The sequence below is a fragment of the Meles meles genome, chromosome 11, assembly GCF_922984935.1.
Source record: "Meles meles chromosome 11, mMelMel3.1 paternal haplotype, whole genome shotgun sequence".
NCBI lineage: Eukaryota > Metazoa > Chordata > Mammalia > Carnivora > Mustelidae > Meles > Meles meles.
Window position 1 is genome coordinate 34,877,022 of NC_060076.1, and position 69,583 is coordinate 34,946,604.

General features: G+C 49.4%; 3 protein-coding genes across 7 annotated transcripts; 1 reads left to right on the top strand and 2 right to left on the bottom strand.

Moving 5' to 3' along the window:
• Window positions 1-209: 209 nt before the first annotated feature.
• On the bottom strand, window positions 210-29,222 carry POLR1E (RNA polymerase I subunit E). 4 transcript variants are annotated; one of them, XM_046023970.1, is made up of 14 exons: window positions 29,137-29,222; window positions 18,565-18,889; window positions 18,316-18,455; window positions 17,650-17,753; window positions 16,407-16,483; window positions 14,421-14,506; window positions 11,763-11,821; window positions 10,855-10,999; window positions 7,212-7,319; window positions 6,524-6,620; window positions 4,595-4,728; window positions 3,602-3,683; window positions 2,695-2,826; window positions 212-1,485 (listed from the first exon to the last, which is right to left on the bottom strand). In XM_046023970.1, exons 3-14 carry the CDS (start codon window positions 18,389-18,391, stop codon window positions 1,326-1,328), a joined length of 1,260 nt encoding a protein of 419 aa, XP_045879926.1. In that variant the 5' UTR covers window positions 18,392-18,455; window positions 18,565-18,889; window positions 29,137-29,222; the 3' UTR covers window positions 212-1,325. The 4 variants fall into 4 exon arrangements, with proteins under 4 accessions (XP_045879927.1, XP_045879926.1, XP_045879924.1 ...); XM_046023968.1 differs by having other exon boundaries at window positions 18,558-18,889; XM_046023969.1 differs by having other exon boundaries at window positions 18,558-18,687; window positions 29,137-29,221.
• Window positions 29,223-29,524: 302 nt separating this feature from the next.
• Window positions 29,525-43,115, top strand: ZBTB5 (zinc finger and BTB domain containing 5). 2 transcript variants are annotated; one of them, XM_046023611.1, is made up of 2 exons: window positions 29,525-29,706; window positions 38,656-43,115. In XM_046023611.1, the coding sequence occupies exon 2, from the start codon at window positions 38,660-38,662 to the stop codon at window positions 40,691-40,693; it is 2,034 nt and encodes a 677-aa protein (XP_045879567.1). In that variant the 5' UTR covers window positions 29,525-29,706; window positions 38,656-38,659; the 3' UTR covers window positions 40,694-43,115. The 2 variants fall into 2 exon arrangements, with proteins under 2 accessions (XP_045879567.1, XP_045879568.1); XM_046023612.1 differs by lacking the exon at window positions 29,525-29,706 and adding an exon at window positions 30,517-30,599.
• Window positions 43,116-43,994: 879 nt separating this feature from the next.
• Window positions 43,995-53,621, bottom strand: GRHPR (glyoxylate and hydroxypyruvate reductase). Its single transcript, XM_046023831.1, has 9 exons — window positions 53,494-53,621; window positions 51,740-51,870; window positions 50,653-50,725; window positions 49,981-50,097; window positions 48,631-48,719; window positions 47,380-47,484; window positions 46,555-46,690; window positions 45,129-45,259; window positions 43,995-44,333 (listed from the first exon to the last, which is right to left on the bottom strand). The coding sequence occupies exons 1-9, from the start codon at window positions 53,574-53,576 to the stop codon at window positions 44,212-44,214; spliced, it is 987 nt and encodes a 328-aa protein (XP_045879787.1). The 5' UTR covers window positions 53,577-53,621; the 3' UTR covers window positions 43,995-44,211.
• Window positions 53,622-69,583: the final 15,962 nt, after the last annotated feature.

A 69,583-nucleotide genomic window follows, 5' to 3' on the forward strand; every position in this document is an offset into this window, starting at 1 on the left:
CTTTCCAATAAATAAAAGCAGGGGCGCCTGGGTGGCTCAGTGGATTAAGCCGCTGCCTTCGGCTCAGGTCATGATCTCAGGGTCCTGGGATCGAGCCCCGCATCGGGCTCTCTGCTCCGCAGGGAGTCTGCTTCCTCCTCTCTCTCTGCCTGCCTCTCTGCCTGCTTGTGATCTCTCTGTCAAATAAGTAAATAAAATCTTAAAAAAAAAAAATAAAAGCACTGTATGTTCCTACCATCCTCTTTTTTCTATCTTACTTTAAGAACACAGGATGTAATCCGTGTAACATTCGAAGTATGTGTTAACTGTTTACCAAAGTTGGGGGGGGGGTCAAAACAACACACGGATTGACTCTGCGAGGGGTTGGCGCCCCTCACCCTGGGTTGTTCAAGGGTCAAATGTTCACAGGAGGAAGCAAGATGGAGACCAGCTTCCCGGTCTTTGGGCTGTTTGTGCTGAGCAGCCCAAGAGTGGAAATGCGGGTGCTGAAAGCAGGGGAGGTTGCCCTCAGCACTGTGGGGCCCCGTCACCAGCCTCAGGAGGCCCAGCGGCAGTGTTGGGGAGAAGTGGGTGTCCACGCCTGCCTGAGGAAGCAGCTGCAGCTGTGCGCCCTCAAACCTCACAGCTCCAGGGGCCACCCCCTGACTCCCACACACACAGCCTTTCATAATCCTATAGCTTTCTGTCCACACATTAAACCCCCTTTGAAGGAGAGCTGGAACAGTGTGTTCTCCGTCCTTCACTCGGATTCATCTCTCTCAGGAATGAGCTTCCAGAGCTACCCTCTGCCCTCTGTGTGGCCTGAGGCACAGGCAGAGCGACTGAAGGGGCTGATCACATCCTCTGATTTGGCTCCACTTCTGACGGCAGCCTCAAGTTCACAGCGTCCCTTTGGCAGCCCTGCAGCAGAGCGGCCCATGCTTAGCTACCAATGACGCTTAAGGCCTCCCAGCCCAGATGGGCTGTATCCTCCTCACTATGCACTCCAGGGGCCCTTCACATTTCTCTTTATTAACATTATCCATTAGATGTGCCCCAGGGTGCAGCCTGTAAGATCTGCTGCTCTGACCTCCCCGGGTCCCCTCCTCCCACGGGAACCAGCTGCCATTCACAATCACAGACACACCAAAGAAGAGAGGTCAAGTCCAACACAGCCATCACTTCATGCTTCCGCTGAAGACCAGCACAACTTGAGATGCTGCCTTCTGGCTTCATACCCACGCCAAGGCAAGGCTTCTTTTTCTTCTCATTTTAAAAATAAAAATGGAAATGAACAGAAGTAGTGGCTGTGTGTGGCCAAAATGCTCCATGCGGAAAGCAAGCCTCTAGGTGATTCTCCTCCGCTTGGACTGGCGTTCCGAGGTCTGGGCTGGAGGCAGGGGGATGGACAAAGTGCCCAGTTTGTGATCCTCCTCCCTGCCAGCTGCTAGAGACACCCTTCGTTTAGAGATCTTCAGCCTCATGGCTTTCGCGATCTCCATCATCCTAAGGAACAAACACAGAATAAATGTGGGAAAACGTCCTCAGCAGGTCTGCTCAGGGAGGCCTGACAGGAGGGAGCAGAACATGCTCCTGGTCACGAAGACAGAATCCCCAACGTGGCCCCCAGAGCAAAGCAGAGAAGGATACAAGATCCAGAGTCATCAGAAAGACAATTTCAATTTAATGTCTCGTCATTAGAAAATATCCATATAAGTGATAGAAAACCAGGCTATCCTGACACCATTAACAACTCTGTTTACTTCTGATAACCAGGACTGAGCGTTTGCTAGAATTTTGGTAGAGCTTTTATAGGCTCCAAGTACCTTTTTTCTCTTTTATTTTCAAACTCACTGCCTGTTAGAATGCCTTCTATGGACAGCCCTCAGGAGAATCCCCCCAGGGACTGCTACAAGAGTCCAGACAGAGGTGTTCTCAGAGGCTCTCCTGGGACACCGGCAGCCTTGGACACCAGATGCCCCGAAATCACCGACAGAGGCCAACATACCCCGCAGTTCACGATCCTGGAAGTTTGGTCCCCTACTTAGTCTGAATCCCTCCTGGCAGGGCTGGAAAGGGCCCAAGACCACAACTCTGCCAACTCTCCCAGGACCCTCCAAGTCTGTCCCTGCCACCCAGCAGGGCTGCTGGGTTACAGAAGCTGTGTGACGTCCCTGGCAAATGGCAGCCCCACTGTGCTTCCCACACCTCGCCTGGCAGCCCCTTCCATCTGACTCAGAGAAAGTTCTTTTTGCTAAGCTGAGATTGGGTTCTCTTACAATGCCCAGCCCTGGGCTCCACCCCTTGGGACCATACAAACCTCCTCTCCCCAGTGACAGTAACTCCGAGACTGCTTGTGTATACAGGGACAGAATGCTATGGGAAGCCTCAGGCCTGAAGGCCAACTATTCCCCTTCTTGGCTGTGTGAGCCTGGGAAAGTCACTGACTTCTCTAACTGACGGTTCTCCTGTTGTTTTGTAGGGAAATCACTGAGATCATCACAGACTTAATACTACACCTCACAAGACAAGGCTTACTCCAAAATGTCTGGCTGCTCATCTGTTTACTCACTCGGGCACTGACAACTGTCCCCCGGTCCCAAATCCTGTCCATACTACACATCCCCAGTTCCCTCGATGGCACATCCTGCTTTCCGGTAGTACTAGAAATACATCAAGCCCCCACAGGGAGCTTTGTAATTCTGTGCTGCTCACCTTCTCTCACTGAGCTTCAAGTCTCTCTGTAACACTGTCAGGTCAATCTGGAAGTTGCTTATGTGCAAGGCAAGTATGATGACGTATGCAGTGATCTTTGCCTTCATAGAATCCGAAATCAAGTTCCGCAGGCTGCGAAGGCAGTGGCAGTGAAGGAGAGAGAGTGCATAAGATGATTAATCTGAGAGCAAAATAAAAACATCCAAGCCTGTTTTCATACACACTCCATGTCTTCCCACACTGGGGAGAAGAAAAGAAAGTTGAGCACCATTCGAGGTCCTGTCATGGTGCCCACGCCGTCACACACAGTGGAGCAGTGAGGCAACCCCAGCATGCCCTCCAGGTGGGACGAAGAAAGCCACATGTATACTTTCCCCAGGCAGAGTTAAGAGTCTTGCAATGATAAGGACCCTCAGAGCCTGACCCCACTGCTCAGGTGGGCTGCTGGGAAAACAGTCATCCCAAATCCAGGTGCTGATGTTTCCAAGCACGCTCAGAGCAGGAAACACATTCTGAGCCAAGGGCAGGAAAGAAGGCCAGATATGCTGCTCTGGGTCCCTTCCCCAAACTCATCACGCTGGCCTGTGCTTTTCTGCTACACTGCCTTCCCATGGAACACCGGTTCTGTGGGGTATGAGGAAGGGTTCCTTGAAAGAAGTCTCCATGGCAGGACTTCCTAGAGCTGCTAATGGGAACTTCCCCACGGGGCACAGAGCATGTAGTATGTAGGGTTTCCTCAACTACCTGGACCCCAGGCCCCTGCAAATGGCCATGAGTGCTCTCCTCAGCAGTGTCTGCGGACATGGAAGCCAATCTATGCTCTAGTGCCCCTGCCCAACCCTTCCCGCCTGCTTTCTCCTCTACAGGCAGAAGCCCCGGAAGTTAAGCCCCGAAGTCAAGCCCTGACCTGCCATTGTTGTAGGTCAAGCAGGTGAAGTGCTTCAGCAGTTTGCTGTTGATGATGTGGGGGACTCCAGGTCCCAGGGCACCTGCAACACAAAGATGAGTTTGCGTGTTTTGTTTCCAAACCCTCATACCACACCTCCTCCGTGAGCTGGGACAAGAGGCCAACAGCTGCACCACCACAAGGAACAAAACCGTGTGGGAAGAGAAGCAGGGGCCTGTGAACCAGGACAGCCACCTGCCAATGCAAACGTGCTCGGGGTGCTTCAGCCTGCAGGCCACCTGCACCCAAGAGACATCTGTGACGGGGCAGTGGTGAGGAGGAGGAACAGACTCCGATGAGGCCTGAAGTCACAGAATTCGTAAGATGCAACACAGACTGTGGCAAAAGCCCAAGGAGAGGGAAAGAAGGGCGACTGGAACGTGCAAATGAGCAACAACCAAGTACCGACAACATACAGACTGTTGGGAGCTCCAGCGCCGTAACGAGACGGCACCAGCATGGGCCTGAAACCACAGGTGGGTTTCCAACTCTGGGGAGATAGGAGTGTGGGACACCCCCCCACACCTGCCGTGGCCCTCACTGTAGGTGACACGGGTCACCAGGGGAACTCTCTTCTCTCTCCGTCGGAAATTAGCTGACACAACACAGCCCTGCCACCGGCCTTCATGTGAGCAAAGCCAATTTTTCTCCCCACAGGATTGACATCTGTCCAACCGTCTTTTAAAATTTTCATTTGACTGGATACTATACTTTGCCCAATGTAGAAGAAAGAGTAGTCAATGTTAGCTCTGAACAATCGTACAACCCAGCCTGTCCCCACTTTCAGATGAGGAAAGAGCCGGGCCAATTGTCTCGGCATGCTGGCGGCGCCCACAGGAACCCGTTACACAGAAATAGAGATCTGCACAAGCACAGGCATTTTCTTCTCTCATCAGAGCCGGTCTAAGAGACAAGTAACAGGCTGGAAATAACTAGAATAAAATGTCTACTTACTTTTCCGCTTAATCACCTTCTGTGCTCGAAATTTGATGAGCGTGTCCAGAAACCATATGCATCGGGCCTGGCGGTCTCGGCTCTCCTCATCTGATGACAAAGACTTCAATGCTTCTATGACAAAGGAGCAGTGGCTAAAACAAGGGCGGGGTTGGGGGGGGCAAGGGAGGAATGCATTTAAGACCAGCTGTCAGGAGCCACTGCCGCTCTCACAATGAAAACATCGGGCATCTGCCACAGCTGATACACAACAGTCGAGGAAGGGCCATCCTGTTAATGCTCTCTGTAACATGGCGAGCACAGGACTAGGGCACTAAAGGGTTGTGACACGGCGAGCACAGGGCTAGGGCACTAAAGGGCTAGACAATAAATATTCCAGCCTCTGTGGGCCCTGTGGTCTCTGCTGCATCTACTCAGAGCTGCCCCTGTAGTGCAAGAGCAGCCATTAATCACACACAAATGAATGGCCACGGCTGTGTTCCAATAAAACTTTATTCGTAGGCAGCAGAACAGATTCGGCACAGTCTAACAACACAGTCTGCCAGACAGTACGTCCCAGCCTGATGTTGCGCTCAGGGGCCCAGGCTTTTGAGTTAGACTGCCCGGGTTTGAATCCCCTCTCTGCCATTTAGTGGCTTAGGCAAGTCTCTGTATTCTATACATCTCTGTACACCATCTCCGCCTAAAACTTTAGGATAAAGATGGTAGCCTCCTCCTATGATTTTTTGGTGCATTGAATGAGACAATGCAAGGAGAGCATTTGGAACAGTACTTGGCACATGTAAGAGCTCCTTCAGTGTTAGCTGTTATTTTTATGTACTGTTCCACAACCAGGAGGATCCTGGATTCAGAGAGGTGAGAAGGTTCTTCAAGGTCATCTTACAGCAGTCTCATTTCACAGATAAGAAAACTGAGGCTCTGAGAGGGAAGACCACGCAGTACCTCTGGCAGAGCTCAGGGACTCTGTTCTCCAAACTCTCAGCCCAGAGCCCATTCCTGCACCTGCTGTGCAGCTACACGAAGTTACACGAAGACAACCAAGGACCAGGAATAAGCTTTTCTGCACATGTATCTTTGGAACGAAAACCAAAAAAAGCACTCTCGAAACTAGGGAACCAACCCAGGGTTGACAATTTTTCATTTTCTCAAGACGAAATCTTTAAAAGAAAAAAAAAAGTAAGAAAATTCCGCTGTCATTGTAAAAGAAAAGCTGCTCGAAGGGCCAAAGGAGACAGGGGAGATAATCTGAGTATTTTAAAATACACACTATTTAAATTAGCTTAACTTTTTAAAAAGATTTATTTATTTCTTTTAGAGTGCGAGCACGCGCCCAAGCAGGGGGAGGGGCAGAGGGAGAGAGAAGGAAAGAAGCAGACTCCCTGGTAAGTGCAGGGTTGGAAGCGGGGGCTTGATCTCATAACCCTGAGATCATGACCCGAGGTGAAATCAAGAGTCAGACTCTTAGCCAACTGAGCCATCAGGGTGCCCCCATAAATTTGACTTTATGTAGAAAGTGTATAAAGTGACTTGTGTATAACGTAACTTTATGTATGAAGTGTCCACTGGCACCTAGTCACAGGTTGGCACCTGGGCCCTGCCGGGGACAATCACTGTCAGCGTAACACTGGGGACACCAGGCCAGCTCCGGCTCCAAGCCCCACACCGCAAGGCCTCACCACCCTCTGCTCAGTCAAAGGCGCCATGCACTCAGAGGCCACTTCTCTGCCCCCTGAATGCCACCCACAGCCTTGGGACAGAGGCCCGAAATATTTTCAAGAAAACACTGGCTCATTCATGTTCAAATGTTGAAAAGACATACACCCCTACCAACGGACATCCCTAAAGGTCCGCTTCATGTCTGACTACTGTAGTATTCTGACATCACTGCCTCAGACACTCCATCTACCCCAGGGCGGGGGAGGGGGGTACCTGTTCTCTTCAATCATCTTCAGTATATCCTCTGAGGAGACGTTCCTGAAAGCTTCGGAGGGGCTCTGGAGAGCTTCATACTCCGCAGTGGACAGAACTAGTGACAGGTCAAGAACATAATCTGACCAAAATAGAAACATCCAACGAGCTCACTCACCTCAGAGTGGCCCCATGTTAGAGATGGGAAAGCTGAGGCCCAGATCGGGGAAGACCACACAGTACTGGGGCTGAGCACAGGGAATCGGTTCTCCAGATTCCTAGCCCAGAGCCCGTTCCCTGCTGGGGCTTTTCTGCCTCCTCAACTGATTACAAAGCCACTGCAGTTATGTTCCCTCTGACTAGACCAACCAGTAGGAAAATTCTATGCTCTACCTTTTACAAATCAGTCTGCCCTAGACTTAGGGCTCACGTGAAAGTCTTATTTTGACTACTCACAGAGAGTGGCCCCCACAGGGCTGAGCTTGAGGGTATCTGGCACCTTGCTGAGGAATGGGCTGGACTCCCAGGGGCTGCGGGCCGGTCCCACAGCTAGTGAGGAAGCCTAGCTGACTTCCAGCAATGGTGCCAGGGCGAGTACTTCTGTGAGCGTAATGGGACCAGCAACGTCCTCAGAGAGCCTGTCTGCCCACTCATGTGTGCGCCTCTCAACTTGTGAAATAAAGCAGCATTTCTACTGCAACAAGGATACGGTCTTCAAACTTATACACGTCTTCAGGCTTGGCGGCATCAGCGTGGCAGGGAGGAAGGTAGAGGGAGTCATTCTGCAGGTCGTCATGGATGGCATCATTGACCAGAGCTTTTCAATAAAGGAAGAGATGGTGCTGGTATCATGCTGTTTGGGTTTAGGCTCCCCAGTACTCTGTAACTTGTGTACTCAAGATTAATTGGCCCAGAAACTCCTAATCGGGGTGCTTCCGCCGATGCGGCCTGACCAGGCTGATGTCCACTCATAATACAAACCTAACCAGGCCCTGGAGAAGGCACACGCAGCACGGCTCCCCTCAAGCAGCCTGCACAGTAGCTGGGAGGGACAGTTGAGCTAATAAATATTTACAATATAAGAGAAGCTAAAAGTGAGGAAGAGGGCCATTCATGGCTTAATGTCCAGAAAACTCCACAAATTTTGAGTGAAAATGAAAAGTCAGAATATAAAACTGTGAACGACCCTACAAGAAAAACCACGTAAGGATTAAGTAAGCAGGGGTACCCGGGTGGCTCAGTCAGTTAAGCATCTGACTTCAGTTTGGGTCATGATCCCAGGGTTCCAGGGTTGAACCCCGTATTGGGCTCCCTGCTCGGCAGGAAGCCTGCTTCTCTCTGCCTGCTCCTTTCCCTGCTTGTGCTGTCCCCCTCTCTCTAATAAATAAATGAAATTGCTTAAAAAAAGAAAGAAAAAAAGAAAGAATTGTAGGGGCACCTGGGTGGCTCAGTTGTTGAGCGCCTGCCTTCAGCTCTGGTCACGGCCCCAGGGTCCTGAGATTGAGCCCCGTATCGGGCTCCCTGCTCGGCAGGAAGCCTGCTTTGCCCTCTCCCACTCCTCCTGCTTATGTTCCCTCTCTCACTGTTGTCTCTCTCTGTCAAATAAATAAATAAAATTTAAAAAAAAAAAGAATCAAGCAAGCATATTAACATGGACAGAGAGGAATACAGGAACATTCTAATAGTTCATCTGGTAAAATGATGGAAAATGAGTGAATTTTTTTTTAAGTTTTTTTTTTTTTTAAGATTTTATTTGTTTATTTGACAGAGAGAGAGATCACAAGTAGACAGAGAGGAAGGCAGAGAGAGGCAGAAGCAGGCTCCCCGGTGAGCAGAGAGCCCAATGTGGGGCTCCATCCCAGGACCCTCGGATCATGACCTGAGCCGAAGGCGGAGGCTTAACCCACTGAACTAGCCAGGTGTCCCAAGGTTTTTTCTTTTTTTAAAAGATTTTATTTATTTATTTGACAGAGAGAGACAACAGTGAGAGAGGGAACAGAAGTAGGGGGAGTGGGAGAGGGTGAAGCAGGCTTCCACCGAGCAGGGAGACCGATGCGGGGCTCAATCCCAGGACTCTGGGATCATGACCCAAGTTGATGGCAGACACCCAAGGACTGAGCCACCCAGGTGCCCCTGTTTTTTTAAATTTTATTTTATTTATTTGGGAGACAGGGCAGAGGTAGGGGGAAGGGCCGAGGGAGAGGGAGAAGCAGACTCCTCACTGAGCAGGGACCAATGTGGGGCGTGATCCCAGGATCCCAGGGTCATGACCTGGGCCTAAATCACGAGTCTGATGCTCAACCAACTGAGCCACCCAGGTGCCCCTTTTTCTTTTCTTTTTAAATGTCCTTTGACAGCTGAGAGTCAACTGAACAAAAAAATTCAGAAGTTTATTTATACTTTCAAATAAATGGAGACACATACTTCTATGTTCTGGATAAGAAAATATAATATTGTAAAGAAGATGTTGATTCTCTCCATTTTATTCTCAATGGGATTTTGAGGCAATTCGACAAAGTAATTCTTAAGATCGCCTGGGGAAAAAAAGGAGCCAACCAGGCACCCCTAAAATCCCGTTTTATTTTTTTAAAAGATTTTATTTATTTATTTGACAGAGAGAGAGATCACAAGTAGGCAGAGGCAGTCAGAGAGAGAGGGGGAAGCAGGCCCCCCACTGAGCTATTCTAACCAGTTTGTCAAAAATAAGGAGGAGAAGGGGCGCCTGGGTGGCTCAGTGGGTTGAGCCCCTGCCTTCGGCTCAGGTCCTGATCTCAGGGTCCTGGCATCAAGTCCCGCATCGGGTTCTCTGCTTGGCAGGGAGCCTGCTTCCTCCTCTCTCTCTCTCTGCCTGCCTCTCTGCCTTGTTGTGATTTCTCTCTGTCAAAAAATAAATAAAATCTTAAAAAAAAAAAAAAAAAGAGGGATGGAGGAATTTGCCCCATCAGAAAACAAGCTGGAAGATGAGGCTACTGAACTCCAAAGAGCCTGGTGCTGCCCCAGGAACAGAAAGAACAACTGAACAGAACAGACAGAATGTGCTGAAGTGAGGATGATTTTTTAACTCATCTACAAAAAAAAGGATGGAGCTGGGGACAGCTGGCTAATCCTTTGGAAAATATAAAATTAGGTCTGTACCATATGCCAAAAAAAATCTTCATTAAGATTTAAATGTTAAAAGTAAAATTGTGAAAATACTGAAAGAAAACATAGGGAAATATTTATATAATCGCACAGTTTAAAAAGATTCTCTAAAAACTACTAAAATTCCATTTTATTTTATTATTTATTTTTAGGTAGGCTCCTTGCCCAGCATGGAGCCTAACACAGGGCTTAAACTCATAACCCTGAGATCAAGACCCATCCACTTAACCAAATGAGCCACCCAGGCACCCCTAAAATCCTGTTTTATTTTATTTAATTATTTATTTATTTTTTATTTAATTATTTTTTTAAAAGATTTTTTTTTTTTTTTTTAAGATTTTATTTATTTATTTGTCAGAGAGAGAGAAAGATCACAAGTAGGCAGAGAGGCAGGCAGAGGCAGAGGGAGAAGCAGGCTCCCCGCCAAGCAAGGAACCCGATACGGGACTCGATCCCAGGACGCTAGGATCATGACCTGAGCCGAAGGCAGCCGCCCAACCAACTGAGCCACCCAGGCGTCCCAAGATTTTATTTTTTTGACACAGAGAGAGATCACAAGTAGGCAGAGGCAGTCAGAGAGAGAGGGGGAAGCAGGCTCCCCACTGAGCAGAGAGCCCGATGCAGGGCTCGATCCCAGGACCCTGAGATCATGACCTGAGCCGAAGGCAGAGGCCTAACCACTGAGCCACCCAGGTGCCCCTAAAATCCCATTTTAATAGAAAAATTGCTCTTATATAAACTTTCTCTTATGTTCTTATAATGCATCTGAGCAATAAATACATTTTTAAATAATATAATTAATGCTCAAGCTGCTCATGAATTTAGGAACAGAAAAAGATCCACTGATCCCATAGTGATGCATTGTCTCAGTTCATTCTCACATCAGTTTTCTTGCCCCAAACCTCCCTGTGACCACCTCGAGACCGAGGCCTTCTCCCTCTGCACCTCACCAACTGGAACCCTGGCGCCCAAGACACAGCGCACGCACACCCGTCCCTGCACTGGTCTCCTCTACCTGACTGCGACCTCCCTGCAGGCAGCCGTGTCTTACTATATCCAGAGTCTGTTCCCCAAGGAGGCGTACAGGGAGAAGCAGGAAGGAATCCAGCCCTGATGCCCATTATTTCCATCTGTGGGGCAGGTAAAAGATCTCAAGAGAAGAGGAAGCGGCCTCTGTGAGCAAACTCTTATCCCGAGTCCCAGCTGCTTACCAGTCACACCCTTTGCATCAATAATATTCTCCGCGGCTTTAGCAACTGCAGAGTTGAGAGATTCACTGCCAACTTTGTTCATTCTTCTGGAGTTCAAAGCCCGCTTCTGTTTGGTGGTTCCAAAGGCTTCGATGCAAGAATCCATCTGTGCAGCGACAAATCTGGTTTGTCTGGGGACAGGCTGGGCACTACAACTCCCAGCTGTGTGACTGTGGGGAAATTCTCCACCTTTCTGAGCCAGGACTCCTTCACCTGTGAACTGGGGGGACTCAAACCTTTCTATCGCAAAGGCTTGTATTAACAGATCCGAGTACTCGCTTTGTAAACTGTCACGGGCTATTTATAAATCAATGGTGTCCATTTGCACTGCGAAAGCCTGGACTAGACTGAGGATTGGTAAATTCCGCGCACAGCCTACCGTCTTCCAGCCCTACACTCACAGCAGATGTTGCTTATCACTCATTCTCTCCCACTGAGCCTGAGGACAGTTGCACATTGTTCTCAACACAGCACTCCAGGCAGTGCTGAAGCCTCAACTGACTTACCATCTGGGGTGAGATTACCCACGCTGAAAATCCTGAAGTTTACTTTGTTTTAATGTGAGAGCTTCCAGGCTACAACCAGTATTTTCTGCAACTTGCATTAAATCCAAAATCAAGTGTTACACTACAGCTATGCCAGCCCAGCGACCCAGTTCCAAACACTGGCACGGAGCTGTGTCTAGCTGCCCCAGACGGAAGGACAGCGCTCCGTGAGGTCGAGAGGTCTCTGCAGGTAGACCGTCCGGGGAACCATAGACCCAGTGAGCTGGGAGCAGCCCTCTGCTCAGCCAGCTCATTCTGCATGGAGAAATGCGGTCCTAGAAGGAACGTGCTTCATCTCCCATGTCTCAGTTCTGTCACACTTACCTTTTCTCTAAAACTTTTGGTCTGACTCTCTTGTGTCAATTCACTCTCAACTGATTCATCTGTCAAAACACAAAACAAGCAAATACAGAGAGGGGGATAAAAAGCAAGCTGTAAGACCCACAGATTATAACAGTGATTAATATTTATTTCAGGGTTAATCTAAGAAATTTCTTTACGGATTTCTTTACTGCAGGACTTCCCAGAGTTTAACATGATGGATTCTGTGGACATTTAGTCTGTGCCTTTAGTATACAGTTAGAGGATATGGAGGATAAATTAAGGAGTCAAATGAAAGGTCATCTAATCCAACCTCTTCGTTTTACAAATAAGGAAAAAGCCTCCCAATGAAATGATGTGTCCCAGGTCAGTACACCAGGCAGTGGCCTAGACGGGATTAGAAATCAAGTCCTCGGCTCTTTCCAGTAACTAGTTTTGCCTTCCTTACAAAAGACCTAAAGGCAGACATAAAGGAGAGATATGTGTTACTTACGTGAAGCTCTCTCTGATCTCCCATAAACTACTCGTATAGGGGCAGGACACAGTAGTGGACAGGAGCATAAGCTCTAGAGTGACCTTGTCTGAATTGCACTCCCAGTTCATATATATGAGATATATATATATATAAAATATAATTATAACTTAACATAATGTAATTATAATATACATTATATTAATATTGGTAATGTATAATTACCAGTTGTATAATTATATTAGTACTACTAATATATAATTATACTGTTATATATTAAGATATTATAATTATGACATAAGTTATATTATACTGTATTATAAAATACATATGTATCAGCAGTATGTCCCCTTCAAACTCTGTACCAGTTTTGTCATCAATAAAACCACCAGAGGTGGGGCTCCTGGGTGGCTCAGTGGGTTAAAGCCTCTGCTTTCAGCTCAGGTCATGATCCTAGAGTCCTGGGATCGAGCCCTGCATCGGGCTCTCTGCTCAGCAGGGAGCCTGCTTCCCTTCCTCTCTTTCTGCCTGCCTCTCTGCCTACTCATGATCTCTGTCAAATAAATAAATAAAATTAAAAAAAAAAAACAAACCACCAGAGGGTTATTACATGAAGTAAATGATGACATGCATTGAAAGTGCTTAGAACAGTGCCTAGCACATAGTAAGGAATCAATAAATGTTGCATGTGTGTACGTATGTGTATATATTTATGCTGGCTAAAATAAACCATTACTTACAATATTTTTACACGTAAAAACAAAAATTTGTTTGATCAACAGATTAATGAGTAATTTCCTTTGCCTCCTTAGAAGTCAGAAAAGGATTTGGAGAATAATTCAAATGTAGTTGTATTCAAAAAGCAAGGAATTCTTAACCTATAGACTCTGGACCCCTAGGAAAGTCACAGATGGGTTTCAGGACTCAAGAGCCCTTTACAATCATATGCAAAATCTCATATATATTGTTGAATATTATATAAGTTTCCAGGAAGTAGGTCCAGGTCCTTCAGATTCTTAAAAGGACTGGCACCATTGCGCTGAGGGAATAAAGCTGAATTACTACCTCGGAAGGTATTAGGCAGATCTACCATGACCATTAACAATCCTTCCTCATGGGGCGCCTGGGTGGCTCAGTGGTTGAGCCTCTGCCTTCGGCTCGGGTCATGATCTCAGGGTCCTGGGATCGAGCCCCGCATCGGGCTCTCTGCTCAGCAGGGGGCCTGCTTCCTTCCCCTCTCTCTGCCTGCCTCTCTGCCTACTTGTGATCTCTGTCAAATAAATAAATCTTTAAAAAAAAAAAAAAAAACAATCCTTCCTCATCTACATCCCCCGCCCCACTGTGGTTCTCAATATTTAAGATTTAGGGAACAGGAGTCCCTTGGGTCTGACCCTCTGACCTATCATTCTGGAAGATTCCACTCTACCCGAGCATTCTAAGATGCCAAAGCAGAGAAGCAGTACAAGCTCTCCCACTGGATTAGGGAAAAAATGGATTCTCTCCTAAACAGAAAGTGTAGAGACTTCTCATCAACATGAAAATTATTGTCCAACTTGTAAGTAACTTTCATCACCTGCTAGAGACCCTAAAACCTCTATTCCAACCAGAACAGCAAAGAGTTAAGAAAGGCCTTTGAATGAAAAAAATATCAGACATGCCCTCCAATACTCTGCTCTGATCACTGTTCAAGTAGCTTTTTAAAAAAATTAACATATAATGTATTATTAGCCCCAGGAGTACAGCTCTGTGAATCGTCAGGCTTACCTGTTCAAGCAGCTTTAACTAAAACTTTTTTTTTTTTGGATTCACTGAAATATGTATTGAGCAGCTAGGGAGATACAAAAGTGACTAAAACATCATTGAAGAGGTAAGCAGATGCACACATCATAGAAAGCCAAGTGTAAGGGGTCACTGCATCACAGCAGTCAAGAGAAAAGTGCTTTGGAGATCAAGAATGAGACTGCTTCCAGAAGACTATTTTCTGATCTCAAATCTGTAAATGCTATATAGACAGGACCTCTGACTGTTTTGCGACATCTCCAACCCCTAACTTGTGCCTGACGCATAGTAAGCCAGGAAGGCGCCCTTTAAAAAATAACTACAAAATATATTTTACAAATCAAAAACTAACTCATCTAACAAACCTAAAACATGCAGTGTTTTTGTGAGCCTTCATGACTGGGCCCTACCTGAAAACAGTGGCTGCATGTTGAACAACTCAGCATCATACACCTCCATCTGGCCAGAAGTCTTGTTCAGAATTCCCACAAAATGCCTGAATAAAGTAGGAATAATATCAATGACAATCAGTTATTCAAACATATTGTTTATACAACTTCCTTTTTCCTATTTAAAAGTTCTCACTGGTCCTTCTGCCTCAATCAATACACTTGAGGAACACACCATTTGCTGCTGAGGAACAGTAATCCCCTACAGCAGCAATTCTTAGCATGAGAGGGAAAGGAGAGAATGAATGAGGGAGCTCACGAGGTGGTTCTGGAAGGAAAAAGAGGGGAAAAAAAAAAGCTCCCAGGTGATTCTGGTAGTTAATTACACTTGGGCTCACTGCCGTAGTGGGAAACCCTTTGGGGTTTCTAGATATAAGAATCTAGATTACACTAGCATTTATTGCACACATAAATTTTACGGAGGCAAAGACAAGTAAAACTTTGGGAATTATGGGCAGACCAGTCTGAACTAGAGAATCTTTGGAAAGGCATGATGTGGTGTTAAAACAGTTTTAGGTATACACAAATTAATCTGACCTCTACCAGGGTGGTTCCATGGGTGCTTTGAAAGGGCCTGTTTTGTGGTTCACTGCTGGGTACTATCAGAGGGACACTGTCTGCATTACACCAGTGCCTGACAGTCACAAGCTGCTCGGGTGGACAATCATCACTGCACCGATGGGGAGCCTGGGGCTTAGGGAAGGCAGAGTTGCCCAAAGCAGGTGATCAGTGGCAGAGCTGTATAGAAACCCTGGAGCCTTTGACACTACCAGATCCTTTTCTTGTTAGTTCCAGCCGAAACTTCTGGCAAGCTTTGGCCTATTACTTAGGCCGCCTTTTGGGAACCAAACAGTTATAAAGAATATTGCAAAGTAATGAAGGTGATCAAAAGGTACTTTCAGTTACAAAATAAATAAGGGGATGTAATTAACAATACTGTATTTAACAATATTATATTATATATTTATTATCTATAAATGAACAATATTATATATGTGAAAGTTTAGAATATTATATATGTGAAAGTTGCTAAGACAATAAATCTAAAAGTTCTCATCATAAGAAAAAATAGTCTGTGTGGTAATGGATAATTGCTTATTGTGATGACCATTTTGCAACATATATGAGTAACTAATGGTTATGTTGTACACCTGAGACTAATGTCATGCTATATTATATCTCAATTAAAATGTTTATTATTTAGAATTTTTTTAAGTAATCTCTGCTCCCGGGGCGCCTGGGTGGCTCAGTGGGTTAAAGCCTCTGCCTTCGGCTCGGGTCGTGATCCCAGGGTACTGGGATAGAGCCCTGCATCGGGCTCTATGCTCAGTGGGGAGCCTGTATCCTCGTCTCTCTCTCTCTGCCTGCCTCTCTGCCTACTTGTGATCTCTATCAAATACAAAAATAAAATCTTAAAAAAAAGTAATCTCTGCTCCCAATGTGGGACTCAAACTCACAGCCCTGAGATCAAGAGGTGCATGCTTCATGACTGAGCCAGCCAGGCACCCCTAAAAAATTATCTTTTTTTTTTTAAAGATTTTATTTATTTGACAGAGAGATTACAAGTAGGCAGAGGGGCAAGCAGAGAGGGGGGTAGGAAGCAGGCTCCCTGCTGAGCAGAGAGCCCGATGTGGGGCTCGATCCCAGGACCCTGAGATCATGACCTGAGCTGAAGGCAGAGGCCCAACCCACTGAGCCACCCAGGTGCCCCCTAAAAAATTATCTTAAAGAAAACTACAAATAATTGAGGTTTTAGGAAATCCTACAAATGTAACTCATTTTTTCTTTTCAGGCATGTCCGCATGCTGGTGTGAGGGCCCCTGATGTTGGGAACACGGGGACATGGTAAACCTCTCCAGATTTCCCACTGCACCTAAAATAAAGACCAAAACCAGCAGTGCCAGGCTCACCAACACTCTGCTCCCCTTCTTCCATCCCTTCCCCTACCTGCACAGAGTGTTGCACTTGAGAGCTCCAGTCCCAAAATTGTTTCCTACGTAGGACAGTCTGTCTGTTTCAGCAGCCTAAATGAAAAGGGGAAAAGCACCACTAGAACCAATGTTGAAACATATTATGCATCTTGTCCCCTCTTCCCACATTTGCAAAAGCTTTAGAATCCAAACCGAAGTGGATTAGAACTAGAGAGCCTCTGGGAGATGATCCAGCCCCACTACCCAAGTGAATCTGGGGCATCTCTGGGAGAAAGGCAAGAGGACTTTTGAAAGGGAAGCCCCAGATAATGCTGGCTTCCAGCTGGTCTGAACAGTTCTTGGGGGAGCTGCACCTCAGGCCTTAGGAGAGAGGTCCTCAGCTCCCAGCACTTAGAGGTATGCAATGAAACGGTTCTGTCAGCTACATCCTGGACCCAAAGTCCAAGCCCTTCCTGAACTTCTTTGCTCATCTCTCCCATGACTGCTCCCATCCTCGATGGCTGCACTACGCCAACTGGAGATTCACACCTCAATCACAGCCAAGCTTTCCTGCTTCCCTGTGTTTATCCTTGCTACTCTCTTCACTTGGACTGCAAAACCTCAGCTGTCAAACCATCCTCCATCCTTCAGAGCTCAGCTCTGCCGCGCCCTCCCCCAGGAAGGCCTTCTGGAAAGCGGAGACTTCTCCGAGCTCACTCTCCCTCCCTCAGCTCTTGGCTTGTCTGCTTGTATGAGTTACTGAGCTCAAAACCAGTTCTCACCTCTCTAAAGCAGCCATTCTGAACCCAGCAAATCCCCTTGGGGGGCATCTGGGAACGTGTGACATTCTAGGTGTCACAAAGAAGAGGTGCTGAACATCCTGTGAGGCACCAGTCTGGCCCACAACAGAGAATTATCTCGGTCAGGAGGTCAATAGTACTGAGGCTGAGAAACCCTGCTCTAGAGTAGGAGCTCCCCTGGAGTGCCGCCAGGTGTGATTCAGCGGTTCCCCCTGCACCTTACAGCACCGGGCCACAGTGGGGGCTCAATTAAAGCTTGCTGAACGAACAAATTAAGGAAAGGCCACCACTTCACCAAAAGTACGTAACTGAATGGAACCTGTCCCATAGCCCAATCCGCTGGGGACTCACAGGAGTTCTTCAGAGGCTCATTTGCTATCCCTCCATCTCTCCTCTCCCTCCCTCCTGCATCCACCCACACCCAGGGGCCTCTGGGCCAAGACCAGCCCAGGGGAGACAGCTGGCTACTGCAGCACTTACCAGAATGCGCTGACTCTTCTTTCTGGGGTTTGTGGAGTCACTGCTCTTGTACAAAGTAAAACGCATGTTGCCTGGATTCTGCAACTTCCCATTGGAGAACTGGACTGTAAGATTGCAGTCCAAGAATGAGATGAGAGTAGAAGGACCCACGGTATATGGTGGGGAGGAGCTGGACTGTTTACTGGGAGGGAGTGACTGAAGGAATGGGAATGGTAAGGAAGTCCAGGTCCTGACCTAAAGGGGGGCTGAAGGAGGTCCTGGTTCAGCTGGGAAGGCGAGATGGGGAGGTGAGGCCAGTGCTGCCAAAGGGCTGCGACGGAAGGAAATAACTAGGGGAATGGAGCTAAGGCCTAGCCCAGACCTAGAGACAGGGAAATCTCTGCCTGGTGGAGAAGGAAGCTGGGCAGGTGTGAGGGAGTGACGGGAGGACTGGTACAGCCCAGGGGAAGAGGGTGCCTGGGATATCCTCATCCAGCTGGGAGGTGGTGGCAGAAAGCTGGTGGGATGACAAAGGAGCCCTGGCCAAGTCCCGAGGAGTGGAGGAGACTGGAGGGGATCTTGGCCCAGCTGGGAAAGGGGCCCGACAGGGGCAGGAGGCCTGTAGAGGCGCCCAGACTGAAAGGCAGGGAGTTCTGGGGAACTCTGCTCCGGCTCCACAGTCTTTACCCAGTACTGCTCTCTGGCTCTCGTCGGGCTCCCCACAGTACAACCACCTCGCACTCGGCAACACCTCAGCCGCCATCTCGCCACTCCCGACTCCGAGAGTTTGGATAGAGCCTAGCCGGGGCCCGTCAGCCTTCCACGCGCTGTGGCAGAACAGCGAGGCGGAAGAGGCGTGGCCTCACCAGCCCCGCCCCGCGCGTGCGGAGTCGGTGTGGCCCCGCCCCACCCGACACCGCCCTTTTTACCTCTTACCCCGAGCAGGGAGGCGTGCCATCTCCGCCCACTCTTCGCCCCGCCCCTCCGCAGGGAGAGGCGGTGGGGCCCCGAGTTCTCTCCTCTCCCGCCTCTCTGATACACCGCAGCTCGCCAGCTCGCCTGCGCAGAAAGGGTTGTGTGGCACCAGGACGGTTAGGAGAGCAGAAGGCCAAAGCAGGACCTTAGAACGTGGACTCAAAGGAGGATATTTTTGAAGGACAAGAACTCAGGTCGTTTCATCTCTGCTACCCACATCGCCTTCTTTCAGGACTCAACAAATGTCGTCACCAGTTGTCCCAATAGTTTTTACAGCAGATAGAACCTGTTCCAAAACACAGGATGCGTCTAGTTGTCATCGCTCCTCAGTTTCCTTCAACCCAGAACAATTCCTTACTGACTATAAGTTTTAAATTTCAAAGATTGTAGGCCCGTTGTTTTGTAGAATGTTCCTCAGTCTGGATTTGTCTAATGTTTTCAAGTGACTAATTTCAGGTTATGCGTCTTTGGCAGGACTATCACAGATATGATGCTCATTGTATCCTATTAGGTGGCCCACAATTTCGATTTGTCCCATTATTGGGTATAGTAACTCTGACCACTTAACACCACTTACAGTTTCCTCAGCTGTAAAGTTACTCTTTTCCCTTTGTACTGGCCCTTATTTTGTGGGCAGATACTTCAAAACTAGATAAATATCCTGTTCATCACACTACCAACTTTTATAACCGTCTAGACTTGTAGATTCCCATTTTATTCAATAGATTAGAATCTGCTATTATCATTTATTTTCAAGTTCAAGTTTTATCAGATTGAGCCAGTGGGAACCCCATTAAGTTGGCTTCTGGGTACTTTTAACATGTCCACATCATTTTTTCAAACATGTCCTTACTTTCTGGCACAAGATATTTCCACTGGTCTTGGAGTTTCTCTGCCCCAATCCTTGAATCACCCATTTCTCCAAGGAGTTCTGGTTTCTTTTTGTAGGTAGTGTTTTTGTGTGTGTGTGTGTGTGTGTGTGTGTGTTTTTTAAAAGATTTTATTTATTTATTTGACAGAGAGAGAGATCATAAGTAGGCAGAGCAGCAGACAAAGAGGAGGAAGCAGGCTCCCTGCTGAGCAGAGAGCCTGATGCAGGGCTCGATCCCAGCACCCCGAAATCATGACCTGAGCCGAAGACAGAGGCTTAACCCACTGAGCCACCCAGGTGGCCCAGGGAATGGTATTTAAAAAAACCAACATCTGTGGGAAAACTCCTTTCTCCACCTTTTGTCTATTCAGGACCTCAAGGGATTGGATGATCCTCACCTACATTGCTGAGAGCAGTCTACTTTATTGAGTCCACTAACTAAATTAAATGCTAATTAGAATACCATCATAAACACACACAGAAATAATGTTTAATCTGGCACCTAGAAGCCAGTCAAGTTGACACATGAAACTGACCATCACAGATGCTCCCCTCCTTACTCTGCTCAGACTCTGACAACCCTCACCAGGCTGTCCCCCTGCCCAGATGCCCTTCTCACTCTCTTGGGCTCAGACAGTTTGTACCAGGCCACACTTTCCACATGGATAACCTGCTCGTCTTGCTTGGGCTCCACCATCCCTGCTCTCGATCACTGCAGACTCCCCTATTTCTCTGAGTGGAAAGCTTCTTTGCTTGACACACTTAATGGCTTTTGGATTGAGTTGTCCCAGAAAAGGAAAAAGAGGGAGGTGGGAAAGCTTAATTGCCTAATTATTTACCTGTCTCCCCTACTGGAGACAGACTTACTTGAAGTTAACAATTAACAAGTTTGGAGTTAAGCAATAAACTGATTTATGGTTTTTTAAAAAAGATTTATTTATTTATTTGAGAGAGAAAGAGAGAGCACACAAGGGAGAGGGGCAGGGAGAGGGAGAGAGAATCTCAAGTAAAATCTGTACTGAGCACAGAGCCAGACATGGGGCTCCATCCCATGAGCCTGAGATCAGGACACTGAGATCACAACCTGAGCCAAAACCAAGAATCAGATACCCAACAAACTGTGCCACCCAGGCACCCTGATTTATGGTTTTCTTTATTTCTGCATCTCCAGCTCCTGGAGCAGTGCCTGGTACATAAGTAGATCCTCAATAAATGTTGAATGAATGAGTGACAGGGCAAGGAATGAATCTGAATCATCACTAATTATAGGAACCTTGGGACTGGAGCTCCAGGATGCTTGCTTACTAATGGTGCTTAAAATTAACCGGCATTGGGTTTACACAGAGTAGATTCTCTGTAAATGTTGATTGGTGGAATGAAAACATTAACAGTTAAGTCAAAGTTAAAGGGTGACATATAAGGAATCCACTGTAGTTGAGAGGTGTCCTGACCCCTCCTGATATAGGAACATATGTATAGCCCTGCTACTCAAAGTGTGGCTCCTGGGCCAGCAGCAGCAATGTTATCTGGGAACTCATGAGCAGTGCAGAATCTCCAGCCCTACCAGATCTTCTGAGTCAGAATCTGCACTTAACAAGATTTCTGGGTGATTAGTGTGCACTGTTGTAAAAGACTATTTCCCTCTAAGGCATATCTTTACCAGTCAGATGAAGTCTGTGAAAGTCCTCAGAATTGGCTGCTTTTATGGCTAGGTGGAAGAATGAAGAAAGCACCCATGGACTGAGAGCAAAGACTCCTAGAATTACAGTTAAGAACTCAAAGTGACAGCAACTCTATTTGGGGAAGCAAAGTGTTAATGGCAGGGTGACTGGGAAGGAGACTATAGTATGGCCCTATGTTGTTTAATTATTTAGAAATGATTCAAAACACGTGTACACCATATATGTATAAGTGCATGTGTATATAACTGAGATGAGGCAGGGCAGAGGGAGCCCTACTCTGGCAGTGACCAAAATGTGAAAAACTATAAAAGCCCCTTCTAGGGGCGCCTGGGTGGCTCAGTGGGTTAAAGCCTCTGCCTTCAGCTCAGGTCATGATCCCAGGGTCCTGGGATCGAGCCCCGCATCGGGCTCTCTGCTCCGCAGGGAGCCTGCTTCCTCCTCTCTCTCTGCCTGCCTCTCTGCCTAGTTGTGATTTCTCTCTGTCAAATAAATAAAATATTTTTTAAAAAAAAGCCCCTTCTAAATTAGAATCAGGGATAATCACAGATGACATTTACCATAAAATGTTTGTTTATAAGCTTAGTCTGGAAATTCAGAGACTTCTGGAGTTCTCTCTTAGCTTCATTTTTCAGGAGGGGGAACCAATGTTTAGAGAGTAAGTAAATGAATGAGGCCCGGGGCTGGGTGCGGTGGTGGTGAGAGGCAGTCTTTTCCTTGGGTGATATCTCCACCTGCTGGCCGTTCAGGATATGGCTACAGAGGACCTGAAAACGCTTGTCGCCGACTTACTGTGTTCTCTCCAGGTGCTGAGCTTTTTAAGCATAAGTGTCTTGCTTTTTTTGGAGGTTTTCCTTTGGATGGAGTCCTAGGATTTACATTAATAGATACTAGAGCATGGGCGTTAAAAAAAAATCCTTTAAGACTGTTCTTGTGAGGGGTGCCTGGGTGGCTCAGTGGGTTAAAGCCTGTGCCTTCGGCTCAGGTCATGATCCCAGGGTCCTGGGATCGAGCCCCACATCGGGCTCTCTGCTCAGCAGGGAGCCTGCTTCCTCCTCTCTCTCCCTGCCTGCCTCTCTGACTAGTTGCAATCTCTATCAAATAAATAAATAAATAAATAAATAAATAAATAAATAAATAAATAAAAAAAAAGACTGTTCTTGTGATGATGAGCAGTGGGTGTCATGTGAAGGTATTGAATCACTACATCGTACACCTGAAACTAATATAACACTGTATGTTAACAATACTGGAATTTAAAGAAAAACCTTAAAAAAAAAAGAAAGAAATGAAAACAAATTAAGAACATCAGAAATAGTAAATGTTTTAGTAAATGTAAAATATTGCCTTCTTCATTTTGTTCTTTAAGCTATAAATAATTAAGACAAAAATTAAAAAAAAATCCTTAATATACACTGTTAAATTTTCCTCCAATCATTTTTTTAGATCTTTTAAAATCTTCATCAAGGCACTTTGGGAGATGATAATGAAAATACACCATTCTTGCCCTTAGGACTTAATTACCTAGGAGGAACACAAAAATGGAAAGAAAAGTACACTCAAGGGTGGGTGCTATTAAAAGTCTTTGGAACTTCTCTTTTTAGTTCTATCAGTTTTATTGCCTTTCTTATGAAGCTTTGTTCCTAGTATCATATTCATTCTTGTTATCTCTTTCTGATGAATTAAACCCCCCCCCCTTTTTTTAAAGATTTTATTTATTTGACAGAGAGACACAGTGAGAGAGGGAACACAAGCAGGGGAAGTGGGAGAGGAAGAAGCAGGTTTCTTGCTGAGCAGGGAGCCGGATGCAGGGCTTGATCCCAGGACCCTGGGATCATGACCTGAGCCAAAGGCAGATGCTTAACAACTGAGCCACCCAGGCGCCCCAAATTAACCCTTTTATCATTTGAATTGTCCTGCTTTATCTCTTATATCTTGTCCTAGAATCCACTTTAGCTGCCATTAATATAACCACTCTAGCTTTAATATATTTAAAATCATTTCTATAATCACTCAAAAAATCATTAATATAATCACTATAAATATATATTTATAAATATATTCATAATATAAATCACATTTAAATTATATTTAAATATCATTAATATAATTTAAAATCATTAATATGATCACCCCCAAAAGATTTAAAATCTTTCTAAAAAAAGATTTTATTTATTTGAGAGAGAGAGAGAGCATGAGCTGGGGGAAGGGCAAAGAGAGGGAGAAACAGACTCCCCACTGAGTGGGGAGACCCATGTGGGGATTCACCCCAGGGCCCTGATATCATGACCTGAGCTGAAGTCAGACACTTAACAGACTGAGCCATCCAGGCGCTGCCATCATAAACATTTCTCTTTTTTTCTTTTTTTTTTAAAGATTTTATTTATTTATTTGACAGACAGAGATCACAGGTAGGCAGAGAGGCAGCCAGAGAGAGAGGAAGGGAAGCAGGCTCCCTGCTGAGCAGAGAGCCTGATGCGGGGCTAGATCCCAGGATCCTGGGATCATGACCTGAGCCGAAGGCAGAGGCTTTAACTCACTGAGCCACCCAGGCGCCCCCATCATAAACATTTCTAAGTGCACAGTTCAGTGGTATTAAACAGTCATTACGGTGTGCAACCATCACCACCATCCATCTCCATAGCTCTTTTCATCTTGAAAAACTGAAACTCTATACCCATTAAACAGTAATTCTCCAATTGACCTTCCTCCCAAATCCTGGCAAACACCATTCTACCTTTTCATTTCTATGATTTTGACCATTCTAATTACCCCATATAAGTGGAATCAATCATACAATATTTATCTTTTTTTTCAAAGATTTTTATTTATTTATTTGACAGAGAGAGAGAGAGATCACAAGTAGGCAGAGAGGCAGGCAGAAAGAGAGAGAGGGAAGCAGGCTCCCTGCTGAGCAGAGAGCCCGATGTGGGGCTCGATCCCAGGACCCTGAGACCATGACCTGAGCCGAAAGCAGAGGCTCAACCCACTGAGCCACCCAGGCGCCCCCAGTATTTGTCTTCTTGTAATTGTTTAATTTCGCTTAGCATAATGTTCTCCAGGTTCATCCATGTTGTAGCACAAGTCAGAATTTCCTTCCTTTTCAAAGCCGAATAATATTCTATTGCATGTGTATACCACATTTTGCTTATCTATTCATCCACTGGGTTCCTCTCATGATTTAGCTATTATGAATACTGCTGCTATGAACATGGGTGTACAAATATCTCTGTAAGACAGTTTTCAGTTCTTTGGGGTATATATCCAGAAGCAGAATTGCTGGAACATACGGTAATTCTATTTTTAATTTTCCAAGAACTGCACTACTGTTTTCCATACTGGCTGCAGCAATTTACCTCCTTACCAGTAGGGTGCAAGGGTTCCAGTTTCTCCACATCCTCACATATTATTTTTTATTTTTTGGACAGCAGCCAACGGGTATGGGTATGAGGTGTTATCTCATAGCGTTGTTTTGCATTTCTCTAATAAGCAGAGATGTTGAGCATCTTTTCATGTGCTTATTGGCCATTTGTGTATCTTCTTTGGAGAAATGTCTATTGAAGTCTTTTGCCCACTTTTGAATTGTGTTTTTTGTTTTAGGGTTGTTGAGTTTTACTTCTCTGTATTCCAGACATTAGTCCTTTATCAGATATTACTTGCAAAATATTTTCTCCCTTGGGGCACCTGGGTGGCTCAGTGGGTTAAGCCGCTGCCTTCGGCTCAGGTCATGATCTCAGGGTTCTGGGATCGAGTCCCGCGTCAGGCTCTCTGCTCAGCAGGGAGCCTGCTTCCCTCTCTCTCTCTCTCTCTCTCTGCCTGCCTCTTCATCTACTTGTGATCTCTCTGTCAAATAAATAAATAAATAAAATCTTAAAAAAAAAATTAAAAAAAAATATTTTCTCCCATTCTGTGGGTTGCCTGCATATTCTGTTGATAGAGTGTTCAGTGCACCACATTTTAAAATTTTTCATTAATATCAATTGTCTATATTTTTGTTTTGTGGTCTGGGCCCCCGGAGTTATATCCAAAATATTGTTGCCGAAATCCAATGTCATGAAGCTTTTGTCCTATTCCTATGTTTTTCTATTGGTAGTTTTAGGTCTTATATTTAAGTCTTAGATCAATTTTGAGTTAATTTTTTTAAAGACTTTATTTATTTATTGGACAGAGAGAAAGAGCACAAGCAGAGGCAGCGGCAGGCAGGAGAGGGAGAAGTAGGCTCCCCGCAGGAACCCCAAAGTGGGTCTCAATCCCAGAACCCTGGGATCATGACCTGAACAGATAGAGCCACAAAGGCATCGCACTAGTTATAGGTCTACTCAGACTTTTCTATTTCTTTTTCTTTTTTAAAAGATTTTACTTATTGGGCGCCTGGGTGGCTCAGTGGGTTGGTTGGGCCTCTGCCTTCGGCTTGGGTCATGATTTCAGGGTCCTGGGATCGAGTCCTGCATCAGGCTCTCTGCTCAGCGGGGAGCCTGCTTGCCCCCTCTCTCTCTGCCTGCCTTGCTGTCTACTTGTGATCTCTCTCTCTCTGTCAAATAAATAAATAAAATCTTTAAAAAAAAATATATATATATATAAAAGATAATAATTTTACTTATTTATCTGCCACAGAGAGAGGGAGATCACAAGTAAGCAGAAAGGCAGGCAGAGAGGGGGAAACAGGCTCCCCGCTGAGCAGGAAGCCCAATGAAGGGCTCAATCCCAGGACCCTGGGATCATGACCGGAGCTGAAGGCAGAGGCTTAACCCTCTGAGCCACCCAGGTGCCCCTGGACTTTTCTATTTCGTTGTGATTTAGTCTTGGCAGGTTTTGTATTTCTAGGAATTTGTCCATTTCATCTAGGTTATCTCTCTCTGGTGCTCTCGCTCTATCTCGGATAAAAAAATCTTTAAAAATAATAATAAAATCTACTGAGACTTAACTTGTAGCCTAACAAACGTTCTATCCCGGAAAATGTCCCAGGTGCACTTGAGAAGAATGTGTGTGTGTGTGTGTTTGTTGGGTAGAGTGTTCTGGACGTGTCTATTAGACGTGGTTGGTAAATTGTGTTAAGTCTTCTATTTCCTTACTTCTGTCTCACTGTCCTATCAATTATTGAGAAAGGGATACTGTAATCTTTAACTATTATTGCAGAACTGTTTCTCCCTCCAGTTCTGTCAGTTTTTGCTTCAAATACCCTGGAAGTTGCTCCAGCTGGAGGGGAAAAGGCTTGCAACAATGATGGAGGGGGGTTATGGTACAACAACGGGTGCCTGTCTCTTCTTCTGCACCTCTGTATCAAAAGCAGCAATCAGTGATCCCAAATATTTGGAGGACAGAGTCCTCTTTTCCCATCTTAGTTCCCACAAGCTGATGCAAGGGTCTCCAGGAACCAGTGCACAGTGCCTGACATGTGACCGAGGGGTGAGGGATGGGTAGCTTCTGCTGTGCTAAGAGCCAAAACTGACCAAAATTGACTGCAATTTATCATCCAAGCCTTCCCCTAGAGGTTGCCTTCAATAGATTCCAGAGTTCCAAAATAGTTACATCAGACAGATTCTGCGTGCAATTACTGTCCGGGTGAGGAAACAGATTCTTGATGCTTCCTTTCCTGTCATCTTCTAAGAATCCTCTCTCCAAGTTCCTTTTTTTTTTTTCTTATACAGTAAAGTATTATGAAATATATTTGTAATTGTTAGGCCTATAGCTGTCTTATAAATTTTTTCCAGAATTTTCATGGCAAATCTTCCCTTATGAGTCTTCCCTTATGAGTCTCAGAATCAAGTGTCTACTTTCAAAAAGAATCTTATAGATACTTCCAATGAAAAAATTATATCTTAATTTAAAAAGAATATTGTCAATGATTTAAAAACCAGAACAACCTGAAATCCCTGGTTTTCATAAATACTATTAAAATAATAAAGATTATTATAAAAATTAAATTAATACAGGGGGGCCTGGGTGGCTCAGTCAGTTAAGCATCTGACTCTTGATTTCAGCTCAGGTCTTGATCTCAGGCTTGTGAGTTCAAGCCCACCACAGACCCCACTTAAAAAAAAAATTAAATCAGGGCCCATGGGTAATATCAGCCTTGGGCTCAGGTCTTGATCTAGGGGTCCTGGAATCAAGTCCTGCTCCCTGCTCAGCAGGGAGCCTGCTTCTCCCTCTCCCTCTGCAGCTCTCCCTGCTTGTGCTCTCTCATTCTCTCTGTGTGATTCTAAATAAATAAATAAATAAATCTTTAAAAAATTAAATTAATACAGAAGTATATAAGGACTCAAAATTAAACAAACATTTCCTTATCACCTCCTCCTTCACTGAGGTAACTACTATGAATAGTTTGATTGAATCCTTGATACTTAACGGTATCTTTACAAACTTTTATGTGTACCTCCACAGGCAGGTTTTTATTAATTTTGTTTTATATGTATTGGGATCATTAGAGATGAAGGAGCAATAATATGTACAGATCAATTTTCTGTAATCCTCTGTAGATGCACACTCAGATTGTTTTTTTTTCTTCTACCAACAGCTGTGATCAAAAGCCTCTTGTATATATTTCCACATTTGTATATTTCAGAATACATTTCTAGAAGGAATTGCTAGCTAAAAGGGAATGAACGCACATTTTAAATCTTGAGAGATACTACCAATCTTCAATAAGAGCATCAATGATACTCCCACCAACAACATAGCAGGGGCATTTTCACACTTTCCTAAGTTATAAATACATAGATCTTTTTAATTTTTCCCAGTTTGTAAATCCGAGGTACCTAGCTCACAGCATTTTTGTAAGGATCCTGTATATGAAAGGACCTCTCACATGGCCTAGGTTATTGTCAGAATTCCTACATATAATTTTACTGCCCAATCTGCAGTAAAATACGTGTGGGGACTCTAAAACGTCAGGCAATCTTTTTTTTTTTTTTTTTTTTTATTTAACAGAGAGAAATCACAACTAGGCAGAGAGGCAGGCAGAGAGAGAGGAGGAAGCAGGCTCCCTGCGGAGCAGAGAGCCTGACGTGGGGCTCGATCCCAGGACCCTGAGATCATGACCTGAGCCGAAGGCAGTGGCTTAATCCACTGAGCCACCCAGGTGCCCCTAAAACGTCAGGCAATCTTAACAGAATTTACCATCAGACTTCATTGAGGCCTTAAGGAAATAAATCCAAAGGGCAACTTTTCCAACCTATAACGCCCGAATGGATGGATCAGCCATAATGGTACTTAGGTAGGTATTAAGTTCTGAAGAAATGGGGTGTTCCATTTTTAAAGTCTCCCCCTACCCCCGCCCCACCCCGAAAAGAACCCAGCGGCGATCGCCAGCCTGCCTTTGTCTCCCGAGCCACGCACAGCTCCCGCCGGAAGGGCCCTCACGGGCTTGCTTCTCTCTTCACAGAGGAAGGAGGGCTTCCTCCCCGCCCAGGGCCCGGCGGCCCCGGGACGCTGCTCGGGCTCTGCATCCGGGCTTGCCGGGGAGCTCGGGAGCCACCCCAGAGCCGGCTCTCTTCTGACAGCGTCCCGCGTAAGTCCGCGCGAGCCTTGCACGTCGGTTCTGGAGCCGGCAGGCGGATCCCACCTGCAGCACCGACTGCGCAGCGAAGGGACCCCCGCCGGACGCCTCCGGCACCCGCGGTGGGAGACGCCGCCGCTGGGACCGGACGTAGGGCGGGATCGCACCCAAGTGCTGGCAGACAGACCGTATTTTGGGGTCAGCGATTTTAGCCTGGATTTTGGTCTAATTCAACCACACAGCGTCTCGGGATTTTATTTTTCCCAAAGCCTACGAGATGGGAGGGACTCGAGCCCCGGCCCGCTGCGGCTGTGGGCTTCGGGGAGCGAGCGGGCGGTCACGGAGCGGCCAGCCGCCGCGAGGGTGGGGAAATCCTTCAGGTTCAGCCAATGGTGGGACACACTCCCCGGCGGCCTAGCCTCGCGGCTCGGGCAGAACGCAGGCAGCCGCGACTGCGATTGGCACAATGAGGCGGAAAACCCGCTTACCTCAACCATAACGGCTCTCGATTGGCTGCAGCCCACGGTCTCTTTTCTACAGTCCAAACCTAGAGCCGCTTAGTGATAAATCCCGCCTTAAAAGGCGTTTGATAACAGTTTTACGTGTTGTAAGGCAAATGGTGATTGGTCACAGCGCTCACGGATTCGGTCGGTAGTAAACACAGCGAGCTCCTGGGGCCGTCGATTGGTCGGCGTTCCGGGGGCCGAGTAAATTCCTCCGGAGTCCGCGCGCCTGCTGGCTGCCCTTCTGCCCCGGGCCCCGCCCCCGCCCCTTCTCATTGGCTGTAGCTCGGCTGGGGGGCGGAGGAATGGAGCGGAGTAGGCTCTCTCGCGGGCGTCACTTCCGTTTACTGTCGGCTGCCGCCGCGGTGTTCTCAGAGTGCGGCGGCGAACGGGCTGAAGGAGCTGGGGGACGAGAGGCGGGGTGGGCGGAAGGGGAAGGAAATCCCATCGCGGAGACGCCGGCCTGGACGTTCCCGCCTCCTCCGACACTGTCAGGCCGGATCGGAGAAGGGTCACCGCCTCCTCCAGCGAGCAGGGGGGCGGAGCCCGGCTCAGGTGAGGCGACCCTGTCAGCACCGGCGGCGGTGGAGCGCGCGGGCGCGCTCACGTGGAGACCGTTGAGCTCCGGGAGAGCTAGGCGGGCGGCGCGAGCCGGCTCGCTCCTAGGCGTTGGGGCGCGCGCAGACGCGGACCAGTGACCCCCGCCCACCCTGCCGGTCTTTCTGAAGGGGTATTGTTACCCTTCGGAGCCGTGGGGCCAGGCGGGTGGGAGGCGGGTTCTTCTGCGCAGGCGTCCCCCAGGTCCCGACGCCAGGCTGTCTGCCGGGTGGGGCGGGGGCTCTTGCCCCCATGGAGACGCGGGCTGGCGATGTTGGTTGCCGGGGTGGGGTGGGCAAGGCCCAGGACCTAAAGGCCGGCGGGTTAACAGAGGATCTGCCGGCCAGCGGGATGGGGTCGGTGGCTTCGTTGCCCTCTTCCTGGGTCTGAGCGTCGAGGTTTTTCTTTCACCCGAGCGAGACCAAGGCGGTCTGGAATCGGGGACCGGCGGTTGACCCTGCAGGGGTGGAGCCAGTCTTTTGGAATGCCCCAGCTTGTTATCTGAGAACTGAACTGTTTCTGGGCATTTATTGAATGTCCACTTTTTCCAGGCTTCGTGCTAGGAGCTATGGGGGTTGGAGCGGTAAAAACAGCCGTTCCCCCTCTTCCCCTTGTTTGGAGGACAGATTTGGACGTAAATGTTAACATCAGGCAGTGAATTAAAGGGGGGGGGGTGGAAGGTCATTTTTTTGCCTTACAAAAAAACAGGGGAAAAAAGGTTGTTATAAAATCAGTCTGCATTCTGCCCTAGTGGAGAGTATTGTAAGGAGCTAAGTTCTCTATAGGAGACAAATCCTAAGTGTTTATTCGGAGGAAAACGTTTACGGAAAAGAACAGTAAAGTCTTGATCAGTAAGTAATATGCTCCGGTTCTGGTTAATTTGAGTGAATAGAAGGAACCCTTCGCCTTCAAAATTGGAGACAAAACTTTTCCCCTAATACATTCATATACTTTTTGGTTGTAGTAAGTAAAAGATACTGGGATCTTTAGAGGTTGAAGAGACTGCTGTGCGTTAGTCATTGATGATTTGCTATCCCTGTGCGGACTCTTGAGCCTTAGATCACTAAAAAGGTGTGCTGGCCGCCTAGTTGTCTTCTCCAGAACTTGCTTTCATTTGCTAATCCTGCGCTTTCCGAGAGGAGGGTGGTTGGCAGCAAGCTAAAAGAGCCGAGGTAGGGGAAGAAAGAGACCAGTTGCGCAGAAAAAAAAGTTTTAGAGAATGGCCCCTAAACCAAGGGAAGGCCTGCTGCTATTGCTTTAACTCCAGCTGGAAATTCCAGCAAACTTGGGAGGACTGGCCTGGGCACCACTGCCAGCTTGGTGACCTGCCAGGTAAGACTAACTGGTTGGAGACCTGTTCTGGGTCCTTGTGTTTTGCTGAATAAATGAACCCAGACTTTTTAGAGTTCTGAAGTCTTGTTTTTGATGTGTTCCTTTTTGTTCTAAAAATTGTCAAAACATAGTTAGCTGGGGATGCTGGCAAGCTGTATTCTGGTTAATTGAGGTAGCTCTAGCGAAATTCTTAATGTGATAAGATTTGGAAGAAAAGCATCTAAGAGTAGGGTGTTTTCCTAAATTTAGAGATCAGTGCTCTCAAAAGAGACTTTGTTGAAATACTGTTACAAAAAGGTGAAGTCATTTTTAAAAATCACTTTGATAAAAAATGCATCCAAATGTTTTAATACTTAAAGTACCGACCACTGAGGTACCTGGGTGGCTCGGGTAAGTGCCCCCCTTGATTTAGGCTCTGGTCATGATCTCAGGCTAGGTTCAGTGAGATTGAGCCTGGGTGGGGCTCTGCGCAGGGTGTGAGCATGCTTAAGATTCTCTCTCTCCCTCTGCCTTTCCCTTCCCTAAAAAATAATAATAAAATTAAAAATATAAAAAATAATAAAGTACTTAACATGAATTATATTGAATTGGAATTCTTCGGTGGGGGTGCAACTTAAAACTGTCTTACATAGAGTGAGACAAAGCTTGCTGTAGTGCCCACACAGTATCTTGAATTTTCCTCAGTTTCTCTTTGAAATGGAAAAAGAAAATTTAAGATATTGAGTCAGTGGTAGCTTTCAACTTGTATTTTTTAAATGCATATTTGTTGTGAACAAATATTTTTCTCCGTCAGTTTCAAACATATATTTCTCTTTTACCGTACTGAACATTTCGCAAATATGGACATTGAACAGTAGGAGCCAAATTTTGTTAGTGTAGCAGGTGGGCTGCAGTGTAACACTACACTGCACCTTTTGTCTGAGTATGGAGTGAACTTCTCGTCTGCTTACAGACCAGCTGTTTCTGAGTGAACTGTGGCTCTTACAGTTGTTTTCATCATTTTTATCACTGAATAGTGGCTTTTCATCTTAAGGTCCAAATTTGGGGGGGAGCCTTTCATTTGATTAGTTATACATATATATGCTAAAAGCTTTGATTTGTCTTTCTGACAGCTCCAACAGATTAGGAATTGTGTTGGAGTACTGATTTTTTTTGTACTGTAATAGGCATATTTGTGCTGTACACTGAAGGCTCTATGCACAGCTTATATCAAGGAGCTGGGACTTGGGCTCCATGTCTTTGAGGGTAGAGTATTTATGTAATTGGAATTTTTCTGCACAGGAGATTTGACACTTCTCTCCCATTTATTTATATAAGCAGTCTATATCAGTATGGATCTATGGATATTTATATATTTGGGGTATAATCCAGTACTATTTTATTTATCTTTTTGCTCATGTTGTTCCAGTTTTGGCCTTTGGGAGCGCTTCTGTTGGGTCCCATGTCCCTTTCACATACTTCCATTTTCATGTTTGTTTGTTTGAAGCATTTCCTGAGTTTTTGACACTGTAAGATACTGCAGGCTTATCTTGTATATTTTCAGCCCCAGTACTAGAATCAGCCATTTCTCCAAAGAGCACTAGTTCCTTTTGTAGAAAATCGTATTTGAAACCAAGATCTGGGTACCAGGATGCTCACAGTGGTATTGATTTACATTTCTTTGAAAATCTCTTCCATGTCTAGGTTAATAGAGGACAGGTGGATTCTCTTACCTGCTTTTGTATTCAATTTGTTGTGATACAGTCTTGATTAAAGTATGCCAAAAAACACCCAGAGTCACACAAATATGTACTTGGAAAAGGGAAGAGTATTTTAGTAGCTTTTTCAAATAACTCTGGATATTTTGATACTGTAACAGAGCTCAGCAAATGGTATTTTCTTAAGTGCTTGGTTAGTAGCAGTGTGTAATCTGAAACCATGTCAACAAACTTTTTGTATTCTTTTACATTGAAATACATTAGTTTGCATCTTGGCTTTGAATGAATTTTTTTAATCCATAGCTTATTTTTTAACATCACACTTTATAACATTGGTCATTTGGAACATACTCATTTACTGGCTTATGCAGATCTTCCAAATGTTGATGCATTTTTAATATATATAAAAAAATTACATTCTATTAATATCACCAGTAATCTCACTGGATTTGAGCACTGGGAAACTGGGAAACTCTCAGTGACATATATAAATTTTCCAAAATTCCAATTTTTACCTGACAGCTCAAATTTTATCATAGGCAACAAATACTATAATGTATTATTTTTTATATAATATAATGTAAGTTGTTTTCCTTGAAATGACAAGCTCATTTCATTCCTCCTTAAAGAATATCTGGCAAATACCCAAGTCTAAATGTCTAAATAACCATATTTGTCATTCTTCTTCCAAGTTATAATGGTGCTCCATGAAAAAGGCAATTAGTTTAGCTTACAACTCAGAAACTGCACAAGGACTTTTCCTTGCATTGCATTTTTAGTGTGCAGCACAATTACTTCACGTGTACTTTCCATTTCATCTCACATAATGTTAAAAAAGACATGTATTCGAGAACTGAAACAATAACGAAGGGAAGGGGAGATTTGGTCCCCTGTAGCATCAGCATTCTTATAGAAGTGGCTGTGGCCAGCACACGCAGAGACAGCATTCTGGCCAGATTGTTCCTGCTGCGCAGTTCAAGCTCAGGTGTCCAGTCTTCCCATCAGTTCTTTCAGCAGCTTACTGTTATGCTTAGGTTAGCTAGAAACTGTTATTGCAACCAAGAACCCTGATTCTTACTGTGCTCAGGCCATCAAAAATGGAATTAAAAAAATTTTTTTTACAAAAGTTACCTGAAAAGTGATGATAGTCTTCAGTTGAAAATTATATGCCTCTTTGTTAACTTTTCCGACAACATGTGGTGATCGTTAATATCAGTTATGAGCATTCGCTATCCAATACCTGCCATTCTAGCCTTACCTGCTTTCCAGCCAGAATAGATACGCTGTCTCCCCTACCTCAAACCTCTACCCACTTTTACCTCTGCGTGGAATGTATTTTACAGCTCATTTTATCCAAGTGCAAACTTGTACCAGTTCTGTTGTCAGGGCCACCAAGAAACTGGAAATAACGTCTGCCTTCTCTGAGCCACTGAACACACTTCAACTCAGGTGGCACTTAGTGCTCTCCATTTGATAATAGTTATTTTTATGTGTCGTGTTTCCAGTAAGCACCCGTGACAGGACTATGCTATATCAATCTCTGTTCCATAGCACTTAACCTTGAACAAAGCAAGCACTTCCAAACATGGAATGAATGAATTTGTATACCAGTTACACAAGCACCTTCATGGGCTGCTGTGATCTCTAGGGTTGTGTGGCGCCTCCAGTACGGGGCTCCCAAGTTGCTGGGCCTTTCTCCTTTAGTGGGTCAGCTGTCGGCCTTTTTTTGTAGCTGTCAACGTGTAGCCGCCTCTTGCCCTCCTTCTGGAATTGCTGTTGCTCATCTTCAATCAGTTAGGAAACTAGAAAAACTTGAATTTTGTTTGTTTAAGACAAAATACTATGTAAATGCTTGAGGGGCTTTCCTATGAGGAACTCTTTCATACGTAGGCTTTGATCTTTATTTTGGATATTCAGAGACTTTCTGAGTTTTGGCTGATTTTAGAGTAGTTGGGACTCTCAGGAAAATGACGGTTGGGCAATACAGTGTTGTCGTTCATCATTTATACAGTCTGTGCTCATTCAATAAATAATTTAATGAGCTGTTTATCAGACACTTTGCGGGGGGGAAGAGAAAATGCAATCCCTGCCCTCAAAAAGCTGTTTTAGTAGAAACAGCATTTTGAGTTTGTGCTAGGAATGTAAGTAGGGCACTAATACATTTCCTTATTCAAACAGAATTATGAAGTTCTAGGTCAGCTAATCCCCAGGAATTTTGAACTGGAAAACAAGGTGGCAGGGCAGGGAGAGTTGGAGGGTAGGGGAGATGGTAAGGGATCGGGCTCTAGCTTGAGTTCATGCTCACTTTTTAGTCCTTGATATAGTCCCTTTTTTCCTAGACCTGATCTGTCCAGTTTCTGAGCCAGCCCTGACGGAGCAGAAACAGAGAGATGATAAAATGAGTCAATGCTGACGGATCGAGTTCAGGGGTTGATGCTGGGCACCTGTGTGCCCACCTAGTCCTGGCCGTTCCCTCCTTCCACTTAGTCAAATCAGAACAATGGGCAAACATTCCAGGACTCCAAGACTTGGAGCTCTGTCAGAAATCCTAGACTGCTTGTCTGGGACCTTGCCTAGCTTTGTTTGCTTACACTTGTTTTTGTTTATATCATCTCTTAAAGTGGAGGAAAAATTCTTTTTGGTTATTCTTTTCTGCTAGGGTCTTATCTAGGATTAGGGATATTGAATGTTAAGAATCCCTTAGACTGTTAAGACACTTCCTGCAGGTGGCAACTTTGCAGGGCCTGCCTGGCATAGAGGCAGCAAATCACTCGATACAGTATTAGATGGTATTTGAGTATGGGTGCACTTTTCCTTACCGAGTCAGTATATTATTGAAAAGCATGTGGGTAGGTCAATATATAAATCAAATAGTTTAAAATGTGCTATTAATTGGTTTGTTCTCCTAGAACACAAATGAACTTTTTTATTAGTCTAAGTAAAGCATTATTAGGAAAGTAAATCTATTGAGAAAACAGTCAGCTCTTGATTATTCATGGTAATAAAATGAGCAGTGGTATAAGTGTATTTTCTTAATTATATTCAGTTTGGAAATTACTAAAAATCTGTTCCTGCAGATAACAAATATTGTAGTGTACACTTGCTATGAGTCAGACATACACAAATTGGTAGATTACTTGCTGTATCTCCTCCAACTCTATAGACTCAGATTGTCACATTTTGAAATCTTTTAAAGAGACCTGAAGCTTTTTTCTTTGGCGTGAAGGCTTCAGACAATAGCTCTTGGTAAAGCACATATTTTTCCAGCTCGAGCTCTTTTTTATGGCTTTTACACTGGACCTCTGAGTTGGCTACATATGCTTGGGAGTTTTGAATAACCATGATCTTGATTCATGATTCTCTTCCATCAGAGCTGAAAGTAACACATTTTATATCTCCCAAACTAACAGATTTTTTTAATACCCCTTCTAGATCCACAAAGGTTTTAAGATAGCCATGTTATTTAGGTTTTTCTGAAATTGTTTTAAACCTTATGTTTATCTTGACCAGGTTAAGATAAAAGGGGAATTCACTGGCTCATGAAATAGGAAATCCTAGGGGGATGGCACTTACAGTCATGGCTGGATCCCAGGGTCTTGCTGTCATCAGGACATTGTTTTGGGGGTATTGCTTTCTTTTGTATTGGCTTCCTTTTTAGACAGGCAACAATGGCCACCATCAGTGCTAGACTCACGTCTGTCTTGTAACTTGCAAGCTGGGTGAAGAGAGTCCCAGGGCAGATGCTGGTCGGCATGGCTGGGGTCACATACCCATCTTTGAAATAATCACCGGAGTCATGGGGCCAAATCTCCCTGGATTATTTGTTCACTCCTGAAACTCAGAGGTTCGGGGCAGTCTGGTCTACACCACAAGCACTAAAAATGGGTGAGAAGTGATTTCTCCCAAAGACCTAGTAGGCTGACTGCCACCCCCTACCCCCACAAGAAAAAGTGTCCCTTGGAGGTAGTATTTAAAGCGTTTGACTGTTGATCTGTGAGGAAGCATTAACAAGCTTCATGTTACTGCAGTCACTCGGTGCTGTGTAACAGCTCACTTCCATTCAGTGTTCAGTGGCTTGAGACAAAAATCATTTTATTACTACCTTGAACAGTTCTACGGGTTGCCTGGGCTCAGCGAGATGACTCTCTCTTAGGGTCTGTCAAGGGGCTGAAGTCAGACCATGACTGGGGCTGAAGTCACCTTGCAGGCACACTCTTGCCTGGGAGTAAGTGCCAGCTGTCACCTAAGCTCCAGCTAGGCTTCCTCGCAGCATGGGCGGCTGGGTTCCAAGAGCAAGCCAGAAAGAGCAGGCAAAAGCTCTGTTGCCTTTGATGACCCAGTTCCCAAGTCAGTGGGAATGGAAGAAAAACACTGTAATTTCTGCCGTAGTCCTAGATTTGTCTGGCGTCAAGGGGAACGAACACGGACCCCACCTCTCGATGAGCGGAGTGCCAGTGTCCCATGTAAGCAGGCATGCTGATGGGTGATCGTAATACGGCCAGGCATCTTGGAAAGTACAGTCGGCTTTACACTTTGCCTTATTTCAAGTGACTAGTTTTTATAAAGAACATGGAACATGAATTAGGTGTGAGTTGTCCTTATATTGACCAGATCGCTTTGTTGCCTAGTGTCTCATGTAGGCTCTCTGGCTGTCTTTCTCCTTTTCTGATAGCAGTCTGATTTCCCATTTGTGAATTATCTCAACCCACTTTATGCATAATCATGTTAGGTGGATAAATCAGCAAGTAGCCTGTCACTAGAGAAGTAAAAAAAACAGAAAAAAAAAAAAAAAAAACAAAACCCTTCTTCTTTGCTTCCCTAGCACAGTCGTGGGAATGCAGGTAGGTCCCTAAGCCCAGCACATAAGAGCTCTCCTAGAGCTTCCAGTAGGTTGTTTCTTTATTAGATTTCCAGCCAGTCCTTCTGTCTTGGCACTTAGTCTGCTTCCCCGGCACCCCTGCAGCCAATTCCTGAGCTTTTGGGTGGGTAGGGGGCTTCTGTGTAAGTCAGGTGGTTTTCTCCACTGCCAGGTTTGCATTTAGCTCTCTGGGCATGCTGAGTCAGTTTACACTCGTTCCTTTACCTGCTCACCTGCTACCAAAATGCTACTGATCGTCCTCTTGTGGGATTGTATCTTTGAAAAAACAGCAAATCCAAAAACTTTAGTCTCCTCTTAATGGGGGCAAATGCATGTGTGCAGTCTACCGTCCTCTGTAACTGGAAACCTTACCCACTAATACTGATCTGCCCCTCTCACTCTTAAGGTTGCTAAAAGACTGGAATTCTATGGAGCTTATTCACTGTTCTTAGGGAGTGCAAAATTGTAATTCACGTCCATAGGATAGCCATTCCACCACTCACACGTTGGTCTTTTCTAACATGGGTCCCTAAGTGTTAAAAGTGAGTCCTGCGAAGAGTGAAGGGGAGCCCGTAAACAGCGAGTAGCTGAATAACCACGTGTCTTCTTGCTTCCAGGGTTGTTAGCTGAATTGGCATTTGTTCCTTATTTGACAGGTTTTTAGTCTGCGTGCCATCATGAGAAATATCAAAAGCTTTAAAAGGTCTAAGCTTGGGCGCCTGGGTGGCTCAGTGGGGTTAAGCCTCTGCCTTCGGCTCAGGTCATGATCTCAGGTTCCTGGGATCAAGTCCTGCATTGGGCTCTCTGCTTGGCAGGGAGCCTGCTTCCTCCTCTCTCTCTCTGCCTGCCTCTCTGCCTACTTGTGATCTCACTCTGTAAAATAAATAAATAAAATCTTAAAAAAAAAAAAAAGGTCCAAGCTTGGCTGTCCACGTCCCTTTTCATCGCATCCTCTGTGCTCTGACTTTGGCTTCAGCTTTTCTAAGGTCTTAATGCTTTCTTTCTTTGTTCTTTCTATAGGATCATGGATTTTCCTGGACACTTTGAACAGATCTTCCAGCAGCTGAACTACCAGAGACTTCACGGGCAGCTCTGTGATTGTGTCATTGTCGTGGGGAACAGACATTTTAAAGCCCACCGCTCGGTACTGGCGGCATGCAGCACGCATTTCCGAGCCCTCTTCTCAGTGGCAGAGGGAGATCAGACCATGAACATGATCCAGCTGGATAGCGAGGTAGTGACAGCGGAGGCCTTCGCCGCACTGATTGACATGATGTACACCTCCACGCTCATGCTGGGGGAGAGCAATGTTATGGATGTCTTATTGGCAGCCTCTCACCTGCATTTGAACTCTGTTGTTAAGGCATGTAAACATTACTTAACGACAAGGACGCTGCCCATGTCTCCCCCCAGTGAGCGCGTCCAGGAGCAGAGTGCCCGCATGCAGCGCTCCTTTATGCTGCAGCAGCTGGGGCTAAGCATCGTGAGCTCAGCCCTCAATTCCAGCCAGAGTGGCGAGGAGCAGCCGGCCCCCATGAGCTCCTCGCTGCGCAGTAACCTGGACCAACGGACACCGTTCCCCATGAGACGCCTTCATAAGCGCAAGCAGTCTGCAGAGGAGCGGGCCAGGCAGCGCCTCCGGCCTGCCATGGATGAGTCTGCCATTGCTGATGTCACGCCAGAGAATGGGCCATCAGGGGTTCATTCTCGGGAGGAGTTCTTTTCACCCGATTCCCTGAAAATCGTGGACAACCCTAAGGCTGACGGAATAGCTGACAACCAGGAAGACAGTGCCATCATGTTTGACCAGTCTTTTGGTGCTCAAGAAGACGCCCAGGTGCCCAGCCAGTCCGACAATACTGCTGGCAACATGGCCCAGTTGTCCATGGCCTCTCGTGCAACTCAGGTTGAGACTAGTTTTGAGCAGGAAGCTGCCGCCGAGAAAAGTGGTTTTCAGTGTGAAAATCCCGAGGTTGGCCTTGGAGAGAAGGAGCACATGAGAGTGGTGGTTAAGTCTGAGCCCCTGAGCTCTCCTGAGCCTCAGGATGAAGTGAGCGATGTGACCTCCCAAGCAGAAGGCAGCGAATCCGTGGAAGTGGAAGGGGTTGTAGTCAGTGCCGAGAAGATAGACCTCAGCCCTGAAAGTAGCGATCGGAGTTTTTCAGATCCCCAGTCTAGCACGGACAGGGTAGGTGACATCCATATTTTGGAAGTCACAAATAACCTGGAGCACAAATCCACTTTCAGCATTTCAAATTTTCTTAACAAGAGCAGAGGGAGTAACTTTAGTGCAAGTCAGAACAATGATGATAATATCCCAAACACTACTAGTGACTGTAGGCTGGAGGGGGAGGCCCCTTATTTGTTGAGTCCAGAGGCTGGGCCTGCCGGCGGGCCCTCTTCAGCCCCTGGCTCTCACGTGGAGAACCCGTTCAGCGAGCCTGCAGACTCCCATTTTGTCAGGCCTATGCAAGAAGTGATGGGCCTGCCCTGCGTGCAGACCTCAGGCTACCAAGGAGGAGAACAGTTTGGGATGGACTTTTCCAGGTCTGGTTTGGGCCTCCACTCCTCCTTCTCCAGGGTCATGATGGGCTCCCCGAGAGGAGGAGCCAGTAACTTTCCATACTACCGACGCATAGCTCCCAAAATGCCAGTTGTAACATCTGTCAGGAGCTCACAGATCCCAGAAAATTCAGCCAGTTCCCAGCTAATGATGAACGCGGCCACGTCCTCATTTGAAAATGGCCATCCTTCGCAGCCCGGCCCTCCACAGTTGACCAGGGCATCTGCTGATGTCCTGTCCAAGTGCAAGAAGGCCTTGTCAGAGCACAATGTCTTGGTTGTAGAGGGCGCTCGCAAGTACGCCTGCAAAATCTGCTGCAAGACTTTTCTGACCCTGACAGATTGCAAGAAGCACATCCGAGTTCACACAGGGGAAAAGCCCTACGCCTGCCTCAAGTGCGGCAAGAGGTTCAGTCAGTCCAGCCACCTGTATAAACACTCAAAGACCACGTGCCTGCGCTGGCAGAGCAGCAACCTCCCCAGCACTTTGCTCTAACCCCGACCCCTCGATGTCGGGCTGGTGCCCGTTGTCCGAACGAAGCGGACGGCTCTTCTGGTTGGTGGTGAACGCCGTTGGGCTTGAGGCTCCCGGCCCCCCCAACGGCTTATCCAAATTCCGGTGACTAGTAAGTGGAGAATTCACACGCGGAGCGCTTGTGCCGCTGCTGCTTCTCGGAGCGAGATGCAGGCTTTTGGAGAGGGACACGATCCCTGAAACCAAGTTCTTCTGTAGGGCTGAGTAAAGCAGTCAGAAAGTAGTTTGTAATTCATGGCGTTAAAAGTGGCACATTTAAAAAATTAAAAATAGAAGTGCAAAAAAATTTTTTTTAGCAATTTTTGTAAAACTCTGAAGCATTAAGTAACTTTCCTATATCCTCTGAAGGGAATATTATACACCTGTACAGCGATGCAGAACGCACTTACGTGTAACCAGTGGCGAGCTTGTGCCTGTCTGAAAGGAGGGCCCTTGAGGACGCGCCTGTCCGCCACGAATGCTTTAAAGTGTATCATGAGCTAGGCCTAGGCCTCAGTACTGTATTTTTAATTTTCGTCTCCACTGCAGTCACAGACACTGCACTTTGATGGTGCTGACACTGGGTCCAGAGCGAGCATTCTCTGGACTGTTAGGTGTACATACTTTTGAAAACACTACTGCTGGCTAGATGTTTTAACAGTTTTTCCTGCTTTTAAAAACACAGTTGTAAATGGAGTATGGACTGTAGGGAGTGGCAAGTAAGGTGTTGTTTCTGTATGTGCTGTTTTAGCGGTATTTTACCCAACTTGTACTACATATGTTACAGTTCCATGTTTGGAAGTCAGAGAAGAGCTAGTGTTTGTCTTTGTTCTAATAACGTGGAGTCCTGTTTTGTGGGATCTTTTCATGGTGCATTCACCCTTCGCTGCGTCCTGGCTTTGGGGTCCCGTCCAGCCTGACACATCTCACCCGCAGCGGGCCCGCTCTCTGCTTTGCTTTTCTGTGCTCCCTGCCCCGCGTGGCATTCTTGTCCAGGCCTGCGTTCCTGTTTTTGTTGCAAACTAACCAAAAATGATGCTAATCCCTTTCCACCGTGGGTTTATCACTTTTATATACTGTAGTCTTAAAGTCTGGACCCTGAGCTTTTATCATTGTTGCCCCAACCTAAAACCGAATGGTTCAAATTGTTTAAAATCCAAACATGGTAGTGTTATTCCCAGATAAATATTTTCCAGACTTTGTAAGAAAGTTTGGCAGCCCAGAGCATGGAAGTCACCCAGTAGCACCTGAGATGGAGGACACAGTTGGGCCGCTGCCCGGGGCCTCTGTGGGTTTCCCTGCCTCGCTTCTCAGGGCTGCCAGTGGCACCTGTGCAAAGCCGAGCCTGGGCTCGTGTGCATCCAGGGGCCTCTGGAGAGCTCACGGATTCCATTTGGTTCATGCACGAACATGAGTTCATATTTTACACAGCTCTTTCAGAGACACCAAACCACTGTGCGTAATCAAAAGAAGTCCTTTGGTTCTTACTTAGAACTGTTGAGAAAGCAAAGTACGTGTAGCCTAAAACAATCAGCATGCGTTTTCCCCCCTTAATCTAGTGCAGTTACACGTGCAGTTACACATCTGTCTGTGGACAAACTCACATTGTTCATAGTCAGGCTTAGCATCTCCTGTGAACGGATTCCCAGGGAGGAAAGCCAAAAAGGAAACTTCGGTGATTCCTCTCCTTTCCAGCAGACGTGGGAGACTGCTGGAGGATAATGGGATCACGTGTGAAATGCAGTTGTGCGTGCGGCTGTTGTTAGAGTCGTGTTCTGATTGGATGTGGTGGGGGGTTCCTCATCTACCCCTAGACTAGATGCGGGGACCAGCGTCTTATGGGAAGATTAACCTTGGGAGGCAGGTAGGTCAAGGTGGAACACAAGAGAGTCCCTGCCTGGGCCTGGGGAGAGGAGCCAGTGGCAATGGGAAGAGCAGGGGTACTCTCCTTCCTTCCCTTCCATCTTGGGGGGGGAGGGGCCGGGAGGCTGTGCCTCACCTCAGTTCAGCCTCAGTGGACCTGGCTTTAGGGCTTGTCTCTGATACAGCGCCTGGAGCCCTGCCTCTCCACTGCTAGATGGAGTCTGGAATCTCTCATCTACCTCTTAGTTGATCGGTTTCTACATGTGAGAAGCAAGCTTTTGGGCCAGTGTCCTCATACATGCTATAGAACTTAAAAATAATTCACAGGTTCCCTGCAAAACCAGTCTCAGGGTTCCTGTGATCCGTAGTTTCTACCTGAATTAGAACTGGTTTTGGGTACCTGAATTTTGATTGGTTAGCCTTAATTATAGCCTGGCATGGTCATTTCTGGTGAGCAAGTCACAAGGTTTTATCAGGGCACCCAAGTCAGTGGTGCTATGCTGGTCAAAATTCAAGATTTTGAAATAAAAAATTTGTCACATTCATGCCTCTAACTAAATATGTGTTCTTTTTTCTTCGCTTAAGTTATTAAGGTTGAAAGAAAAAAAGGGAAGTAGTATGGCTTTCTCTCCTAACCCTGCTTTGACCAGTACTTTAAAAAAAAAAAACCAAACCTCCTCCAAAATACTCTTAATGGTGTCCATCACAATTATTGTCACTGCCCTCAATTCAGTCCCTCTGCTCTCCCTGCACTGTCTTTGGGCCTAAGCCATGGGTGTTCTCAGCACACCCAGTCCTCCTCTCAGACAGCCTGCTTCACCCTGCGCTTTCTGCTGCTCCCATACCTGCCTGCCAGGGTGAAAGCTCCATCTGCCAGCGGGGCTTGGCTATGGGGAAGAGCCAGAACCTGAATCCCTTGGCAGGAGCGGGGCTCTGGCTATGCAGGAGGCCTGGCCTCAGGAGGAGTAAAGCAGTAAGCCAGGTGGTGAGATCTGAACAAGGGCATCCACCTGGGGGCAGGGGTGGAGGGGATGGACAAAGAGAGCAAAGTGTGAAGGTGCTGAAACGGATTTTAAGTAAAAATTAAACTCCTACCTCCAATTATTCTTGGCCAAAACAGTAAGAGTACCGTGACTTTCCTGGTTCTCTTGGCCACGTATATTAATTGGATGGTCTAGGTACCAAGTGTCATGGTCACCACTGGGCCATGGTTGTCCCATCCCCGGTGAGGGACAAGTGAAGGAGTCGAGGAGGAGATGAGGGGTAAGGTGGTTTGGACAGGTTCTAGTATCTCACATGCTGGCGGGGGTTGGGGGGGAGGGTTGGGGGCAGAGCAGAACCCACACGTCACCAGATACCCTGATTTTAGAAAGGTAAGCAGATGCCCTTGTTAGCTTCTCCCAGTTACAGGCCCACACTGTCTCAGAGAATTATTTAATAGGATCACATACTTTTGGCTCAGATGTTTCCAACCACAAAAGCGGCAAGCCTGTGTATCAGCACCAGTCTTCCTTCTGCAGGATCAGAACAGATCAGACTTTTTTCCCTTGGCTCCCATCCTGTGGGGTCCAGATCAAGCCTCCGCTGACAGACTCCAGGGGCACAGTGGGCCTCCTGACCCTCAGCGGCTCCTGTCGCTACAGCTTGAGCTCACTGGGCATCGGCTCCCCTCGCAGGCCAGCCAGCAAGTTGTTAGCTGCCAACAAGGACATGGTGTTTCGGGTTCCATAGGTGGCGCTGCCAATGTGGGGCAGGATCACTGGAAAGGGGAGGAACAGAGGGAGGTAAGGGTGTTTCCAGAGCCTTAAACTGGGACCTGTTTTCCTGACCAGGAGTTGTCAGTGAGAATAAAGAGAACCTGCTTAGTGTTCTTTGATTTGGCCACTGTCCTTATGCGCTCCACTCCTATGGGGCTGAGGGTCAGGGGAACGATAAAGGGATTTGGGGCTACTGAAATCGATACAGGTGAGGTCACTTGTCCCCAAAGAACACCTTTTGAAAGCAGTATCCAGGGCACTGAGCTGAAGTGCTAGGCCTGCGGGGATGGGACAGTTTCCCCAGCTGTGGGCAACAGCCCAGATGTGAGCGCCAATGTTCCTCCTTTCAGCCTGGTGAGGACGGTGGGGACAGCGGAGTTTCCAAGGGCTACAATAATGGGGGCATTCCCCGTGGACAGGCAGCTAAGGACCTTCTGTGTGGGGTTCCATCCCAGAGTGTACACAAAGGACAGGGACTGGCTCAGCCCCTATATGAGTCTGGAGATGACACACCAGCTCCCTGGGGAGACAGAACTTAATATAAAGAGCTGTTAACCAGGTACAGGGTAGCTGGGGGAGCTGAAGCATCCACGTGTGGTACTCAGCCCCGCGGCATCGGTGCTCAGGATGCCCCGCCCCGCGTTGCAGTGTGCGGGTGTCACTAACAGCCTCAACATCTGTCCGCCTGTGTCCCCATGCTCGGTGCCACTCACGGCAGCTCTGCACCCGGCACCTCCAGACCGCCTCTAACTTCCGCGGGCCCGGGTGACTCCGCGTTGGGCAATCACAGTTCTCACCACAGTTCTTCAGGGTCAGGAGCGGGTGGTCTGTGGGCAGCGGTTCCGGGGTCGTCACATCCAGCCCAGCAGCCGCAATCTTCCCGCTAGTCAAGGCCTCATATAGGTCGTCCTGGTTCACCACTTCTCCCCTGGGAAGGACAGTGGTGCCTTGGCTGCCCCTGAGCTCCCTCCCCGCAGGCTGCCTCTACGGCAGAACCACCCACGGAATGGATTTCCCGATGGGACCAGGCACACCTGGCACCCACTCTTAAAGCAGAAAGTCTGATAAGCTACTTCTTTACAGTAAGTCTGTATAGAAACACTGAGAAGCCCAGCCCTACCACTCAGTAGCTGTGTGACCTTGGGCCAGAGTGTCACCTGCCTCTGTAAGAAGGGGAGAATACACCCCACTCCTAGGCGTGCTGGGAGGATGAGAGTTTACTGACCCACTAGTGCTGGAACAGGGCCTACGATCTGCATCAGTGTGGGGCCCCGTCCAGGTGTGTCTGCCCGAGAACGTGCGGGAACCATGGCATCGCGTTGTCCTAACTATATCCGAGTCAGCAGCCCTCCCTCCTGTGACTGAGCCACTGAAGGGAGGAAATGATTGGCTCAAGACTTCATGCTGCCCCCAAAGTAGTACTTGTGCAGTCGGCAACAATGCACAGGACCCCGCCCAGTCCTGGATCCGTGCAGGTGCTCTGTACACGAAGACTGAGACATGCTCAGTCAGCACGAGCCCTGCACCTCGGCATGTTTCATGCCCCCTTCCAGGTCACCTCCTTTGTGGCTAAACATTCCTAAGTACAGGGGCCTCTGGAGTGATGTGAGGGGGACCCCATGAAATCCCTTCATTTGCCTTTACTTGCCTCCAAACTGACTTAAGCAGGTTCAAAGGGCACCAACCAGGCCGTGTCCGGAGCGGCAGAAAGGGAAGGTCTGCCTCTGTAACATGCCCAGTGGCCTGAAGGCACCCTGGGGACACTGTGGTAAACCGAAGTAAGTTGGGTTTGAGTCTTATCTTTCCAGAAGCACCAAGGTTCAAGCTGTCACTAACTCAGACCCAGGCTTAGTGTTATGGGTGGTTGGCCTCCAAAGGGCTGCTAAGACCGTTACACCCAACTCTTTGCAGTAGAGAACACGAGCTGCCCAAGGCTGGCTGCTAACTCGCTGCTATCACGCCTTCACTCCCCAAACCAAGTCTGCCGCGTGCTACTGCCAGACCGACAGGCCACACCTGCTCTGGCAGCTCCTCCTCCCAGCCCGGGGCACTCTCTGGTGGCCTTTACTGGACTTCTGAGCTGGGTCTGCCTGATGGGTTGGTTTAGAGAGGGGGAGGCTCCACCCAAGGTGTCAGGGACAACCCACGGGGATCACGGCAGCAGGGACAGCCCCTCTCTAGGCTTTCTCGGTGCCCCAGGGAGCTTGGGCGGCCCCAGTGAACCTGCTGATGTTGACGAACACGGCCGTTTTCTTCATCTGCTGGAAGAAGTCCTTGTTGCAGAGCCCCTTGGTTGCAGGGGTTAAGGAGCAGGCCACGATGATGAAATCAGACTCGGCGGCCAGCCTGGAGGTTGACACTGGGGAGGGCAGGGCTCCGTGAGACGCCAAGTCCCAGGATAGAGAGAGCAAAAGGATGGGAGACCAGACCCTCACCTCCCCTTGCCAAACTCCCAAGATGCTTCCTGAAGGCCTCGTGTCCCCACAAAACCTCTGATAACTATACCTCCTGGTGGGCTCCTGATACACTGCATCATTTATCCAGCCCCCTGGTCTCACAGATGGGGAAACTAAGGCCAGAGAGGGGTGGGAAGGCCCCAGTGTGCCAAGGGGGTGAGGAATGGCTAAAATCCAGCTGCCCTCTGCTCACAACACTATGCCCCCTGACAGGGGGCTAGATTCATGGGACACAAGGCTGTGGAACAGTGCTCACCGGTTTACTAGAGAAACTGGGTGTCAAAGTTCCCAGCAAACCCTTACATCTGTCACCATCCAGGGTGCTCTGCCCAGGCAGGGACAGTGGTGACAAGGAACTCTGAGAGACAGGAAGCCTGGAGAGCTCTCAGGCACGGTGAGAACTCCCCGTGTGGCCTGGGTGTATCCCTGCGCTCTCTGACCGGGCCCCCGCAACCAGGGCCAGGTAGGTTAGCTAGTACCTGAGCGACACCACAGGCCCCAGCTGCACCTGCCCGAGATGCTGCCACTACGGAGAGAGACACCCCCTACTGGGCTCAGACAGGGGTCCTGCTGAAATCAAGGTTTTACTTACCAAACTCGGCCTGGAATTCTGCAGCTTCCTGAGGCCTGGGCTGGCGCCCGGTGTACAGGAATCTTTGGACGCCAAATGGCTTCAGACACCGAGCAATGGCCTGGCCTGGAGGCAGAGAGAGTCCTGGCTTGTCCCCAACCCCTCAGAGGGCAGAAGCAGAACTCAGCAGCTCCAGGGACAGAGAGTCTCTGGGGTGGGGGAGGGGGGGGTCCTTCCATCAGCACACTTCCGACTTTAACTGGTCCTGTCCCAGTTTAGCCAGCCCCCCCCCAGAGGCCCAGGCTGCCCTTGGGGGGCCATGTGACAGCCCTTCAGAGACCTGGAGACAGCACCAGAGCTCCTCTGTGGCTATGACTTGGCCCTGGGTACCTTGAGAGCCATTTGCTAACTATCCCTGAGAACTGGGCCTGGCACCCCAAGAGTGGTCTGACAAAGTGGTCCCCTCCCTCCTTGACTCTTTGCTTTTATTAATGCAGTAGGACTTCTTAGGACTTTCCAGTGGCATGGCCAAACTGCCAACTCACCCCAAAGCTTTTAAGACATTGTCACATGTCCTGCTCGAAAGACAGGCTTGGGTTGCTGGGTTTCCAGAATCAGAATGTGCCCCAAAGCTGGTGGGCTCCTCCAAGTAACTCTCCAGCAGGACAGGCACTACTAGCTGGCTGGACTGTCCATCCTCTCCACCACCACCCTCGCCTCTGGACCAGGCAGATGCCGGAGAACCACGGACAGCTGCCTTGCTGAGCTCAAGCCTTCAGGCCAGACTTCTCCAAGCAGGGACCCCTGGGAGAAAACTAGCTCTGGCCCATCTGCAGAATCACAGGTAAGCTCTGCCCCCCGGATCCTCTGGTTCCTGAGTTAAAGCTTTACGAGCCAAATGCCTTCCAGCAGGCCTGGGGGAGTGCGAGCTGTCCCACAGGAAGCCCTCCTCAGGGCCCCAACCCAGCCATTACCACTTTCCTCCCTTCTGTATGGAGTTGTGACCATAAAGAATCCTGACTCAACTTGCTTCCATCACCTAGCAAGTTCTTAAGGAACTCCTGCTTTCACTTCTTTTATTTTTTGCTTTTGCCTGTGTTTTAGGAAGCAGGGTCTGTCCGTCAGATGTCCCTACTGCATCCAAAGTGCACTGGGAACAGTCCAGGGTGGCCACTCTTTCCAAAGGATGGTCAGCACCCAGACCCCGGGCACCAGAGACACAGGAGACACCAAGGTTGCTGGTGCGGGCCAGTTGGAAGGTGGGGGGCTCACCGATGCGCCCCAGCCCGATGATGCCCACGGTGCTCCGCATGAGTCCATAGCCACACATCCACATGGGTTTCCACGAGGTCCAGCCACCGCTGTGGGGAGGGGGGGTGGTCAGAGCCCGGCCTCGGGCAAAGATGAAGGCTCTCTGTGAACACACGGACCCGGGACCCCCAGGCAGGAGCTGGGGCCCAAGAGATAGAAGACTCTGCTCTCCAGCTCACAGGACAGCCCATAGCACGAGTTACACCACGCCACTGAGCGCTGTGGATGAGCAGCTAGAATGATTCTTCCCTTAATGGCACTGGACGACACAGACTCTGAGGGCTGGGAGTGGCCTTTGAAGTTCTCATCCCATTTTGCAGATGGGGAAACCGAGACCAGCAAGGGTGGCCTGCCTGAGGTCACACCCAGCCAGGGCAGAGGTGGGAGCAGCAGGCTGTCAACTCGGGATCTGGGATTCCAAAACCAGTATTCCCAGTGCCCCAGGGAAGCAACACAAAGTAAAGTCCCAGGCCCACCCCACGGCCCTGGGTGCAAAGGAGGGGGACAGAGCTGCCTTAAGCCACCTCCGAGAAGGGTGCTGACTCCCGGGGCAGCAGGGTGAGCGGGACGTACTGCCCTCAGTGTCTGCCTTGGCCCCGGTCCCAGCCGCGGCCTGGGGCCCCAGCCCCTGGTCCACAAGCCCCAAGGGCCTGCACTGGCCCATCTGCCCGCCCCCCAGCAGCAGGAGTGCCCTCCCCAAGCCCGGGCGCACAGACCCAAACCCCTTTATCCGAAACCCTCAGGCCAGGCGTTGCAATTTTCTGATTTCAGAAAGGTTTCCCGGTGTATACTGTCTGTTGTATTCCACACCCTCAGCAGCATCTAGGGTGCCGCCTGTTGTCAAACACATGGGTTTACCGGCGGCAAAGCATGAACATTCACATAGAGGGAGAGAAATAAAGACCATCGATGGCATCCTGTCATTTCCAGCCAGGTCTTGCTACCAAAGGATTTGAGAAACTGCTGTTAGCTTTCCGAGCTGCTGGCATCGATGCATCACGAGCGACGATGCCCACCGGCTACTTCTCAGGGGAAGCCTACAGTCCACGCTCCTGCCCCTACTTCCTCCCCAACCGGGCAGGACTGACCTGTCTCTCCCTATCCTTCTCCCTCATGATTTCCCCGCAAAGCCACCATTCACCCACACTTCTCTTCAGCTCAGCTCTGCCCCTCATCAGTCTGGCTGGGTCTGTCCCTGCTCACTAGAAGGGGCCCCCCTGGGGACAGGGATCACATCCAGGCCAGGGGGACGCCAGGGCCTCAGGCACCCAGCTGCCGAGCACAGCCAACTTTCCCATCGGGTTCACTCACTTCTTCACCTCCTCAATGGCTTCTGGCAAGCGGCGACAGGTGGTGAGCAGCAGGGACATGGCGAGTTCTGCCGTGGTGTCTGTCAAGACATCTGGGGTGTAGCCCACACGGATGCCGCTACGAAGCAAAGATCTGGTGGCAACACAGGCCTCAGGCACCTTCACCAATTTCTACCTCTGGGACCTCTCCATGCCGCTGCTCTCCTCCCTCTTTGCATTGCCCACCAGGAAGCTCCGAGCTGTAAAGGAGCACTCAGGAACAGTCTGCCCTCCTTCCGGTTCGCTTATCTCCCCTCCGCGCAGGACACGAAGATGAAAGAGCAGGGTCCCAAGTCTGGGGCAAATTACTACTCGCCCTTTCTGAATCTCCTCACTTAATGGGAGAAATAATAATAATACAAGCCTTTCCTACTTCAAGGGGTTGTGGTCAAGATCAACCACCAGGCTGAACGGGAAAGGGGGCTACCTGACAGATGTGGTTACCCACAGCGTCCGACTGTTCGCGGCCTGTCGTAACTGCCCTGTGCTCACGCGGACAGAGCGAATGGGCACGCCCCTCACAGTCTCACTGGAGGGTGGAGGGGGGTACGAGCAAATGAATACTCAGTGCCCTTTCCCACTCTGGGGGCCAGCCCTCTCCCCAGGCCCCTTCCAGAATGTAAGCTGCTTTTACCGCTTCTTGATTTCCTCCAAAGCCAAGTGGTCAACGCCGACAGACATGGTGCTGATGACTCTGAGATTGGATCCTGTGGTGCAGAGAGAGCATTGTTTGTATCTCTCCTCCTGGAGTCCAGCCCACACCCCTGGGGATATCACGGGGCCATCTACCTATTCTTACTTTCTGAGAACAAGAGGAAAGGCTGACATCTCTGTTCCTGGGCTAGAATCCTAAGCAACCCTACCTGACAGACTCGACAATCCGACGTGACTCCTCTGTGGACAGACTCTGCGGCTCAGGGAGTGGAGGTGGCCAGCCCCAGTCACGGGCTACCGAGTGACAGAGCTGCGGTTTGCCTCGAGGCCTCAGACACTCAGACCTCCACGCTCACCCATGGGACTGTCCCTCAGTGAGCCTCCAGTCTCCTCTGACCGCCCCTGGGGCCCTGCTGTGGACACACTGAAGTGTCCACTGAGATTTGGCTGGGGCACAACCCTCACACACACTCTCCACGGGGCAGGGCGTGGAAAGCTCCAGGGCCAAGGCTGGGGCATGGACTGGCTTGGCATGGACTCAAGCAGGCCCTCCCCATCCAGCAGACTCTATGTCTGAGTCTTTCCTCCCAAGAGCTTTCTTTCTTTTTTTTTTTTTTTTCCCAAGAGCTTTCTAGGGTGACATTTGCCCTGGCCCAGGGCTGGGCCCCATGGCTGGAGCTAACACATTCTGGATGCCTGCTGGTGCCTGGCCCTGAGCTGGGCCCTCCTGCACAATACAAATGAGCCTAGAAGGGACAGGGACTTTCTCGAGGTCATAAAGCAAGGCTGGGGCAGGGATGGATGAGGGCCTAAGGACTCAGGCGCTCCCTCCACACCAGTCTTTGCCCCCCTGGCTCCCTCCAGAGCTTTGCAGCCAGGAGGGGAGCAATGCCTGTGCCACACCGAGCTGCACACACCTGCTTCCTCAGGACTAGTTTGGCAGTGAATGCCTTCGGAACTCAGACAGGTCCCTGCAGGCCTGTGTGGGGAGCCAGCCGTAGTGGACTGATGTGCCCTAGGGGTCCAAGACGCCCTCGGAACCCTCCCCAGCCCTGCCCAGCACACACCTGCAGCATCCAGAAGCCTCTTGTCCACTCGATCAGAGAGGAGGCACAGCAGGCCGTGGGCCCCCGCCACACCTCGCTCCAGCTCCTTGGCGGGGATTGGCTCATCCGAATCCCAGTGCTCCACCTCACAGCTGAAGACGCAAGATGAAGACCACTCAGAAGCAGGGCAGCGCCACAGATGCCCCCAGACTCCCAGAGGCCCCCTGGGACTACACTCCCTCTCAGAGCGAGAACCACTGCCTTCTGCCTGCTCCCGCCTCAGGACCCCTGAGTCAAGGTCTGGCGTGGGCAGCCTCAGAACTGCCCTGAGAGAGTGCTGTCACAGAGTGGAGGTCACCAAGGCCTGACAAGATCCTGGACTCAAAGGAGAAATTCATGGGGACAGCTCTCAGCTCAAAGCAAGGAAGAAACTGATCTCCCTCACAGGAGGTCTCATGGCCAGTGGGGAGCCCTGGTTTGAGGTGGGCCATTCCTGCACCAGCTGAGGCTTCAATGTCCTGTCCTTGGGAGTCCATGCAACGGGAAGGTCTCCGACTTGCACTCTGCCAGGAAGGCCAAGATCAAAGCAACGCAACGTGGAGGAGTTTGAGGGCATGCGTCTGCCACAGCTCGTGAGCCGTGGAGGTGTTTCCAGGGGAGCTGCCCAGCCTCCCAGTCCTTGCCATGTAAATCAGTGCCCCATCACATGTGGCAACACATTGGACAGCGGCTGGTGCCTCCCAGAGGCCCTTGCTGCAGCACCTGGCAGACCAAGCCTGGGCACAGGCCTCCCTGCAGCCTCCTTCCCCTGGGCCCAGCACTCAATGCTACAGCTGCCTTCAGCCCTCTCCCTTCCTCCTCAGTGCCTGCAACCTGGCAGGCAGCAGCAAAGGTTTTGTTACATTGAACAAAACAAACAAATCTGGTCTTTGCATGGGCCTGGTTTCTGAGCCTGGGTTCTACCTTCTCGCTGCTGGACCCTGGCAGTGCAGACCTGGAGGACACAGTGTTTACGCTGCGGTCAGACAGAGCTGAGTTTAAATCCCAGCTCCGCCACACTGCAGCTGTGACTCTGGGCAAGGCACTTAACCTCTCCCAATTCGCTCATCTATAAAATGGGAATTATAGGACCAACTTCAGAGTGTTGCAAGGATTAAGCATTTATGTCTACGAAGCACTTGAAAACCTAGCATACGATCTTCAATTAAAGGGTCACAAGATGCCCCTGCCAACTGTCCAAAGCGACCAGGCCAGTGACTGCGAAGGTCCCTGACCCTGCCAAAAGTGACCTCTAGGGTAAAGGATTAACAGCCTGGATCTTGCGTCACCCTCTGCCTCCCCTCTCCCCAGGCCTTTCCCTTCACCGGCACTGCACTGCACGTGCCAGGCGAGTTGCGGGCCCTTTGGGCCCGCAAAAAGTTGTGTCACTGCAACAGGACTGGACAAGGCTAGGCCACAGAGAACTTTCTTTAAGCCTTCCCAAACTCCATGACCGTCCAGGCCGGGCACGACTTGGCAAGGTCGGCTAAGACGCAAGCGCAGGATCCGGCTCCCTCCGGTCCTTGCACCGCTAGGCCCTCCCCACCAAATATAAGTGGGGTGTAAGGACGCCGCCCCCAGCCCGCCCCGGGCCGCCTGAAGACGCTGAGTCACCCTGTGTGCGGGGTGCGAGCAGCCAGGGGAGGGCTCGGGCTCTGCAGCCCCTTCCCCGACACCACCCCCAGCCCCGGCCCGGCACGGGGACTCGGCGTGCCGCGGAGGCGCGGGGCTCTTACTCTGCTGCCCCGGCAAGCGCCGCCCAGCCGTCGGGGGGGATCCTGCGGGTGACGAACACCTTCATGAGTCTCACTGGCCTCATCCACCAGGCAGCCGCGAGACACTGACCCGGAACGCCGGACGCAGGCGCGACGCCACGGAAGGCGGGGCGGGGCCTCGGAAGGGGCGGGGCTGGAGCTGGGAGAGCTGGGGAGGGAGAGGCAGCAGGGGCGGGGCGGGGAGGGGTGAAGAGGGAGATGGGTGGGGGCGGTAGAGAGGGGGAAAGGTTGAGGGAGCGTTGGAGGGCGGGCAGAGGGAGCCTGTGGGCCTCGAGCAGCGGGGGCTGTGTGTTCAGCGAGTGGCAGACTCTGTGGGGTGAACTGTGCAGCCCCTAAGTGTGTGCCTCGTGACGCTGTGTGTGCGTGATCAAGCCTTCATGGAACTGGGACTTGTTCTGGGGGCCTTGGCGTTTGGCCCCCAGGGCCTCCCTCTGAGCACTCACTGCCACAGAAGCTCAGGGATTGGCAGGCGTGTCTGGAGCTGGAGTTGGGGTGGGTAAAGGGGCGTCCAGGAGAGTCCTGTGTGAGTACGTGTGGACGTCTGTAGGGATGCCTGTAGTTGTGGGAGCATGTCTGTGTCTCGACTGGGGAGATGCGGTTAGGGACCATCCTAATTCGCAGGGCCTGAGCGCCCCAGTGGTCCTTGCTAGATCTGTTCCCTTATGGTCACACTGTTCCGCGCAGTGGCCTTTGGTCACAGACTGGGCTTGAGTCAGGCCTCTGCCTTATATCCTCAGGTGGCCGGACCAGGACAGTCTGAACCCAGGCATGGCCCCTTTCGTAGCTGGCACAACTCTCCCATCTGAAACCCACAGCTATGGGGGGAGTTTAATTGGTTAATTGGTTGCGGGCCACCTGGTATGCTGGACTGCTGCAGGCGGGCTGGAGGCAGGTCATGCACAGGGCCAGGGCCAGGGTGCTGGAGAGCGTCATGTGGAGTCACGGGCAGACCTGGGCTTTACAGCCCAATAATGTCCCTGGGTCTAAATCCCAGCTCTGCCACTTAGAAGCTGTGTCCTTCACATCGTCTTTCTAAGCCTCAGTTCCTTGAATACAGAATGGGGTAAGGAGCACTTACCTGTTAGGGTCATTGTGATGATTTTTTTTTTTTAAAGATTTTTATTTATTTATTTGACAGACAGAGATCACAAGTAGGGAGAGAGGCAGGCAGAGAGAGAGAGAGGAGGAAGCAGGCTCCCTGCCAAGCAGAGAGCCCGATGCGGGGCTCGATCCCAGGACCCTGGGATCATGACCTGAGCGAAAGGCAGAGGCCATTGTGATGATTAAACCAGTAACATTGGCATGGCCCTGAGCCATGACAGGTCCTCATAAGCGCCCAGGCTGTGGAGGGGAGAGGTGAGGAGATCAGGCTCTGGAGCCCACACTGACCGCAGGTCATTAAACTTCTGTGTGCCTCAGTTTCCTCATCTGTGAAATGGGGATAAGAGTAATGCCTGTGTCATGGTTTGTTGAAAGGATGAACTGTAAAAAAAAAAAAAAAAAAAGGATGAACTGTGTACGGTCCAGTGTGCTCCCACAGCATGTAACACACAGAGTCTGTGCCTGACAAATGGGGACCCACACCCTGGTGCCCTGAGGCTGACGGTTGGTAAGAAATGGAGAGGCAAGTCCAGCCGAGGACAAGTGAGAGGGACCCAGGCAGAGAAGCACCCAGGGGACAGAAGCCCAGCCTAGCGGTCTCTTCCCTGCCTGTTTTATCTGAATCCATTTCTTCCCCCTCAGGGCCCACACAGGAACCAGAGACAGGCATGGAGAGGCGACAAGCCCAGCTTGGGTTCACACAGCAAGTCAATGGAGAGGCCAGAGCTGGCCCTCTGGGCTGGGCCCTGTGCAGGCCCAGCCAGAGCTGCACCCTGCCATCCCCCTAAGTTACACATTAATAAATGTCTGACCCACAGATGGTTATCTGCACTGCAGGGGCATCTCAGGGACAATTTCTGAAATAGCTCAAACATTGACACAACGAGGTGTTTTTCTGTCTCCCGCAAGGCCCTTGGGAGGACGACAAAGCCAGGTGGCTCCAAACTCTGTTACTCAAAGATGACGCCTGAGCACCGCTCCTCCCACACCCCAGGGCACACGAGGACACTGGGTAAGCCTGTGGGGGGGGCATGACCCATTAATGGGCCCCGCCCCTAAGGCAAGCACCCTCTGGTGCTCCAGAAGTCCTACTGGGCGGTAGGTGTGATCCAGAAGAGAGAGCCTGCTGAAGGTCGGTGAGGAGGGAACCTTTGAAATGGTAGGGAGAGGAAGGATCTGAGCTGGAGAGGGCTTCACTGGGTACAACTCATCATGGAATGAGTCGCTGATATTGATGAGCTCTTACTAAGTTCCAGGCATTGGACAGGGAAACTCACAAATTTAAAGGTCTCAACAACCCGTGAGTAGTGCTGTTTCTGCCCACATCACAGATGAGGAAACTGAGGGCAAGCATGATGAAGTTCAGGGAGTCTGGCTAGCTCGATCAGTGGAGCGTGCGACTCTTGGTCTCGGTGTTGTGGGTTCGAGCCCTACATTGGGTGTAGAGATTACCTAAAAATAATATCTTAAAAAAAAAAAAAAGAGTGCTGAAGCTATTTGCTTAAGGTCATACAGCTACTAGGGGACAGATCTTACATTCAAGCTCCAGCATCCGGACTCCAGACCCAACACCAACTCCAGACCTAGGCTCTTAACCACTGTGCAAGCCTGTGGGAGTGGACAGGGAGTCTTAATCTGTTAGGGTTGCTATAACAAAATGTCATATATTGGGTGGCTTTTTTTTTAAGATTTTTTTTTTTAATTTGACAGAAAGAGAGAGCAGGGGAAGAAGCAGACAGAGGGAGAGGGAGAAACAGCCTGCCTGCTGAGCAGGGAGCCTGATGGAGGGCTTGATCCCAGGACGCTAGGATCATGACCCAAGCCAAAGGCAAATGCCCAACCAGCTGAGCCACCCAGGTGCCCCATTGGTTGGCTTAAACAACAAACATTTATTTAACATAGTTCTAGAGGCTGGAAGCTCAAGGTCAAGGCACAGGCAGATATGGTGTCTGGTGAGGGCTTCCTAATTCATAGACCGCTGTCTTCTTGCTGGTCTTCACAGCGTGGAAGAGGCAAGGGAGCTCTCTGGGGTCTTTCTTAAAAGGACACTAATCCCACTCATGAGGGCTCCACTCTCATGTTCTCGCCTCATAATACCATCACATTGGGCATGAGGATTGCAAAATATGAATGGGATGCAGGGGACACAAACATTCAGTCTATAACAGAAGGTAAAGAGGACAAGTGAGGAGCTACCGTTAAGGTATTGGCTTAGAGGGACTCTTGGAGATGGCTGTCACATTGACTGTCACTATCCATCCAGGAAGAGGTACAGTGGTTGGGGAGGGGAAGGGAGAGGTGGCTGAGTTCACCTTGGCAAGGAATGAGTTCAGGGTGCCTAGGAGAGTTCTGAGTTTCCGGTGGAAGAGCCCAGGAGGGAGGTGGGGTCCGAAGGTCAGGGACAGGTGGAGCCATAGTTCCAGAGTCAGCAGCAGGCAATTGGCAGCCTAGGACACACCTGGGCAACTGAGAGCCAGGACCCTGGTTCTGGCAGGGAGATCGAGACTCAGAGCACACAGAAGTTCAAAATGACAGTATGAAAAGAAGTTTTTGTAGGACTTTTCTAATTTCACTTTTCCATTGAATCCATTGAATCCAATCCACAAACATTTTGTGTATATGGTTTGAGGAGGTGCTCACCTGGATGTCCTCAGATGGTTAACCACTTATTCACTATTTTTAAATGAATGTTTTAATTTTGGAGTAATTCATAAATGCACAAGATGCAAACTTCCAAAGGCACACGAGGGTATAAGCTGGAATCTTTTCTCTTCTCCCCGGTCCCCAGACTCAGATCCTCTCCCCGGAAACAGTGACATCTTTCCAGATGGTTTTAACATCTACAAGAATATGCGTATCCTTTCACAGAAATGGCAGTCTGTACACACACTTGGCATGGTCCGGTTTTTTGCCAAATGGTGTGTCTTGGTGGCCATTCCACATCAATACACGTCATTCTTTTTACTGATGCAGAGCACCACACGTAGGAGCGAATCATAAGCAATGAACAATTCCCTATCAAAGGACACTTAGCTTGTTTCTCCACCTTTTACTATGATGATGCCCCAGGCAAGAACCTTTGGCAGATGTCATTGTGCACAGGTGTAACTGCAGATGTAGGAGAAATTCCTAGAAGCAAAATTGCTGGGTCAGAAAATATATGCACTAGAAATTTTGACAGATTCTGGTAAAATGCTTTTCATGGCTGTTCAGTATATACTCTTACCAGTAATGTATGAAAAGACTTGTTTTTGTATAAACCATCTCCTGGAATGCTTTGCCTGTGCGGATAAGCTGGGCATCTTTGTCTTAGTGATTCGCAGGCACTATCTGTGCAATAAGGAAATTAGCCCTCTGTCTGTGATACGAGTTGCAAATATGGTCTTTCCCCCAGTTGGTGTTAGTCTTATAATTTTGTTAATTATTTTTAATGCAGACATTTTTGATTCTTTATGGCTTCTACATTTTGTCACACAGAGTGTATCAGGTGTCTATTGCTGTGTAATGAATTATTTCAAAACAGTGGCTTAAAGCAACAGCCATCCTTTTAGTATCATCTCTTATGGTTCTGGACAGAGCTGCTTTTTAGGTTCTCGCGTGGAGACCAATAGTGGCTGGGCTGGTGTCACTCCTATGTCTGCTCATCGATGCTGGCTGTCAGCTGGGCCCTCGGCTAGGCTGCTGGTCTAGACATCTACACAGGACCGCTGTCTGTGGCCGGGACTACCCCCACTCCCCACCCGGAGCCTGGGCTCTAAGCCTGGGCTATTCCAAGAAACAGAAGGTGGAAGCTCTCAGCCTCTTAAAGTCTGAGCCTGGGAACAGTACTACGTCCCTTCTGCCATATTCCATTGGTCATGCAGTCACGGGGTCTTTTTCTTTTTCCTTTTTTAAAAGATCTTATTTGCTTGAGAGACAGAGAGCATAAGCAGGAGAAAGCGGCAGAGGAAGAAGGGAAGCAAACTCCCCGCTGAGCAGGGAGCCCAATTCGGGGCTCGATCCCAGGACCCTGAGATCAGGACCTGAGCTGAAGGCAGACTCTAACAGACTGGGTCAGTCAGGCGCCCTGCAGGAGTCTTTCTCATATTGGGTTTAGTTTAGTTTATTTGTTTTGTTTTGTTTTGTTTTAACTGTATCTTATGCTTTCTAGGCCTGATACCTTTATGGTTTAATTTTTTTACTGAAATTTTGATCCGTATTTATTTTCCAATAACTAGCATGTTGTTCAACACTTCTAATGAAGCAAGCCAGGCCCTCCCACTACCATATACTAAATTTGCATCTATTCGGGGCTATTTCTGCACTTGATATTCTGCTCTGTTCAGCTCTCTAGCCAGTCTTACGTGACTGGTCATACGTGAGGTAGTAAAGGGCTGTTGCTTTGTGGTTATTTGTTATGCAGGCGTACACTAACAGAGGTGAAGATGCTTCTCAGGGCCCCTTAGGGCCCCTTCAGAAGCAGAGTTCGGTGCTTGCGGCCTGTTTCATTTCCGAGGCTTTGCAAGAACCGGGCTGGCTCAGAATATCTGCTTCAACCGCGAACTAGCCAGATGGTGTCAGGCAAATCACCTCTGATGGATCCTTGGTTTCCAAACCACAGAATGGGGACCGACCACTGGATGTCATGGTGGTTGGTGCGCACTGAGCCCAGGGCCAGAGCCTAGGAAGTGCATGGGAAATGTTGGCCAAACGGGATTGACTTTGATCCTCACCTCTTTGGTCAGAGGAAGATAAAAGGCCCAAGTCATGGCCATGTCCATGTCAGGTACTACCTGCCTCCCCGGCTTCACCCCCCCACAGCTATGGCACTTGCCCCCTACAACCCCCTCCCCTGCTCTAGCCCCTGGACCCCTCTTGCCCTTGGGCAGGGGGGTGTAGAGGACTCAGGGGTCCTGGATTAGGTCAGCCTAGCTGAGGGGTCTCCTTGGTCCTTGGGATCTTTTCTAGCCAACTGGCTACCCCATCTCTAAGATTTGTCCCCACTCCAACCTCTGGAATCTTGAACTTTGAACCTTGAACCTGAGCCAACCCAATACCCTCCTGAGCCCTGACCAGCTGTCCTGGGGGCCTGCCCGACTCTCTGCTCCTCTGTTGCTCCCAGCCCTGGCTAGAGTCCAGCCTTGGTTCCCTGGGTTGGGGCCCCCTCCGGCACCCCCCTGCTGACCTTGCAACCTAGTCCCCTCCCCGCCCACCCACTCAGGCATAGAGTCACTCAGCCTGGGCAGGCATCCCAGAGACACCTGGAGCTGGAACCGCTGGGGAGCAGCCTCATGCTGGGAGGCAGGGAGTATGGCTGCCTCCTCAGTGATGGGGAAGGAGGCAAGAGGAAGCATACAGAAAAGTTCCTGCAAGTTGGGGGCACAATGCAGGCGCCCATAAATGCTGGTCGGAGCGCTGATTCAGGGTTATGTGCTGCCCAGCTGTTCATGCAACAAATGATTGGTAATATTACTCCAACATGTTTTTAGAGCTAACACTTACTGTGTGCCAGCGGTGTGTCTGTGGCTGTCCTTCATGTCACCGCATGCAGGCCTCACAGCAGCTCTCTGCAGAGGGGGTGCTCTTAGTATTCTCATTTTGCAGACGAGGAAACTGAGGCCCAGAAATGTTAAGAAACTTGCCCAAGGTCTCACAGCTAGTTAAGTGGCTGAGCTGATACTTAAACCTAAGTACTGAAATTACTCTAGAGCCTGAGGACCGTGGCTACCATAGACGGGCACGAGCAGGCAGAGCCTCTCTGGGCGGCCTCCCAGCCACAACCCAGGCCTTGACTTCTGTGCTCTCTGGTGCCCCCTCTAGTGCCTGCTCGCCTGCCAGCACCAAGATCCCCAAACTCATAATGGAGGTGGCAAGGAAGGACTTGGGGTCTGGAGATCGGTGCTCAACTGCCGGCCCAGCTCAAAGCCTCATAGCACCCTCACAGGTTCCAGGAACCCCTCAATTTGTGTGTGGCTAGGGGCAGGAAAAACTCCTTCCTGTTTCCTGCGCTGACCCTCTCAAAACCCTCTCCTCCCTTTAGAAGCCCTGGGGGCCCCACTTTCTCTGAAGAAAAGTCTAATATCAGTCATGTACACTCTAGTAAGAGGAACCCGGTTCTCCTATGGGTACCCACAGCTCATTCTAGACTCCAAACTGGCTTCATTTGAAACGAAAATCTCATTGAAATGTCTTGAGTACATCATAAATCTTAGACAAGAAACATTTCAACAAGGCTATCACTGCAAACACAGAAAAGGTGCAAGGGCCCAAACCAGAGGCTCTGCAAACAGGGCCTTGAGCGGCGAATGGAAGTATGAACAGGCCTCCTAGGAGGCCTCGACAAGCTCTTTTCTCTGAGCCCTGATTTCTCATCTGAGGAGGATGCACTTGACCAGGGATCGGGAAGCTTTTTCTACAAAGAGCCCAGTAGTATATTTATGAGGCTTTGTGGGTCCTGTGGTCTCTGTGGCACCACTTGGCTCTGCCGTCATAGCCTGAGAGCAGCCACAGACAGTCTAAACGAATGGGCGAGGCTGTGTTCCAATATAACTTTATCTACAGGTATTGAAATGTAAAGTACATGTAATTTTCATGTGTCATAAACTGTATTATTCTTTGGAATAAAAAAAATTATTTATTTTAGGGGCGCCTAGGTGACTCAGTCAGTTAAGCGTCTGCCTTTGGCTCAGGTCATGATCCCAGGGTTCTGGGATTGAGCCCCACGTTGGGCTCCCTGCTCAGCAGGGTAGTCTGCTTCTCCCTCTGCCTACCTCTCCTCCTTATGCTCTCTCTCTGACAAAAAAATAAATAAAATCTTTAAAAAATTATTTAAGTAATCTCTACACAAAAACATGGGGCTTGAACTCAGGACCCCGAGATCAAGGGTCGCACGCTCCTCTGACTGAGCCAGCCAGGTGTTCCTGGCTGTCCCTTTTTTAACAAGACCCTTGTATGAGAGTGGGCAGCCGGATTTGGCTCACGGCTGTGGGTCACCCCTACAGCTCTGGACCGGAGCAGAGCTTCTCACTTTCACATGCGCACACATTACCTGGGGATCTGGTTAAAACGCAGATTCCAATTCAGGAGACTGGGGTGAGACCTGGGACTCTGCATTCCCTATAAGCTCCCACCTGCCCCTGCTGATCCACAGAGCACACTTTGAGGAGCGAGAGGCTAGGGAAACTTCCAGCTCAGCTGTTCTCTGAGCCCCTAAGTGACACTCTGATGACAGATCCTGCTGTTCCCTGAAGAAATGCTCACTTGGTCACTTTCTGTGCAGCCTTCGCCTCTGTCCCGTGGTTTTCTTGCTCGCCTTCCTTATTGGCTGTGTTTTTTCTCTACCTCCTGCCGTTAGAGCATAAGCGTCTTGAGAGCAGGGCCTTTGTTGCTTTGTTTGCCATTGTCGTCCTGCCGTCTTCCTCAGGCCTCAGGAAACATTTGTTGAGGGAATGCAGAAAAGATGCTGGCGGCCGCGCCTCAGTGGCCTCCCTGGTTGCTCATCCCCGCGGGGACATCGTCATTGTATCACCACCTAGTGGGCACTTTTGTGTACTGCGGAGTGGGGGAGAGAGAGGCTCGGTGTGTTGGATTCTGACCCAGGCAGAAGGTAGAGGCCACGGTGGGCAGAGAGTTGTCCCTTCGGCTGCCCATATTATGTGTTCTTGTCTGCTGGCACAGAAGGGGAGCCTTCCTGGAGGAGGTGGCATTTGAGCTGAACAATGAAGGCAATAAGCTGTGGGAATGAGAGAGGGAGCAACCGTGTTCCTGGCAGAAAGGACGCAGTGGCTGGAGGCGGGGAGGCTGGCAAGCATGGGCACCGGCGAAAGGAAAGAGAAGCAGAAGCATCTGGGATGGGCAGTGTAAGGTGAGACAGAGGATGATACAGGAGGAGGTGAAGAGGCCCCAAGGAAAGGGAGCTTCCACTTAGTGAGTGTTTGATCTGTGCCAGGGGCTTCCCGCACACAGGTTTACTTAATCCCTGCAAAGGCCAGTGAGGCAGATCTTAGGACCCCCATTTTACAGATGAGGAAACTGAGACGTAGATCAGCAAAGTGACTTGCCCAAGGTTGCACAGCTCGTTAGGGGCAGAACCAGGTTCAAATTTAGATCATCCACTTGTCTTCTCCCGGATGGAGTGCCTTCCCCTGGCTTGTGCTGCTCAGAGGAGGGTACATGTTGGTGGGCCCATGCAGGAAGCCAGGGGCTGGAGTTCAAAACACCCAAGGTCTTCACCATGAACACCTCTTCATGGTCTCAGAGTCCGACAGCACATCACCCAGAAGTCTCCCTCTGCTCACCTGCCTGGTCCTAGACCCCCTGGTCTGGGCGGCAGGACACCTGGATTCTGGTCTGTGCTTTCCTCACCTCTCTGGCCCAGAGGACAATAGTTATAATGACTTGGAAGAGGCAGAGATCTCTTGCTCACCCATTATACAGATACGGAAACTAAGGCCCAGAGGAGAAAAAGAACTTCCCTGACAATGTGCACCAAGCTAGGCTCAATGCAGCTTTCATCCTGGCCCCTGCGTGGGATCCTATCTGATGGCCAGTAACCGAGACTACCATACAGAGGGCCTGAGCCCTGGCCACAGAGGGTAGCAGAGTCTAGTTGGGCCCCCTAGGCCAGCCCAGGCCTTCGGGAAATATTTGAATTTCATTTCCCAATGAGGCATGTCCCCAGGGAGAGGGTGAGTGTGTGGTCCTGCAGGCTGGGGGGCTGCGGCCTCTTTGAGGAAGGAAGGGAGGTTTAGCAGGACTTGTCCCACAGGCTTTCAGGAGGCTCACCAGGGCCAAGGGAAGAATGAGGGGTCAGCTAGTTCTCGAAGCAGACCTGGCCCACCCTGGACTTTCAGCTCTGCTGTAGCTCTCCATCTGGCTCAGGAAGTGACCTGCCCTTTTCTCAGCCCCCGGGCCAGCTCTTCTGGAAAGCAGAGGACCTTGGCCTGGACACTTGTGCACAGGGGAGCCATGTTCACCAAGACTGAGCCCAGCTCTGTCAGGCTTCAGGCTATGGGATCTTCACCACCAAACAGGCCTGACAGTGGGCACTGTTACTATTCCTCAAAAAAACAGACAGAGAGACAGAAGGAGTTTCCCAAGTTTACCAGATTTGAGCCAGGCCTCAAGCCCAGGAAAGAGTGACACCAAAGCATGTGAGCACAACACCCACGACTGCCTGACCCAAGCCCCTGGCCAGCCCCATTGGCTCCTTCTGCCACCTCCCCAGGGACCGATTTGTTCACAGCCTCAGGGCATCTCTTGGAGCTTCTGCTTCTGCCCAGAGCCCCTCTCCACGGCCTGGGATGCTGGCTGTAAGCCTCTGGTGTGTGTGAGTGACCCGTACCATACACAGCCCTCTCCTCTGACCCTCACTCCTTACCTCGTCCACTTCCCCACCAACCAGGAGTTCCACCAGCACCAGCACACGCGGTGGGGGGGGGGGGTGTCCAGTTGGGGTGGACAGTCCAGTCCGCAAGCATGTTCTCTGTGAGGGGGCCCCTGCAACAGTGGACACCCCATTCTTCAGATGGGGAAACAGAGTGTTAGCAGGAGACAGTGACCTGCCTGGGTCACCAGCAGGATCCAGGCAGAGCAGTGACCTGCCCAGGCCTCTTGGTGTCCAGACTCAGGTTCCCCCTGGGACGATTTGGCTTAACGAAGCCCTCCCCCGCACCAGCTGCTGTGCTGCCCCAAGGCTCCACGTGGACCCCCAAGCTGGCATCTGGGCCACCAGTCTGCCTGCCAGGCAGAGACCTGTCACCCAGCTGCCGGCCACCCCGGCTGGTGCACAGATGCCAGGAATGGGCTTCGGTGGGAACAGAAAAGGAAAGGTCACTGAACAGTAATGCCATCGATTTCTAGGACTCCCTATGGTAGGAACGTGTTACTTCTGCTGGGGATTTTTTTTTTTTTTTTTTCAACCAGAGCCATTTCCTTAAACCTTCTCAGGGCATGGCTGGGACTTAGTAACAAGCTATAACCGTTGGAGTGTTTGGTTCTGGGAGCAGGGAAGGGAGGTTCATTCTTGAATGAGCTCTCTTGATGGCTGAGCTCAGCCACGGCAAGGACCAGAGGCCAGCACCCCCATTAAACAGATGGAGCCACGGAGGCCTGGGAAGGGTTGGGGGTGGCACAAGTCCATGTGCCTACTGGATTGTGGGTTCAACGAGGTGGAGCCAAGGAGAGGGGGCCATCTCCCCAGAGCCTGGGCTGGCCATCGGGCATCTCAGGACCTCAGGGCAGGGCCAGCCCACTGGAAGATTCCTTGCAGGAGGAGAGGCTGTGTGGGACCTGGCAGGCGGCAGTCTACTTTGTAAGGAAGCTGCCGCGGCTGATGGTCTAAGAAAAGGAAACAGCAGGAGTAAAAGCATGAAAGCTTTTTCAGTCCGTTCCCCAGGAGCAGGCTCTTAGCTGAGAATCAGTGGTTTATCCAGTAAGTGTTCCCAGAATGAGCCTAGGAAGGAGACAGTCACTGGAGGGGGACGGGAGGAAGGTCAATGGCGCCATTTCTGGCCTAGTCCCACAGAGGGCTTGGGTGGGGTGGTTTGTTTCTGGGGTGTCAGCTCTATCTCAGGGTTGTTGAAACCCCAGGCCAGGGAGCTGGGTTTCCTTACTCCCTGCATACCATCAGCCAGCACCATCCAAGGAGATCTGGGCTGAGTATAGCTTCCCAGAGGAGGTGGCGTGGCCTCACCATGAGATACAGAATGGGACATGCAGGTTCTGCTGAGGGAAAGGGTTTGAGCAGGACCTGGGAGAGGAGCTCCGGTCCACTGCTGGAAGGCCAAGGTCACCGTGTTCTATGTGGATGAGCACCAAGGCCCCATCCCTGACTGAAGACAGACCAAGGGGGAGCATGGAGCTTGGAGGGATGAGGCGGTTTCCTACACGTGGTGCATGCAGGTTGCTCAACTGTTTCAGCAAAAGTCCCACAAACCGCTTCTGGAAGTCCCTCGCTTACCTGCTGCTGTTTGGGCTGAAAACCCTGATCTGGGACAAGGAGGGACAAAGAGCTCAGGAGAAGTGGAACTATGATATTTAGCTCAAACTGTTCAGAAATGAGTTATTGTCCTGACTTGGGCCCCAAGAGACTGCAGGCTACACACGGAGAGGAGCCAGGGCCTGGAAGAACTGGGCGTCAGGTCTGGGCCCAAAGGGCAGAGCCACAGTTGACTAGGAGGAGCTCAGGGAGGTGGGCTCGACTCTCCCTCTTGAGTTGACTCCCCTTCCCTTCCTTCCTTCCCTCCCTCAAGGCCCCGCCTGGACCTCCTGACCTCCAGCATCACCTCCTCCAATCGAATTTCCTACGGCTGCCAGAGGGTCTCCTCTGGAAAGCAAATCAGGCCCTGCCCCTTCCATGCCTGTCACCTTCCATGGCTCCCCATTGCCCTCAGGAGAAAGACCAAAGGCCCAGTGTTCTCCCATGTTCTCCCTGGTGATGAAGATGCTTAACCCACCGGGGCAGAGAGCACAACCTTCAGCCAGAAATCAGGAGTCCCAGTGGCTCCCAGGCCGCAGGCAGCAGCCGGTGTTCCTGGAAGAGGAAAGAGCTGTCCCAAGACCTCCCTCCCAGCTTTCCTCTGTAATTAATTTATGGAAAGCATCTAAACTGGAAGTCAACCCGGTCCTACAAATCTCATCTAATCCTGCCTCTGTCCTGGGGGAGGAGCTTTTCATCTGGGGATTCCATTTAGTTTTATGTGGGGATAGGAGGGATGTGGGGGATCCAAAGGGAAGGTTTTAAAGTCTTATTTCTGCAATCACCTGAGGAATGAGGAGACTCCCAGGTGCCACTTGGTGAGGTCACAGGGAAGGCTGCTGTCCTGTGGCCCCAAGAGTGTTGTGGAGGGCAGAGTCCAGCTCGGCAAAGACTTCTCTTGGCTCTACCTTTATGTGCACCTAGAACCTGACTTCCCTCCGCTGCCTCTACCCTGGTCCAAGCGCCATCTGCAGTAGCCTCTGGACCGGTCCTTCTCTTGCCTGGCCCTGAGGGGGGCCTCTTCCAGGTGGCTTGTTGCCCTGGGGGTAATCCCAGAGCCAAACCCCAACCCACACAGCCCGCACTCCCCTCTTCTCCCACTTCCCTGGGGTCATGGTTGTCTTAGACTCTGTCAGGTCCTGGGCTCCTGCTCGCCCCAGACCCTGGCCTGGAAGCTCCCTTCCCTGCAGATCTCACTCTCCAGCCAGCCCTTCGCAGACTTTCTTGATGGCATCCCACCGCACACGCCCCGCACCCCTCAACCTGCTTCATTTCTCCCCTTACCGCTCACCACTAATCAGATATATCCTGTTTTTTGTCTGTTGTCCTGTTTCAGTCTTTCTCCACCAGAACATAAACTCTGAGGGCCGAGGATCTGCTTGTTCACGGACGCATCTCCAGCTGGGAGAGCAATGCCAGATGCTCAATACATATTTATCAAATGAATGAGTGCCGGGCCTCTGTCACTGGGCAGAAAGGGCGGGCAGAGCTCCCCAAGATGTGCTGGGCACCTGGAGCCCGCCTGCTGCTTCCTTCACCGCTCATCTCCCGTCCAGCTTCTCAATGGAAGTTCCAGCTGCAGACAGCAGTTCGGATCACTCCGGAAAGCTAGTGCCAACTCTGGCTCTGCTGGTGCCCTCCCAGCACCCTCTGCTCGCAGCCTGATACCCTCTCCCTGCCAGTGTATTTGGCTGTGGGTGTGAGGCCCAACTCCCCAGCGCACAGGAGTCACAGCCCAGAGCTCCCGCAGCTCCTCTCCTGCGTGGGGCCTCAGTCCCAGCCTCTCCTAATTGAAGCCTCATAACAACGCGCTCAGCTAGTCACCATCATCCCCATTTTACAGAGGAGGGAACTGCAGTCAGAGGTCAGAGGCCACAGAGGTGACTTAGCCCAGCTAAGACCTGTGTCCCAAGGCAGAGAGCAGTGGGCTCCTGGGCTCCTGGGGATCCAGGGCCAGCAGGGTCCAAGTTCAGTTCATGCTCAACAAGTGTTTGGAGAATGAAGAAAAGGGCAAATCTGAATCCTGGGGCTCCCGAGTGAGTGATGAAGACCCTGGAAACGCCGTGTGTACCAACCCCCCGCTAGCTGGTTGGGGTGGCCCCCCCATGCTCGGCTGAGCCCCGAGAACGCAACTATCCCAGTGTTCTGTGCCGAGATAGAAAAGCTGGTATCGGTCCTCCCCGGGGGGGTCCAGGGAGGAACCCGAATGACGGCACCCATCCTTAGCCCTTGGCTTCTCTTGGGCAGAGACGAGGTCTAGAAGGACCAAATGATAACCTAGGCGGGGACAGAGCTGGGGGCAGGATTCCTGCTTCTGGACACCAGTTCTTTGAGCCCAACCTGCTATGGCCATAGTGACTCGATCCCCATGACTTGCATCTCTGTTTCCTTATAGGTAAAGTGACGCAATTGTACTAATGTAATAGAATCAACGATTAAACAAAATAACACAGGAAAGTACCTGGCAGAAAGCAAATTCCTAGCAAGTGAAGCATATGGCTCTGAGCTGGTTCCTTCTTGCGTTACAGAGGGACCTCACAGACCTGGAGCTGCAGGAGTGAGAGTCAAAACAACGCTTACTTGTTTGGGCGGGGGGGGGGATAAACAATTAAAAGTGCCCGAATGGTAGAGATGATGGGGCCAAACTAGCCCAGCATTTCGTAAGCACTTTAAATGTGCAAAGGTAAATACGTTATGAAATGTTAAATATTAATAAAGGCTTATTTTGTCTGAATTCTCCCGCCTTTAAAAATGTATGTCAGGAAACAAACAATTTCAAGGCTGTCCAATTACGTAAGCTGTAAACTGGATTTACAATATTGCCAAGTAGGGTATTTTTCAAGGAAATATGTCTTTTCTCATCTTTTGTCAGGATCAGCCTTGAGTTTGGTGCATTTTGAATAGCGCCGTGGCAGGAGGGACCCTTCTTGGCATCAGACGCAGGAGGTCCTGTATACACCTCCAGGTCCGCAGGGCCCCCACTTGGGAAAGGGCACTTTGACAAACCTATCAAGAACCATAAGGACCATTTACACACTTCCACTAGTTATCTCCTCTGGAATTTATCCTAATTAACTAATTCCAAAAAAAGCAAAGCAAAACTTAAAGCGCATAAGGATGTTAATTACAGGGTTGTTTATAGTTCGGGAAAATGGTCCACGCACTCAACTTAGAACAACAGAGGGTGAGTTAGTAAATACACTTGAGTCCTTAATGATTCTTCAGCCAATAAAAATGATGGTTTGGGGGGCCCCTGGGTGACTCAGTGGGTTAAAGCCTCTGCCTTTGGCTCAGGTCATGATCTCAGGGTCCTGGGATCGAGCCCCGCATTGGGCTCTCTGCTCAGTGGGGAGCCTGCTTTCCCCCACTCTCTCTGCCTGCCTCTCTGCCTACTTGTGATCTCTGTCAAATAAATAAATAAATTAAATCTTTAAAAAAAAAAATGATCGTTTGGAAGACTATGTAACATCAGGATGATGTTTGTGTCCGAAGAAGTCTTCGTGTCGAAGGAGAAAATGTGGGCGCCTGGGTGGCTCAGTGGATTAAAGCCTCTGCCTTCGGCTCAGGTCATGATCTCAGGGTCCTGGGATTGAGCCCCGCATCAGGCTCTCTGCTCAGCAGGGAGTCTGCTTCCACCTCTCTGCCTGCCTCTCTGCCTACTTGTGATCTCTGTCTGTCAAATAAATAAAATCTTAAAAAAAAAAAAAAGGAGAAAATGTGAAACTGCGTTGAGACTCTGGTCTCTGACTCAGGAAAGTTTTCTTTGCTCGATATTTGATCCTCAAAGCAGCCCAGAGGGGGACAAAACAGGGTGGTTACTTACTGTCCCATTATCCTGGGGAGGAGAGGAGACTGAGCAGGGAGAAGTCACAGGGACCCAGATTCAGAGCTGGGACAACTGCCAGGTTTCCTAACACAGAACCCAGGGCTGCCCCAGAGGAGCGTCCCTGACAGGGACACCCCGCAGCAAGCCTCTGGTCTCTGGGGAGAGGA

Coding starts and splice junctions, on each gene's coding strand:
- POLR1E (XM_046023968.1), bottom strand. CDS start 18,586: ATGGCACGCCTCCCTGCTCGGGGTAAGAG. Junction 11,000..11,762: donor CCAAAAGTTTTAGAGAAAAG/GTAAGTGTGACA, acceptor GTCGCTGCACAG/ATGGATTCTTGCATCGAAGC. Junction 7,320..10,854: donor TGATGCAAAGGGTGTGACTG/GTAAGCAGCTGG, acceptor TTTATTGAAAAG/CTCTGGTCAATGATGCCATC.
- ZBTB5 (XM_046023611.1), top strand. CDS start 38,660: ATGGATTTTCCTGGACACTTTGAACAGATCTTCCAGCAGCTGAACTAC.
- GRHPR (XM_046023831.1), bottom strand. CDS start 53,576: ATGAGGCCAGTGAGACTCATGAAGGTGTTCGTCACCCGCAGGATCCCC. Junction 51,871..53,493: donor GCGCTTGCCGGGGCAGCAGA/GTAAGAGCCCCG, acceptor TTGCGTCTTCAG/CTGTGAGGTGGAGCACTGGG. Junction 48,720..49,980: donor GCCATTGAGGAGGTGAAGAA/GTGAGTGAACCC, acceptor CCCTCCCCACAG/CGGTGGCTGGACCTCGTGGA.